We start from the raw sequence: 72089 nt of genomic DNA, 5'->3' as shown, positions 1-72089 counted from the left end.
GTACAACAGATCTTTTAATAATAATACGTTCCACAATTGTATGTGTTTAAAAATATGTTATTGTGCTGAGATAATCTTAGAAATGTGCCCCTGCTGTGTACTGTGTAATGGCTGTGTCTGACCGTACAGGAACATAATCAAATTATACCACAGTTCCTGGGCATGTGAGGAAAGAAAAGACAGTATGCTGACATTACCTTTTAATGGTTAACTGAAAAGATGATATCAGATACCAAACTTTAGAGACTACTCAGGTCTCTTCATCATACTGAGCCTGATGAAGAGACCTTAGTAGTCTCTAAAGTTTGGTATCTGATATCATCTTTTCAGTTAACCATTAAAAGGTATCAACCATTAAAAACTCAAATTTAATACTTTTATATCCACTGGCTAACAGAATACAAAGATATATTTTTTCAGAACAGTCATTACAGCAGGGAATCACAGCTAATTCTTTCTTGGAGGTAAAACATTGCTTAACAGGCAGTGAAATGTTTGGTCTCACAAAAAATCAGCTGCAATCCCATGTTGTCCTGTCTATATGCTCTCTTTTGATTCCTCTGCTGCCAAGGAGCTATTCTATGATCAGACCATGTACCTGCACAGTCAGTCACAGCCATTACACAGTACTTAGCAGGGGCACATTTATAAGATTATCTCAGCACAGAAACATTTTTTTAACACATCCAGCTGTGGAACTTATTTTTGTTCCAAGATCTATTAATTAAAATGTACTTTGTTCATAGGAAAACCCCATTAATATTTAATATTATTGATGAATTAAGCAAATAAGACTAAACGATAATGACCTTTTTAAAGAGTTGGGCATTTTGGTTAAAGACCGGTGCGGCTTATTTACAAGAACATATATTTTATGACTTGTTCTTCATAAAAGCTCTCAGAAAGGCTTTTGATGTTCAATTGACTTAATGCACGCAGAATTTCTGTGACTTAAAAAGCCAATGTTTATCATTGCAAAACTAACTGATTTGCACATAATTACAGAGTTCAGGACCTAGTACCAGCCACCAATTCTATCATAAATCCATGACTTACAAATGTGGGATACTAAGTAGGGAATTCCTCTCATTGTCATCCATAGTTCATGAAAAAACCTTTTAAACACAGTATTATACATACTAAAGGTTAAGCTACAATTTTGCAATGTAGCTACCAATTTGCATTTACTTGTAATAGTTGCAATTTTTTTTCAAGGAAATGGTCTAGTTGAGCTCATAATTTTCTGTCAACAAAAGGTAATGTGTCAGATTAATCTTACAATATTTTGGGCTTGCTTTGTCAGTTAAACTCATTGATTGTGATGTGTGTCAGGGCTCTTTAGATCACTGTAAGCAATTGCAGACACCTGTGCTAATTAGTTTGGCAGGTGTGTCCAATGAAAGGCAAGACTACTTAAGAAGGCTGTCCCACATTATTAAGCAGCCTACATCTTCTGCCAAAATGGGAAAGAAAAAGGATGTGTCAGCTGCTGAGAAGCAACAAATTGTGGAGTGTTTAGGTCAAGGCATGACTACAATCAACATTGTGCGATGATCAGGATGAAGTGTCTTGGCAATCAAGAAGTATGTAGCTGATTCACAGTACACACATGTGCGTGCTGATAAGGGCAAATTGAGGACTCTTTCCTACAGGCAATTACGTCAGGTTAAAAGAGCAGCGGCAAAAAAGCCTTGTCATAGAAGCAGACAAGTTTTAGAAGCTGCTGTTGCCTCCAACGTCCCCCGATCAACAAGATGCAGGGTCCTTCAGAGGTTTGCAGCTGTGCATACGCCATCCTGTCGACCTCCTCTATCCACTTCACACAAGCAGAAACGGCTCCAGTGGGCCAAACATTACATGAAGACGGACTTCAAAACTGTTTTGTTCACGGATGAGTGCCGTGCAACGCTCGATGGTCCAGATGGATGGAGTGGAGGGTGGCTGGTTGATGGACACCCCACGCAAACACGGCTACAGCGCCAACAAGAAAGAGGTGGAGTAATGTTTTGGGCTGGAATCATGGGGAGAGAGATTGTCGGCCCCTTTAGGATCCCTGAAGGGGTAAAGATGAACTCCATAATGTATGTGGAGTTTCTCAAACAGCACTTCCTGCCATGGTTCAAGAAGAAGAACCGTGTATTCCACAGCAAGATCATTTTTATGCACCATCTCATGCTGCACATAACACATCTGCATCTCTGGCTGATATGGGCATAAAAGGGGACAAACTTATAGTGTGACCCCCATACTCCCCTGACCTCTACCCCATTCAGAACCTCTGGAGCATCATCAAAAGGAGTGTCTATGATGGTGGGAGGCAGTTCACATCTAAGCAACAGCTCTGGGAGGGTATTCTGTCCTCATGCAAAACAATTGAAGCAGAAACCATCCAAAACCTGACAAATTCAATGGACGAGAGAGTTCAGAAGCTCCTTTCGAACAAGAGGTCCTATGTGCAAATGTAACATCACCTAGAATAAAGTTTTGAGTTGAAAACTGTTTGATTTCAGTTTCTAATAACCTGCTAATGCTTATAATTTCAAAAATGACCATTTTTTTGGTCTTTATTAAAATGAAAAGGTTGATCGAAGAGTGTGGGGGATCTAAGAGTGTGGCAACCCAGTAGTCAGGATTACTTCGAATTCTGACAATCTGAGGGTCATGTTGCAGGTAGTTCAGCAAGAAGGCACTTATGTGTCTTGCGCATCTCGGAGCCCCAAAATTATTTTCCGGGCTAGATGCAGCTAAAAATTATTAATAATTTTAAATCTGGCGGAGCTTAGTATAGATGGCCTAATAGAATCAGTACTGCACACTGCTACAAAGCCCAAATAATTTTCCAGCCAAGATACAGATAAACATGATTAGTAATTTGAAAGCTTAAAATGGTTGGTGAGGTGATTTTAACCAATCATCAAGCTTTTACTCTCCAAAGGATGACACAGGGGTAGAAAAGTCGTTTCGGATCCATGATTTGTTCATCTTTATAAACGTGAGTCCGTCTACATTATCAGTGGAGAGCCACATGTGCTTATCTGTCAGCACACCACCAGCAGCGCTGAACACACGTTTAGACAGAACGCTGGCTGCGGGGCATGACAAGATCTCCAAGGCGTAAGTGGCTAGCTCCGGCCATTTATCCAGATTGGAAGCCCAAAAAGAGCAAGGGTCCAGTGACACAGTCATGGCTTCAATGTTTACTTGGAGATACTCCTGTACCATCGTCTCTAGGCGATGACTATGTGTCAGACTTCTTGTCTCCTGTGGCCTTGCAAAGGATGGGCTAAAAAAATGGTGTTACTGTTACGGTTTGAGTGATGAAGACTCGACACTCCCACGGTTGGAAAGTTGGAACTGTGAGCTTCAGTACTAGAGATGAGCGTTGTTCTACTCGAACTGTTCGCCAATCTCAAATTCGAGCTGTTTTGGGCGGTGTTCGAGCCGTTCGGCGAACACGAACAATTTGAGAAAAATTCGGCTGTTCGAGGTTATGTTCGATAACTGTTCGTGCACCAAAATCATAACTGGATTTTTTCTCAGTAATGATGAAAATTAATGTTAATACGCAGTTTGAGTGTACAGCGGGGTGGGGGGAGGGGCAGGGGATGGATCTCTGCAGGAACAATGAAGATCTCCATTTTTTTTTCTCTTTCCCGCATTTACAGTGGGGAGGTGCAATCTGTCAGCCTATCAGCAGCGCACACACGGAGCGAAGTGCTTTTTTTCACACAAGCAAGGGCATGTGTCATTGGCAGTGTATGTCACATGTCCTTGCCCTATAAGACCAAGCCATTTTCCCCGTCGCCACCATTTTCTCACTGCTGCAGCTGCGTGTTAGACGGCACCGCTGTTGCTGTGTGCGCTATACCTTGTTAATTTCAAGCCAATTTTCGCACAAATATACAGATAGCTTGGGAGTAGGGAATAGTTGTGATTGCAGTCCTTTTAAGGACTAGGTTACAGCATTTCCTACTACTTTTATCAGGGAGGTCTGTGCTCTTAAATAGATAGGTTGTGGGAGTAAAGACTAATTGTAATTGGAGTCCTTTTCAGGACTAGGTTACATGAGTTCCTATCAGTTTTTGCCAGGCAGGTCTGTGCCAGTGCTGTGCAAGTTTTTTTCACAGCATTTGGCTGAATCTAGCAAAGCTAATCCTTTTTGGCCTATTGCAGAGTGTGTTAGTCAGTGGAGTAGCCTATCTGTGTTGCAAGATATAACACCTGTGTATAGAATACCAATTTTTTTACTGCACCTAGTGAAGTAAAATCTTTTGGGCATAGCATCATTCTATTAGTCCATCTATACTGACCTCCATCAGGTTGCAAACTGAATATAATTTTTTTCTGCATCTAGCTCTGAAAAAATATTTGGGCTTCTAGCAGTGTGTGGGACTTGGTCTATTAGTCCATCTATACTGACCTCCATCAGGTTGCAAATTAAAAATAATTTTTTTCTTCATTTAGCTCTGAAAAAATATTTGGGCTTCTAGCAGTGTGTGGGACTTGTTCTATTAGTCCTTCTATACTGACCTCCAGCAGGTTGCAAATTGAATATAATTTTTTTCTGCATCTAGCTCTGAAAAAATAGTTGGGCTTCTAGCGGTGTGTGGGACTTGGTCTATTAGTCCATCTATACTGACCTCCATCAGGTTGCAAATTAAAAATAATTTTTTTCTGCATCTAGCTCTGAAAAAATATTTGGGCTTCTAGCAGTGTGTGGGACTTGGTCTATTAGTCCATCTATACTGACCTCCATCAGGTTGCAAATTAAAAATAATTTTTTTCTGCATCTAGCTCTGAAAAAATATTTGGGCTTCTAGCAGTGTGTGGGACTTGGTCTATTAGTCCATCTATACTGACCTCCATCAGGTTGCAAATTAAAAATAATTTTTTTCTGCATCTAGCTCTGAAAAAATATTTGGGCTTCTAGCAGTGTGTGGGACTAGGTCTATTAGTCCATCTATACTGACCTCCATCAGGTTGCAAATTAAAAATAATTTTTTTCTTCATTTAGCTCTGAAAAAATATTTGGGCTTCTAGCAGTGTGTGGGACTTGTTCTATTAGTCCTTCTATACTGACCTCCAGCAGGTTGCAAATTGAATATAATTTTTTTCTGCATCTAGCTCTGAAAAAATAGTTGGGCTTCTAGCGGTGTGTGGGACTTGGTCTATTAGTCCATCTATACTGACCTCCATCAGGTTGCAAATTCAAAATAATTTTTTTCTGCATCTAACCCAGCCAATAGTTTTGGCCTAATACCACAGTTTGGCCACTCAGCTCTGCTCGGTTCCCATCCATTGTTTTTTTGTGCAAACAACTCCAGAGTTGTGAATTAGTTAACCACCAAAATGAGTGGAAAAAGGCCTGCTGCTGGTGAAAAGGGGAATAGGTGTGTTGGGAAGGGGAAAAAAGGTTGTGTCCGTGGGGTAGGTGTTAAAGCAACAGTAACACCTGCAGAAGAAAGACCATCTTCAAGCCAAACTAAAATGTCTACTTCTTTTAGCGGACAATGTGATAAGATCCCTTTCTTACGGCCACGCCAATCGCTACAAATTCCAGATGAGGCACAAATACAGCAGGTGCTTCAACGGATATCAAGTGCTCCTTTAAGTGGGCTCTCCTCCACATCAACTTCAACATCACAAATACTCCAGTCCTCAAAGGTGTCACCCAAATCGCACTTGCTTCCTCACAGCTCCCAAATCTCCAGCTGCCCGTCTGAGTATGAGGTAGAACAGATGGTTGAGTCTGCAGAGCTGTTTACTCATACTATAGCCTGGGAATCAGAGGTCGACTCCAGCGCTTCTGTGAATCCAGACGAGGAAATGATCTGCACTGATGCCCAGAATCTTTATGAGTCGGATCCAGGACCAGACGCAGAAGGTTCTGACCATAATGTAGACCCTCATTCCCAAACTGTAACTCCTGTTGGTGGAGACAATGAGGAAGACGATGATAAGACTCAAATACCTGATTGGAGCGACAACTTTAGTTTTTTGTCAGGGCAGGAACAGGTTGGCTCTGAGGACGACGGGTGTGATAACGCACAGGGTGATGATGATGAGGTCGGAGATCCCACTTACTGTCAACCCACAGTCAGCCAAGAGATGAGGTCAGCAGAGGAGGTGGAGGAAGATGCTAGTGACGACGAGGTCAGGTTGAGCCTTCCTGGACAGAGACGTAGTACTGGAAGCACGTCAACAACTGCATCCTCAAACACAACTCTGCCTCTCACCACAAGTCGTGGTGGCTCTTCAGGTCGCATGGGTGCTAAGCCTTGCATAGCCTGGGCATTTTTTCAGATCGATAAAGATGACCCAACTCGTGTTATCTGTAACATTTGTCAGCAAAAGCTAAGTAGAGGCCAAAAAATACATAGTTTGAGTACTTCATGCATGAACCGGCACATGGACATGAAGCATAAGTTGCAGTGGGAAGCTCAGTGTGCTACAATGCGGCCTAGCCGGCCGGGCCAATCACCGTCTGCCATATCTTGTACATCCGCGGCCTCTTCATCCTCTGTGACTGGGGGGACAGCAGTCACACCTGTTTTGGGGCGCAGACCTGCCACCTCTTTACCCGCAACAGCCAGCGTGATTGGCAGGTCATCATTTTCTTTGGAGGTGGTAACACCATCTGGTGTTGAGCGCTGTCCGACATCGATAGCACCACCTTTGGATCAAGGCAACCTAACATGTCCGCCTGCATCTTCCTCACAGACCGGCAGTTTGCCGGGGACACCCTTATCAACCCCGTCTAAGCACAATAGCCAGCCCTCGGTCCCTCAGATGTGGACAAGTAAAAGACCATTTCCTCCTAGCCATGAGAAAGCTAAGAGGTTGAATTTCACCATCTGCAAGCTCTTGGCTACAGAAATGCTGCCTTTCCGCCTGGTGGACACAGAGGATTTTCGAGACCTTATGTCCGTCGCAGTGCCCCAGTACCAGATGCCCAGTCGGCACTACTTCTCAAGGAAAGGTGTGCCTGCGCTCCACCAGCATGTCGCACACAACATCACCGCTTCTTTGAGAAACTCTGTGTGTGACAGGGTGCATTTCACCACAGACACTTGGACGAGTAGGCATGGACAGGGGCGTTACATGTCGCTGACTGGGCACTGGGTAACTATGGTGACAGCAGGACAAGGGGCTGCTGTCCAAGTCTTGCCGTCCCCACGAGTTGTGCGTCAATCCTCTTTATGTCAAAGTTCCTCCACTGCTTCTGCCTCCTCAACCTCCTCTCGGTCTTCCACCTGCACCCAAAGCCTATCTGGTCATGCCACAAGCTTTCTAACTGCGCAGAAGGGATCCTGCACACCTCCTTACTATGCTGGCAGTAGGGCTCAACGTCATCAGGCGGTTTTTACATTGAAATGTCTGGGAAATGTGAGTCACACAGCTGAGGAGTTGTGGTCAGCTCTGGAGAACCAATTTCATGAATGGTTGTCTCCACTGGACCTGAAACCAGGGAAGGCCGTGTGCGACAATGCTGCAAACCTGGGTGCGGCCCTTCGGCGGGGCAATGTCACACACGTGCCTTGTATGGCTCACGTGTTGAACCTGGTTGTCCAGCAATTTTTAGCCCACTATCCCAGACTAGATGGCCTTCTGCAGAGGGCACGGTCGCTGTGTGCTCACTTCCGCCATTCGCATCCCGCAGTTCAGCGACTTACATCTCTACAGAAGTCGTTGGGCCTGCCACTTCACCGGCTAAAATGCAATGTGCCTACCCGGTGGAATTCAACTCTGCACATGTTGCAGCGACTGTGGCAGCACCAACAAGCCCTGGTGCAATACGTTCTGACGTATAGCCTGGGCCAACGAGATTCAGAGGTGGGGCAAATCACGCTGGAGGAGTGGTCTCAGATCAGGGACCTATGCACCCTTCTGCACAGTTTTGAAATGGCGACGAAGATGTTTAGTGCTGACGATGCCATTATCAGCATGACTATTCCGGTGATTTACATGCTGGAGCACATGTTAAACAGAATTCGGAGTCAGGTGGTGGCACAAGAGGAGGTGGAGGAAGTGGAGGAGGAGTTGTATGCGGAAGGGCTAACATCTGCAAGGTCCAGACGGTCGGCAGCACCAAGGCGGCAGGCATGTGAGGGTGGGGGAGATGGTTTTACCAGGGCGCATGGTAGCAGCCAAACTAGTGAGGAAGGTGCAGGAGCCCAGGAAGAAGTGGAGGACGAACTGATGGAAGACTCATCAGATGAGGGAGACCTTGATCACATTTCTGTTGTGCGAGGTTGGGGGGAGAGGACAGAGGAAGGAAGCATGATTGTTACCTCGCCACCAACACAACAGGGACTTGGTGCTCCTGGATGCGCAACACACATGAGTGCCTTCTTGCTGCACTACCTGCAACATGACCCTCGAATTGTGAGAATTAGAAATAATCCTGACTACTGGGTTGCCACACTGTTAGATCCCCGGTACAAAAGTAAATTTGCAGAAATTATTCCTGCCATAGAAAGGGATGCACGCATGCAGGAGTATCAGCAGAGACTGTTGCAGAATCTTACATGTGCTTTTCCACAAAATACCAGTGGTGCACGTAGTGAATCTCACAGTTCCAACTTGCCAACCGTGGGACCGTCAAGTGTTCAGCACTCAAACCGTAACAGAACCACAGTATCTGCTGGTAACATCAATTTTGCGGAATCATTTCACCACTTTTTTAGCCCATCCTTTGCAAGGCCACAGGAGACAAGAAGTCTGACACATAGTCAACGCCTAGAGACGATGGTACAGGAGTATCTCCAAGTAAACATTGAAGCCACGACTGTGTCACTGGACCCTTGCTCTTTTTGGGCTTCCAATCTGGATAAATGGCCGGAGCTAGCCACTTACGCCTTGGAGATCTTGTCATGCCCCGCAGCCAGCGTTCTGTCTGAACGTGTGTTCAGTGCTGCTGGTGGTGTGCTAACAGATAAGCGCACGCGGCTCTCCACTGATAATGTAGACAGACTCACGTTCATAAAGATGAACAAATCATGGATCCGAAACGACTTTTCTACCCCTGTGTCATCCTGGGGAGAGTAAAAGCTTGATGATTGGTTAAAATCACCCTACCAACCGTTTTAATCTTTCAAATTACTAATCATGTTTATCTGTATCTTGACTGGAAAATAATTTGGGCTTTGTAGCAGTGTGCAGCACTGATCCTATTAGGCCATCTATACTAAAGCTTCACCAGATTTAAAATTAAAAATAATTTTTAGCTGCATCTAGCCCGGAAAATAATTTTGGGGCTCCGAGATGCGCAAGGCACATAAGTGCCTTCTTGCTGCACTACCTGCAGCATGACCCTCATATTGTCAGAATTCGAAGTAATCATGACTACTGGGTTGCCACACTCTTAGATCCCCCAAACTTTTCGATCAACCTTTTCATTTTAATAAAGACCAAAAAAATGGTCATTTTTGAAATTATAAGCATTAGCAGGTTGTTAGAAACTGAAATCAAACAGTTTTCAACTCAAAACTTTATTCTAGGTGATGTTACATTTTCACATAGGATCCCTTGTTCGAAAGGAGCTTCTGAACTCTCTCGTCCATTGAATTTGTCAGGTTTTGGATGGTTTCTGCTTCAATTGTTTTGCATGAGGACAGAATACCCTCCCAGAGCTGTTGCTTAGATGTGAACTGCCTCCCGCCATCATAGACACTCCTTTTAATGATGCTCCAAAGGTTTTGAATGGGGTAGAGGTCAGGGGAGCATGGGGGTCACACCATAAGTTTGTCCCCTTTTATGCCCATATCAGCCAGAGATGCAGATGTTTTATGTGCAGCATGAGATGGTGCATTATCATGCAGAAAAATGATCTTGCTGTGAAATACACGGTTCTTCTTCTTGAACCATGGCAGGAAGTGCTGTTTGAGAAAATCCACATACATTATGGAGTTCATCTTTAGCGCCTTCAGGGATCCTAAAGGGGCCGACAATCTCTCTCCCCATGATTCCAGCCCAAAACATTACTCCACCTCCTCCTTGTTGGCGCTGTAGCCGTGTTTGCGTGGGGTGTCCATCAACCAGCCATCCTCCACTCCATCCATCTGGACCATCGAGCGCTGCACGGCACTCATCCGTGAACAAAACAGTTTTGAAATCAGTCTTCATGTAATGTTTGGCCCACTGGAGCCGTTTCTGCTTGTGTGAAGTGGATAGAGGAGGTCGACAGGATGGCGCATGCACAGCTGCAAACCTCTGAAGGACCCTGCATCTTGTTGTTCGGGGGACGTTGGAGGCACAAGCAGCTTCAAAAACTTGTCTGCTGCTATGACAAGGCTTTTTTGCCACTGCTCTTTCAACCTGACGTAATTGCCTGTAGGAAAGAGTCCTCAATTTGCCCTTATCAGCACGCACACGTGTGTACTGTGAATCAGCTACATACTTCTTGATTGCCAAGACACTTCATCCTGATCATCGCACAATGTTGATTGTAGTCATGCCTTGACCTAAACACTCCACAATTTGTTGCTTCTCAGCAGCCGACACATCCTTTTTCTTTCCCATTTTGGCAGAAAATGTAGGCTGCTTAATAATGTGAGAGAGCCTTCTTAAGTAGTCTTGCCTTTCATTGGACACACCTGCCAAACTAATTAGCACAGGTGTCTGCAATTGCTTACAGTGATATAAAGAGCCCTGACACACATCACCATCAATGAGTTTAACTGACAAACAAACAAATTCTTCCCTTATCACTCCTAAACACTTTTTGTATAATAATTTGGAACGCAGTGTACATGTGCTTTTCCACAAAACACCAGTGGTTCACGTAGTGAATCTTACAGTTCTAACTTGCCAACCGTGGTCTGTATGGAGTTGTTCAATAAAGGGCCCAAAATTAAGATAACATAGATGGGAGAGGTCTCTATGAATAGGAATTCCTAAGTATTTGATACCCTGTGAGGGCCAGGCAAAGGGAAAGTTGGACTGGATGGAATCCTATATGGATTTGGGGAGGGAGACATCGAGGGCCTCAGACTTCGCTGCATTGATTTTAAAATTTTACCATGTAACAAAGTGATCTATTTCAGCCATAACAGCATGGATGGATATATGTGATTGAGTGATATATACTAGGACATCATCAGCAAATAGAGAGCACTTGTACTCGGTGCCTCCCACCTCAATCCACCTAATATTGGGGTTATGGCGAATTGATGAGAGCAGGTGCTCCGTCACTAGGATGTATAAGAGAGGGGACAGAGGACATCACTGCCTTGTCCCATTGGTGATTGTGAAAGGTGATGAAAATGTTCTGACGCACCCCCTGGGCCTTGGGACACCCGGAGCCGGACCCTTTTTGGTGGATGCTGGTGGTTGTAGTCTTCGTGGCGGCGACCCGGTTCCGTGGCTCAGGGCGGTCAAACCAGTGGCGGAACTATTTATGTGGTTTTCATGTTTAAATGTCCGACTACGCCACCCGTGGATTGCGGTCAGAGTGAACCGCCGCTACAGGGCAGACCACTGAGGCTGGTGTTGTGGGTGCAGCAGAGCGTAGCATAACTCCCCACGGGAGGAGTATAGCCTCAGGGCAGTGTATGCGGAGGATGGGGGTGATGGTGCAGGGCAGCAGCAGTAACGACACGGAGTCAGTGATGCAGTCCAGGGCCTTTACTCACAGTTCTTATTATCCAGACCACGTCTGCAGGTAACGGCTGCCCACGTCGTACTGTGCTCACCAGGTGAGGGGCTCAGACAACTCCCAGATAACTTTGGAGCGCTTCACAGGACCCCCTTTGTGTGTCCTTTGTCTGGCCTTTCTTACCAACACTTCTGTCCGGCTGCCTCGGGCCTCCTCTTGGTAAACTTGGCGCCAGTTTCCCTGACCCTATGTGGTGCCTTCCTAGCGGGTGTAGCGAGGGGCTGCGCCACATAAAATGTCAGAGCCTCCGGTTTCTAGCTGAGGGTCGTTTCCTGCCTCCACTAGTTCGGGGACCGGTCTCCCCCTTTGGCCTGACCCCTCCACGCAGGTGGATTCGGGCGTGCGGTGGCGACTCGCCTGTCCGCACCCCTGGGATCCCTTCATTCCTCGTTCCTGGAGCCTTCTCCGCTCCTCTTCCTTCCTTCTCCCTCTTCCAGGCCTGGGCCTCTGTTACTAGGCCCGCCTCCGGAGCAGAGCTCATGCAGAGCCCCTGCTCCCTGCCACTTGTGCTCAGACTTCTCTGCACTGAACTAAGATGGTGCCCACCTTTTATACTCCCTTCTCAATGCACCCAGGAACTGCTTCCTCCCTGCTCCTGCACTACAGGGTTCCCCTTCCTCAATGTTCCCTCCCCCCACTCCAGCCAGGGACAGGGACTGTCGTGCCCATCTCAGGGGCATATTGGTCGCCCTGCCCCACGGCAATGTGGTGTAATGCATGCAGGTGTCGGGTCCTGATCCACACTCCATCCTTACCTGAGAGTGAGATATCACACCTCTGGGTGAGGTGCAATACGTCTGTAGCAACCGAGCCCTCAGGGTGCTACAGTTCCATTCATCTTCAGCCTAGGTGACGTATTGCGATACAGGGCCGTGATTTTGGCTATAAAAGGGTCCCCTAGACCCCTACCCCAAGCTTTTTAAGAGAATCATATATGGCGTGCCAGGAGACTCTATGGAATGCTTTCTCAGCATCCAACGAGAGTATCTAATTACAAATTTTTAACTGCATCTAGCCCAGGAAATACTTTGTGCCTAGTAGCAGTGTCTGCTAGTAAGCGGATTATCCCGGCTGTTAAGCAAGCTGCACCACCTGTAGTTTAGACATTTCCTTAGACAAGGAAATGCTTCGGGACCATGGCATACTTAGTGAAGAGCATCAGGAGGCACCCCAAGGCATAGGGGCTGGGACTGGCAGTAGGATGCCTTGCGGTGGACAGCCGAGCTCGATCCTTATAAAAGCTTTTTAACTGCAGCAGCTTTAGTGGACGCTACTGGAGCTGGAATTACCGCGGCTGCTGGCATGAGACTTGCCCCCCAATAGATCCTTGTAAATGGATTTAAAGTGTATTCATTCAAATTAGAGAGACAATTTAAATTAAAAAGCTTAGAGCTGCCTCCACCACAGGGGGGCTCGCTCGACCCACCAGCGGACAGGCACCAGTATTGGGAGAGGGGGGCTGGCCGTCAGGGTTCACCGCGGCTCTGGCACAAACCCGGCGACACGGAGGTGGCACGGGCAGGAGCGGACTGGCCGTGTCGGCTTCTCACTTTTTGGATTTTAGAAGGGCATGACATGCCTATATCTGTGTCTCCCCCTCCTTTTACTCCTCCACCTCTTTTATTTTCGCATGACTATATGTACTTGTCACTTTTCCATGTGTTAGTTATGTCTTCTGAGCAGTTTGTCAGCTTTTGGACACCTTTGAAGGTGTTTTCTATGTGTTTCTATGTGTTTTTGTTTGCCTGCCATTGGTTTTAACGGTGTTCGAAGGTGTTCGACGAACAGTTCGACGAACAGTTCGGCGAACACACGGGTGTTCGACGAACCGAACCGAACTCGAACACTACGGGGGTGGCTCAACACTATTCAGTACGTGCACCACTGGTGTTTTGTGGAAAAGCACATGTAAGATTCTGCAACAGTCTCTGCTGATACTCCTGCATGCATGCATCCCTTTCTATGGCAGGAATAATTTCTGCAAATTTACTTTTGTACCGGGGATCTAACAGTGTGGCAACCCAGTAGTCAGGATTATTTCTAATTCTCACAATTCGAGTTTCATGTTGCAGGTAGTGCAGCAAGAAGGCACTCATGTGTGTTGCGCATTCAGGAGCACCAAGTCCCTGTTGTGTTGGTGGCGAGGTAACAATCATGCTTCCTTCCTCTGTCCTCTCCCCCCAACCTCGCACAACAGAAATGTGATCAAGGTCTCCCTCATCTGATGAGTCTTCCATCAGTTCGTCCTCCACTTCTTCCTGGGCTCCTGCACCTTCTTCACTAGTTTGGCTGCCAGCATTCGCCCTGGTAAAACCATCTCCCCCACCCTCACATGCCTGCCGCCTTGGTGCTGCCGACCGTCTGGACCTTGCAGATGTTAGCCCTTCCGCATACAACTCCTCCACCTCTACTTCCTCCACCTCCTCTTGTGCCACAACCTGACTCCGAATTCTGTTTAACATGTGCTCCAGCATGTAAATCACCGGAATAGTCATGCTGATAATGGCATCGTCAGCACTAAACATCTTCGTCGCCATTTCAAAACTGTGCAGAAGGGTGCATAGGTTCCTGATCTGAGACCACTCCTCCAGCGTAATTTGCCCCACCTCTGAATCTCGTTGGCCCAGGCTATACGTCAGAACGTATTGCACCAGGGCTTGTCGGTGTTGCCACAGTCGCTGCAACATGTGCAGAGTTGAATTCCACCGGGTAGGCACATCGCATTTTAGCCGGTGAAGTGGCAGGCCCAACGACTTCTGTAGAGATGTAAGTCGCTGAGCTGCGGGATGCGAACGGCGGAAGTGAGCACACAGCGACCGTGCCCTCTGCAGAAGGCCATCTAGTCCAGGATAGTGGGCTAAAAATTGCTGGACAACCAGGTTCAACACGTGAGCCTTACAAGGCACGTGTGTGACATTGCCCCTGCGAAGGGCCGCACCCAGGTTTGCAGCATTGTCGCACACGGCCTTCCCTGGTTTCAGGTCCAGTGGAGACAACCATTCATGAAATTTGTTCTCCAGAGCTGACCACAACTCCTCAGCTGTGTGACTCACATTTCCCTGACATTTCAAAGTAAAAACCGCCTGATGACGTTGAGCCCTACTGACAGCATAGTAAGGAGTTGTGCAGGATCCCTTCTGCGCAGTTAGAAAGCTTGTGGCATGACCAGACAGGCTTTGGGTGCATGTGGAGGACCGAGAGGAGGTTGAGGAGGCAGAAGCAGTGGAGGAACTTTGAGATAAAGAGGATTGACGAACAACCCGTGGGGACGGCAAGACTTGGACAGCAGCCCCTTGTCCTTCCGTCACCATAGTTACCCAGTGCCCAGTCAGCGACATGTAACGCCCCTGTCCATGCCTACTCGTCCAAGTGTCTGTGGTAAAATGTACCCTGTCACACACAGAGTTTCTCAAAGAAGCAGTGATGTTGTGTGCGACATGCTGTTGGAGCGCAGGCACACCTTTCTTTGAGAAGTAGTGCCGACTGCGCATCTGGTACTGGGGCACTGCGACGGACATAAGGTCTCGAAAATCCTCTGTGTCCACCAGGTGGAAAGGCAGCATTTCTGTAGCCAAGAGCTTGCAGATGGTGAAATTAAACCTCTTAGCTTTCTCATGGCAAGGAGGAAATGGTCTTTTACTTGTCCTCATCTGAGGGACCGAGGGCTGGCTACTGTGCGTAGACGGAGTTGACAAGGGTGTCCCCGGCAAACTTCCGGTCTGTGAGGAAGATGCAGGCGGACATGTTAGGTTGCCTTGCTCCAAAGGTGGTGCTATCGATGTCGGACAGCGCACAACACCAGCTGGTGTTACCACCTCCAAAGAAAATGATGACCTGCCAATCATGCTGGCTGTTGCGGGTAAAGAGGTGGCAGGTCTGTGTCCCAAAACAGGTGTGACTGCTGTCCCACCAGTCACAGAGGATGAAGAGGCCGCGGATGCACAAGATATGGCAGACGGTGGTTGGCCCGGCCGCCTAGGCCGCATTGTAGCACAGTGAGCTTCCCACTGCAACTTATGCTTCATGTCCATGTGCCGGTTCATGCATGAAGTACTCAAACTATGTATTTTTTGGCCTCTACTTAGCTTTTGCTGACAAATGTTACAGACAACACGAGTTGGGTCATCTTTATCGATCTGAAAAAATGCCCAGGCTATGCAAGGCTTAGCACCCATGCGACCTGAAGAGCCACCACGACTTGTGGTGAGAGGCAGAGTTGTGTTTGAGGATTAAGTTGTTGACGTGCTTCCAGTACTACGTCTCTGTCCAGGAAGGCGCAACCTGACCTTGTCGTCACTAGCATTCTCCTCCACCTCCTCCTCTGCTGAACTCATCTCTTGGCTGACTGTGGGTTGACAGTAAGTGGGATCTCCAACCTCATCATCATCACCCTGTGCGTTATCACACCAGTCGTCCTCAGAGCCAACCTGTTCCTGCCCTGACAAAAAACTAAAGTTGTCGCTCCAATCAGGTATTTGAGTCTCATCATCGTCTTCCTCATTGTCTCCACCAACAGGAGTTACAGTTTGGGAATGAGGGTCTACATTATGGTAAGAACCTTCAGCGTCTGGTCCTGGATCCGACTCATAAAGATTCTGGGCATCAGTGCAGATCATTTCCTCGTCTGGATTCACAGAAGCGCTTGAGCCGACCTCTGATTCCCAGGCTATAGTATGAGTAAACAGCTCTGCAGACTCAACCATCTGTTCTACCTCATACTCAGATGGGCAGCTGGAGATTTGGGAGATGTGAGGAAGCAAGTGCGATTGGGGTGACACCTTTGAGGACTGGAGTATTTGTGATGTTGAAGTTGATGTGGAGGAGAGCCCACTTAAAGGAACACTTGATATCCGTTGAAGCACCTGCTGTTTTTGTGCCTCATCTGGAATTTGTAGCGATTGGCGTGGCCGTAAGAAAGGGATCTTATCACATTGTCCGCTAAAAGAAGTAGACATTTTAGTTTGGCTGGAAGATGGTCTTTCTTCTGCAGATGTTACTGTTGCTTTAACACCTACCCCACGGACACAACCTTTTTTCCCCTTCCCAACACGCCTATTCCCCTTTCCACCAGCTGCAGGCCTTTTTCCACTCATTTTGGTGGTTAACTAATTCACAACTCTGGAGTTGTTTGCACAAAAAAACAATGGATGGGAACCGAGCAGAGCTGAGTGGCCAAACTGTGTTATTAGGCCAAAACTATTGGCTAGGTTAGATGCAGAAAAAAATTATATTCAATTTGCAACCTGATGGAGGTCAGTATAGATGGACTAATAGAACAAGTCCCACACACTGCAAGAAGGCCAAATATTTTTTCAGAGCTAGATGCAGACAAAAAATTATTTTGAATTTGCAACCTGATGGAGGTCACTATAGATGGACTAATAGAACAAGTCCCACACACTGCTAGAAGGACAAATATTTTTTCAGAGCTAGATGCAGAAAAAAATTATATTCAATTTGCAACCTGATGGAGGTCAGTATAGATGGACTAATAGACCAAGTCCCACACACTGCTAGAAGGCCAAATATTTTTTCAGAGCTTGATGCAGACAAAAAATTATTTTTAATTTGCAACCTGATGGAGGTCAGTATAGATGGACTAATAGAACAAGTCCCACACTCTGATAGAAGCCCAAATATTTTTTCAGAGGTAGATGCAGAAATAAATTATATTCAGTTTGCAACCTGATGGAGGTCAGTATAGATGGACTAATAGAACAAGTCCCACACACTGCTAGAAGCCCAAATATTTTTTCAGAGCTAGATGCAGATAAAAATTATTTTTAATTTGCAACCTGATGGAGGTCAGTATAGATGGACTAATAGACCAAGTCCCACACACTGGTAGAAGGCCAAATATTTTTTCAGAGCTAGATGCAGAAAAAAATTATATTCAATTTGCAACCTGATGGAGGTCAGTATAGATGGACTAATAGACCAAGTCCCACACACTGCTAGAAGGCCAAATATTTTTTCAGAGCTTGATGCAGACAAAAAATTATTTTTAATTTGCAACCTGATGGAGGTCAGTATAGATGGACTAATAGAACAAGTCCCACACTCTGATAGAAGCCCAAATATTTTTTCAGAGGTAGATGCAGAAATAAATTATATTCAGTTTGCAACCTGATGGAGGTCAGTATAGATGGACTAATAGAACAAGTCCCACACACTGCTAGAAGCCCAAATATTTTTTCAGAGCTAGATGCAGATAAAAATTATTTTTAATTTGCAACCTGATGGAGGTCAGTATAGATGGACTAATAGACCAAGTCCCACACACTGGTAGAAGGCCAAATATTTTTTCAGAGCTAGATGCAGAAAAAAATTATATTCAATTTGCAACCTGATGGAGGTCAGTATAGATGGACTAATAGACCAAGTCCCACACACTGCTAGAAGGCCAAATATTTTTTCAGAGCTTGATGCAGACAAAAAATTATTTTTAATTTGCAACCTGATGGAGGTCAGTATAGATGGACTAATAGAACAAGTCCCACACTCTGATAGAAGCCCAAATATTTTTTCAGAGGTAGATGCAGAAATAAATTATATTCAGTTTGCAACCTGATGGAGGTCAGTATAGATGGACTAATAGAACAAGTCCCACACACTGCTAGAAGCCCAAATATTTTTTCAGAGCTAGATGCAGATAAAAATTATTTTTAATTTGCAACCTGATGGAGGTCAGTATAGATGGACTAATAGACCAAGTCCCACACACTGGTAGAAGGCCAAATATTTTTTCAGGGCTTGATGCAGACAAAAAATTATTTTTAATTTGCAACCTGATGGAGGTCAGTATAGATGGACTAGTAGAACAAGTCACACACACTGCTAGAAGGACAAATATTTTTTCAGAGCTAGATGCAGAAAAAAATTATATTCAGTTTGCAACCTGATGGAGGTCAGTATAGATGGACTAATAGAACAAGTCCCACACACTGCTAGAAGGCCAAATATTTTTTCAGAGATAGATGCATAAAAAAATTATATTCAGTTTGCAACCTGATGGAGGTCAGTATAGATGGAGTAATAGAACAAGTCCCACACACTGCTAGAAGGCCAAATATTTTTTCAGAGCTAGATGCAGACAAAAAAATATTTTTAATTTGCAACCTGATGGAGGTCAGTATAGATGGACTAATAGACCAAGTCCCACACACTGCTAGAAGGCCAAATATTTTTTCAGAGCTAGATGCAGATAAAAAAATATTTTTAATTTGCAACCTGATGGAGGTCAGTATAGATGGAATAATATAACAAGTCCCACACACTGCTAGAAGCCCAAATATTTTTTCAGAGCTAGATGCAGACAAAAAATTATTTTGAATTTGCAACCTGATGGAGGTCAGTATAGATGGACAAGTAGAACAAGTCCCACACACTGCTAGAAGGACAAATATTTTTTCAGAGCTAGATGCAGAAAAAAATTATATTCAATTTGCAACCTTATGGAGGTCAGTATAGATGGACTAATAGAATGATGCTATGCCCAAAAGGTTTTACTTCACTAGGTGCAGTAAAAAAATTGGTATTCTATACACAGGTGGTATATCTTGCAACACAGATAGGCTACTCCACTGACTAACACACTCTGCAATAGGCCAAAAAGGATTAGCTTTGCTAGATTCAGCCAAATGCTTTGAAAAAAACTTGCACAGCACTGGCACAGACCTGCCTGGCAAAAACTGATAGGAACTGATGTAACTTAGTCCTGAAAAGGTCTGCAATTACACTTAGTCTTTACTCCCACAACCTATCTATTTAAGAGCACAGACCAGCCTGATAAAAGTCGTAGGAAATGCTGTAACCTAGTCCTTAAAAGGACTGCAATCACAACTATTCCCTACTCCCAAGCTATCTGTAGATTTGTGCGAAAATTGGCTTGAAATTAACAAGGTATAGCGCACACAGCAACAGCGGTGCCGTCTAACACGCAGCTGCAGCATTGAGAAAATGGTGGCGACGGGGAAAATGGCTGGGTCTTATAGGGCAAGGACATGTGACATACACTGCCAATGACACATGCCCTTGTTTGTGTGAAAAAAAGCACTTTGCTCCGTGTGTGAACTGCTGATAGGCTGACACATTGCACCTCCCCACTGTAAATGCTGGAGAGAGAAAAAAAATGGAGATCTTCATTATTCCTGCAGAGATCCATCCCCTGCCCCTCCCCCCGCCCCGCTGTACACTCAAACTGCGTATTAACATTAATTTTCATCATTACTGAGAAAAAATCCAGTCATGAATTTGGTGTACGAACAGTTTTCGAACATAACCTCGAACAGCCGAATTTTTCTCAAATCGTTCGTGTTCGCCGAACTGCTCGAACACCGCCCAAAACAGCTCGAATTTTAGATTGGCGAACAATTCGAGTCGAACAACGCTCATCTCTACTTATAATAAGAGTTGGTATTGAACTTTTCAGCTTCATAGCTCAAAGCTCCCTAGATCCTTGCACATATGCTTATGCTGCTGTCAAAAATCCATTTTTTTTCCTGAACGTTAAAAAAAAAAAAAAAGCATGAATTTTTCATCAGTGTATCAGTTTTACTCGTATGCAAAAAAAAGAAATCCTAATGGAGATTTCTCAAGTTTCTTAAAGCAATCAGTCAGTGAACAATGGACCGCACTAGAATGCAGCTAGAATTCCATTAGTGAATTGTGTGAGATTTTTAAGGACCCTGTAGGGATTCACTCTCTCTGGTAGGCATTAAGCCTTGGGTAGAATTCACACAGGCAATGCAGTTTTGATCCAAACACGTGCAGTTTTTATTGCTTTCCACAGGTTTGACAGCACCAAAACAAACTCAAACAAAAATCCCTAACCATGTCCAAGCACTAACTAAAAAGAACAGACCCTGACTACTCATACATGGCAGAGCTAATGCCAGCTTGGTCAAATAAAACAGCTATTGTCCATAGCAACCACGGATACTTGCGGTTCTCTGCACATGGGCGCGCCTGTGATGTTCATATAAGATCATGATTTCTGCTATACATAGCATGCTATGTATAGCACAGGCAATCGGACAATCACAGCTTCAAGTCTCCTAAAGGGATTATGAATTAATGTAAAAAGTGAAAAAAGAAAGTTTTTTTTTTAAAAAAAAGAAAAAACACAACAGTTCAAATCACCCCTTTACCCCATTGAAAATAAAAAAAATAAAAAAAATACAGGTATGTTGGAATCGCTGCATTCAGAAATGTCCTGTCTAATAAAATATAAAATAGATTAATCCAATTGGTCCACAGCAAAATGAAAAAAAATATTGAAAAGCCAAAATTAAGCTTTTTTAGTCGCTGCAGCATTTCAATAAAATTCAATAAGAGGAGATCAAAACATCTACCTCAAAATGGTATCAATAAAAACATCAGCTCACGTCACAAAAAAATAAGTCATCATCCAGCCCCAGATCGTGAAAAATGAAAACATTACAGGTCTCAGAAAATGGTGACAAAAGCAAAAACTCTTTGTCGTACAAATTTTAAATTTTATTTGACCACTTAAATAAAAAATAAACTATACATGTTTGGTATCTGCATTCTCCTACTGACCTTGGGAATTATACTACCAGGTCAGTTTTATCATGTAGTGAACAAGGTAAATAAAAAAAGAAGAGAAACCAGCAAAAAAAAGCAATGGCACTCACCAGCCAAGGTGTCAAGAAAAATGAAAAATGCACACCAGGACACAGCCGGCCCCCTTTTGTAAGGAGGAGTTAACACAGGTGCAGAATGCTGATGAACAATCACTCTCATCCCCTCTCACTGGAGGAGCGACTGCCTAGGATTAAAACTGCACACAGATGAAACTTGCAATAGGGTCGCTCCTCCAGTGAGAGGGGATGAGAGTGATTGTTCATCAGCATTCTGCACCTGTGCTACCTCCTTTTTACAAAAGGGGGCCGGCTGCGTCCTGGTGTGCATTTTTCATTTTTATTGACAGCTTGGCAGGTGAGAACCATTGCCTTTTTTTTGCTGTTTTCTAATTTGACTTTGGAATTTTTTTAAAAAATTCTGTTTATTGTTCTGGCAATGCTGTTTGTTTTTAATTAAAAAAGAATAATTATGGAATTGTACTTATTTTGCAATTTTTACAGCACTTGGAATTTTTTTCCCTTTTTTCACTACACCATATGGTAAAATCAATGGTGCCATTCAAAAGTTAAAATTTGTCCTGCAAAAAATAATCCCTCATATGACTATTGACAGAAACATAAAAAAGTTAAAAAGTTATGGCTCTTGCAAGAAGGGGAAGAAAAAAGGAAAATGAAAAATCAGAAAATGTCCTGTGGGTGAAGGGGTTAAAGATCGAGCCAGGGACCATAGCCTGAGAAGAGATTAGTCCAGTTCTGCCCCCCAAGCCTGCTTCTCCCTGAATTTCAGCAGGTGGCTGACTGGTCCTTCTTAAAGCGAGATTAATCAAATAGAGTGGTGTTGCGAGAAGGATGGCCCCAACCTAGCTTTGTGTCTATGGTTATGATTCATAACCGAATCTTTACAGTTTGCTTTCTCTGAAACGCTGAAGTAGATAAAGTACGAGTGCAATCATGCATCCAGGCTCTAATTTATGGATATATGCTACCTGTGCTTTGGGCAGCATGAATCAGGTGACAGGTTACTTTTAAGGCTATGTGCCCACGATGTAGAAATGTTCCAGATTTTTCCTGAGCGTCTCTGCATCTCCCCTGGCAGAAAAAATGCATGCGGATTGTACATGCGTTTTTCCTGCCAGGGACATGCGGATGTGAAGCGTTCTTCACATGCATTTCCTCATGCGGGTTGACAAGCGCTTTCCAAGTGATTTTAGCATCACTTGGAAAGTGCTTGTCAACTTGGTCACACTATATAAATCCATGCAAACGGCATGGATTTATATAGTGTGACCTAAAGAATGGTTAAAAATAAAAAAAATAAATCTATACTTACCTTCTGATGGCCCCCGCAGTCTTGCTTCGCTGCGTCCTGGCTGCCGGCAGATCGCGGTACACTGAAGGACCTGCCGACGTCAGCATCGCGTTACCCGCCACATGACTATGACGTCAGCGCAGGTCCTTCAGTCCATCGCTAGCTGCCGGCATGCGAGGACGAGCGCACCGGGGGCCATCAGAAGGTAAGTATAACATTTATTTTATTCTTTTTTTCACAGGTTCTATGGTACCCGGGTCCGGAGGAGAGTCTCCTCTCCTCCAAACCGGGGTACCATCCGCACATTGGAAAGCATGGAATGCGCATCTACATACTCGTATACAGTGATGCGGAATCCATGCTTTCCAATGCAAGTCAATGGAGGCAAAAAAGCAGCGCTTCCGCAAAATAATTAGTAGTGCTACGTTTCTTTCCGCAATGATAATCCGCAGCGGAAATTTCCGCAGCATGTGCACAGCACATGCGGATTATCATTGGGGAACATGGCAGGCCTTCTACCATGCATTTTTTAAGCGTTTCTGCAGCATTTTTGCCGCTGCAGAAAAGCTTAAAAAACGCATCGTTGGCACACAGCCTAAGTCTGAGAGGTCACCTTAAAATTTCTACTAGTGGTTTATGGTGTATTTAGCAAACCACATTTTTTGTTTTATTTAATTTTCTACTATATTTTAGGTTTTGTGTTTTTTTTTTTTAATAATATGATGGCAACACTGTGGCTCAAGGACAACATCTGTAAGGAGTTTGCTCTCCATGTGGGTTCCCTCCCACACTCCAAAGATATACTTACAGTTGAAACCAGAAGTTTACATGCACTATATAAAAAACACATATGCTTGTTTTTCTCAATATCTGACATGAAATCAGAATAAACCTTTCCAGTTTTGAGAGAGAGAGAGAAAATATATTTTAAGATCTTTTTATTACTTACTGCAAAGTCAAAAGTTTACATACACTTCATTAGTATTTGGTACCATTGCCCTTGCCCTTAAACTGAATGACTTGGGTCAAACATTTGGGATATTGTTTCACAAGCTTCTCACAATAGTTGGTTGGAATTTGGGCCCATTCCTCCTGACAAAACTGGTGTAGGAGGAATCCAGGTTTTTTTGTCCCCTTGCTCGCACCTGGCTTTCAGCTTTGCCCATAAATTTTCAATAGGATTGAGATCATCGCTTTGTGATGGCCACTCCAAAACATTGAATTTGTTATCCTTAAGCCACTTTGTTGCCATTTTGGCAGTATGCTTCAGGTCATTGTCCCTTTGGAAGACCCATTTTCGCCCAAGCTTTAACTTCCTGACTGATGTCTTGAGATGTTGCTTCAGTATTGCCACATAATCTTCTTTTCTCATGATGTCATCTATTTTGTGAAGTGCACCAGTCCCTCCTGCAGCAAAACAACCCCACAACATGATGCTGCCACCCTCGTGTTTCACAGTTGGGATGGTGTTTTCTAGGCTTCCAAGTTTCTCCCTTTTTCCTCAAAACGTAATGATGGTCATTATGCCCAAAAAGCTCAATTTTAGTTTTATCAGACCACAGGACATGTCTCCAAAAATTAAAGTCTGTGTTCCTGTGTGCATTTTCAAACATTAATTTGGCTTTTTTATGTTTCTTTTGGAGTAATGGCTTCTTCCTGGCAGAGTAGCCTTTCAGCCCATGTTAATACAGTACTCGTTTCACTGTGGATACTGACACAATCTTACCAGCTTCCGCCATCATCTTCATAAGATCTTTTGCTTTTGTTCTTGGGTTGATATGCACATGTCAGACCAAAGCACGTTCACCTCTGGGACACAGAACCCATCTCCTTCCTGAGCGATAAGATGGCTGGACAGTCCCATCTTGCTTGTACTTGCATATAATTGTTTGTATAGATGAACGAGGTACCTTCAGGTATCTTGAAATTGTACCCAAGGATGAGCCAGACTTGTGCAAGTCCACAATTCTCTTCCTGATATCTTCACTGATTTCTTCAGACTTTCCCATGATGCTACAAAAAGAAGCAGTGTGTTTCAGAGGTGCATTAAAATACATCCACCGGTGTGTCTCTAGTTAACTGAGATGTTGCAGTAATTGATGCAAAAGGAGCCCCGACCAAGTATTGAGTGCATTTACTGAGCATACATTTCTGTGGGCCAACATTTCAAATTTTAAAAATATTTTTCAAGCTGTTGTTATAAAATATTCTCATTTACTGAGATAATAACTTTTTGTGTTTTCATTGGCTGTAAGCCATAATCATCAACATTAACAGAAATAAACACTTGAAATAGATCACTCTGTTTGCAATGACTCTATATAATATGAGTTTCACTTTTTGTATTGAAGAACTGAAATAAATTTACTTTTTGATGATATTTTAATTTAGTGAGAAGCACTTGTATATATACTGTAATGCAGCGGTTTGCGACATTACTGTAATGGCCCAGGGTGTGTTTTGGCTGACCATGTACCTCCCCCTCAGGTGACTGGTCACATGACAGTGACATCAGCACAGGTCCTGTGCACACAGAAGATCTTATCACATGACTGTGACATCAGCACAGGTCCTGTGTGTGCACTGGAAGATATATATACCCTGGTAGTTTTGAGACAGGGTGTGTAAGTCCTGTGCACACAGAAGGTCTGATCACATGACTGTGACATCAGCACAGGTCCTGTGTGTGCACTGGAAGATATATATACCCTGGTAGTTTTAAGACAGGGTGTGTTAGGCGTGAGGCCTGTTCCCGTGTGGGACACCGTTAGCCTGGAGAGGCTTAGTGAGGCCTAGTGAGGCCTAGTGAGGTCTAGTGAAGCCTGGTGTAGCCTGAAAGTCAGAGGCTGGATCCTTAGGTGTAAGCGATCCCAGTAGCCTTGGAGGGCCAGAGGCTTGGAAGGGAAGAGTCCTGGAAGGCAAAGGCTGGATGTTAGGTGAGACAAGATACCAGCAGCCTTTGAAGGAACGAGGGCTGGAGACCCCCATCTGGGAAGCCGTAAAGCCACAGTGGTGGCAGAACAAAACTGACTGAAGTAGCTAAAACCCGGCAAAGTTAAAACACTGCATTATATGGACGTTGATTTAAGTGACTTTGCTGGAGGCTGTAACTGGAGCCAAGTGGGCCTGTCTGTCACTTGAAAGGCTCCTGGACATATGTGTATGTCGATGAGCCACTGAGTTGGACTCGGTGATAAGCAGTAGTGAAGTATAATAAACTGCTGGATTGTGAAATAATGGAAAACATGGCTGATGTGCTTTAATTGACCCGGTGCAGCGAATGTCCCCCAGCATAATGACTAGCACTGCCTTACAATACATATATGATACATGCTCTCTCCCCTTCCTATCAGTTTTCAGCCTTTTTCTTCTTGTGGTCCAATGTTTTATTATTGATTTATTTTTCTAATTTAATGTTTATTTATTAAATTTGTTTTTATTAAGGTGTCGACACCCGTTTTCTACAGTGCCACCATGTAACCAAATGCTGTTAAATAAAGTTTTTTTTCATTTATTACTTCACTTTCTTGTGACCTTTTTACGCTCTGAAAAAATATTTGGGCTTCTAGCAGTGTGTGGGACTTGTTCTATTAGACCATCTATACTGACCTCCATCAGGTTGCAAATTGAATATAATTTTTTTCTGCTTCTAGCTCGGAAAAAATATTTGGGCTTCTAGCAGTGTGTGGGACTTGGTCTATTAGTCCATCTATACTAACCTCCATCAGGTTGCAAATTAAAAATATTTTTTTTCTGCATCTAGCTCTGAAAAAATATTTGGGCTTCTAGCAGTGTGTGGGACTTGGTCTATTAGTCCATCTATACTGACCTCCATCAGGTTGCAAATTCAATATAATTTTTTTCTGCATCTAGCTCTGAAAAGATATTTGTGCTTCTAACATTGTCTGGGACTTGGTCTATTAGTCCATCTATACTGACCTCCATCAGGTTGCAAATTAAAAATAATTTTTTTCTGCATCTAGCTCTGAAAAATTATTTGGGCTTCTAACAGTGTGTGGCACTTGTTCTATTAGTCCATCTATACTGACCTCCATCAGGTTGCAAATTAAAAATAATTTTTATCTGCATCTAGCTCTGAAAAAATATTTGGGCTTCTAGCAGTGTGTGGGACTTGGTCTATTAGTCCATCTATACTGACCTCCATCAGGTTGCAAATAAAAAAAATTTTTATTCTGCATCTAGCTCTGAAAAAATATGTGGGTGTCTAGCAGTGTGTGAGACTTGTTCTATTAGTCCATCTATACTGGCCTCCATCAGGTTGCAAATTGAATATTATTTTTTTCTGCATCTAGCTCTGAAAAAATATTTGGACTTCTAGCAGTGTGTGGGACTTGTTCTATTAGTCCATCTATATTGACCTCCATCAGGTTGCAAACTCAATATAATTTTTTCTGCATCTAGCTCTGAAAAAATATTTGGGTTTCCAGCAGTGTGTTGGACTTGTTTTATTAGCCCATCTATACTGACCTCCATCAGGTTGCAAATGGAATGTAATTTTTTTCTGCATCTAGCTATGAAAAAACATTTGGGCTTCTAGCAGTGTGTGGGACTTGGTCTATTAGTCCATCTATACTGACCTCCATCAGGTTGCAAATTGAATATAATTTTTTTCTGCATCTAGCTCTGAATAAATATTTGGGCTTCTAGCAGTGTGTGGGACTTGTTCTATTAGTCCATCTATACTGACCTCCATCAGGTTGCAAATTCAATATAATTTTTTCTGCATCTAGCTCTGAAAAAATATTTGGGCTTCTAGCAGTGTGTGGGACTTGTTCCATTACTCCATCTATACTGACCTCCATCAGGTTGCAAATTGAATATATTTTTTTTCTGCATCTAGCTCTGAAAAAATATTGGGGCTTGTAGCTGTGTGTGGGACTTGGTCTATTAGTCCATCTATACTGACCTCCATCAGGTTGCAAATTGAATATAATTTTTTTATGCATCTAGCTCTGAAAAAATATTTGGGAATCTAGCAGTGTGTGGGACTTGGTCTATTAGTCCATCTATACTGACCTCCATCAGGTTGCAAATTAAAAATAATTTTTTTCTGCATCTAGCTCTGAAAAAATATTTGGGCTTCTAGCAGTGTTGGGACTTGTTCTATTAGTCCATCTATACTGACCTCCATCAGGTTGCAAATTCAATAAAAAAAATTTCTGCATCTAGCTCTGAAAAAATATTTGGGCTTCTAGTAGTGTGTGGGACTTGGTCTATTAGTCGATCTATACTGACCTCCATCAGGTTGCAAATTAAAAATATTTTTTTTCTTCATCTAGCTCTGAAAAAACATTTGGGCTACTAGAAGTGTGTGGGACTTGTTCTATTAGTCCATCTATACTGACCTCCATCTGGTTGCAAATTGAATATAATTTTTTTCTGCATCTAGCTCTGAAAAAATATTTGGGCTTCTAGCAGTGTATGGGACTTGGTCTATTAGTCCATCTATACTGACCTCCATCAGGTTGCAAATTGAATATAATTTTTTTCTACATCTAGCTATGAAAAAATATTTGGGCTTCTAGCAGTGTGTGGGACTTGGTCTATTAGTCCATCTATACTGACCTCCATCAGGTTGCAAATTCAATATAATTTTTTCTGCATCTAGCTCTGAAAAAATATTTGGGCTTCTAGCAGTGTGTGGGACTTGTTCCATTAGTCCATCTATACTGACCTCCATCAGGTTGCAAATTGAATATAATTTTTTTCAGCATCTAGCTCTGAAAAAATATTCGGGCTTCTATCAGTGTGTGGGACTTGTTCTATCAGTCCATCTATACTGACCTCCATCAGGTTGCAAATTAAAAATATTTTTTTTCTTCATCTAGCTCTGAAAAAACATTTGGGCTTCTAGCAGTGTGTGGGACTTGTTCTATTAGTCCATCTATACTGACCTCCATCAGGTTGCAAATTGAATATAATTTTTTTCTGCATCTAGCTCTGAAAAAATATTTGGGATTCTAGCAGTGTGTGGGACTTGGTCTATTAGTCCATCTATACTGACCTCCATCAGGTTGCAAATTAAAAATAATTTTTTTCTGCATCTAGCTCTGAAAAAATATTTGGGCTTCTAGCAGTGTGTGGGACTTGTTCTATTAGCCCATCTATACTGACCTCCATCAGGTTGCAAATTGAATATATTTTTTTTCTGCATCTAGCTCTGAAAAAATATTGGGGCTTGTAGCTGTGTGTGGGAATTGGTCTATTAGTCCATCTATACTGACCTCCATCAGGTTGCAAATTGAATATAATTTTTTTCTGCATCTAGCTCTGAAAAAATATTTGGGCTTCTAGCAGTGTGTGGGACTTGTTCTATTAGTCCATCTATACTGACCTCCATCAGGTTGCAAATTGAATATATTTTTTTTCTGCATCTAGCTCTGAAAAAATATTGGGGCTTGTAGCTGTGTGTGGGACTTGGTCTATTAGTCCATCTATACTGACCTCCATCAGGTTGCAAATTGAATATAATTTTTTTCAGCATCTAGCTCTGAAAAAATATTCGGGCTTCTAGCAGTGTGTGGGACTTGTTCTATTAGTCCATCTATACTGACCTCCATCAGGTTGCAAATTAAAAATATTTTTTTTCTTCATCTAGCTCTGAAAAAACATTTGGGCTTCTAGCAGTGTGTGGGACTTGTTCTATTAGTCCATCTATACTGACCTCCATCAGGTTGCAAATTGAATATAATTTTTTTCTGCATCTAGCTCTGAAAAAATATTTGGGATTCTAGCAGGGTGTGGGACTTGTTCTATTAGTCCATCTATACTGACCTCCATCAGGTTGCAAATTCAATATATATTTTTTCTACTTCTAGCTCTGAAAAAATATTTGGGCTTCTAGCAGTGTGTGGGACTTGGTCTATTACTCCATCTATACTGACCTCCATCAGGTTGCAAATTGAGTATAATTTTTTCCTGCATCTAGTTCTGAAAAAATATTTGGGCTTCTAGCAGTGTGTGGGACTTGTTCTATTAGTCCATCTATACTGACCTCCATCAGGTTGCAAATTGAATATAATTTTTTTCTGCATCTAGCCCTGATAAAATATTTGGCCTTCTAGCAGTGTGTGGGACTTGGTCTATTAGTCCATCTATACTGACCTCCATCAGGTTGCAAATTGAATATAATTTTTTTCTGCTTCTAGCTCTGAAAAAATATTTGGGCTTCTAGCAGTGTGTGGGACTTGTTCTATTAGTCCATCTATACTGACCTCCATCAGGTTGCAAATTGAATATAATTTTTTTCTGCATCTAACCCAGCCAATAGTTTTGGCCTAATACCACAGTTTTGCCACTCAGCTCTGCTCGGTTCCCATCCATTGTTTTTTTGTGCAAACAACTCCAGAGTTGTGAATTAGTTAACCACCAAAATGAGTGGAAAAAGGCCTGCTGCTGGTGGAAAGGGGAATAGGCGTGTTGGGAAGGGGAAAAAAGGTTGTGTCCATGGGGTAGGTGTTAAAGCAACAGTAACATCTGCAGAAGAAAGACCATCTTCCAGCCAAACTAAAATGTCTACTTCTTTTAGCGGACAATGTGATAAGATCCCTTTCTTACTGCCACGCCAATCGCTACAAATTCCAGATGAGGCACAAAAACAGCAGGTGCTTCAACGGATATCAAGTGCTCCTTTAAGTGAGCTCTCCTCCACATCAACTTCAACATCACAAATACTCCAGTCCTCAAAGGTGTCACCCCAATCGCACTTGCTTCCTCACAGCTCCCAAATCTCCAGCTGCCCGTCTGAGTATGAGGTAGAACAGATGGTTGAGTCTGCAGAGCTGTTTACTCATACTATAGCCTGGGAATCAGAGGTCGGCTCCAGCGCTTCTGTGAATCCAGACGAGGAAATGATCTGCACTGATGCCCAGAATCTTTATGAGTCGGATCCAGGACCAGACGCTGAAGGTTCTGACCATAATGTAGACCCTCATTCCCAAACTGTAACTCATGTTGGTGGAGACAATGAGGAAGACGATGATGAGACTCAAATACCTGATTGGAGCGACAACTTTAGTTTTTTGTCAGGGCAGGAACAGGTTGGCTCTGAGGACGACGGGTGTGATAACGCACAGGGTGATGATGATGAGGTTGGAGATCCCACTTACTGTCAACCCACAGTCAGCCAAGAGATGAGGTCAGCAGAGGAGGTGGAGGAGAATGCTAGTGACGACGAGGTCAGGTTGCGCCTTCCTGGACAGAGACGTAGTACTGGAAGCACGTCAACATCTGCATTCTCAAACACAACTCTGCCTCTCACCACAAGTCGTGGTGGCTCTTCAGGTCACATGGGTGCTAAGCCTTGCATAGCCTGGGCATCTTTTCAGATCGATAAAGATGACCCAACTCGTGTTGTCTGTAACATTTGTCAGCAAAAGCTAAGTAGAGGCCAAAAAATACATAGTTTGAGTACTTCATGCATGAACCGGCACATAGACATGAAGCATAAGTTGCAGTGGGAAGCTCACTGTGCTACAATGCGGCCTAGCCGGCTGGGCCAACCACCGTCTGCCATATCTTGTGCATCCGCGGCCTATTCATCCTCTGTGACTGGGGGGACAGCAGTCACACCTGTTTTGGGACACAGACCTGCCACCTCTTTACCCGCAACAGCCAGTTTGATTGGCAGCTCATCATTTTCTTTGGAGGTGGTAACACCAGCTGGTGTTGAGCGCTGTCCGACATGGAGAGCACCACCTTTGGATCAAGGCAACCTAACATGTCCGCCTGCATCTTCCTCACAGACCGGCAGTTTGCCGGGGACACCCTTATCAACCCCGTCTAAGCACAATAGCCAGCCCTCGGTCCCTCAGATGTGGACAAGTAAAATACCATTTCCTCCTAGCCATGAGAAAGCTAAGAGGTTGAATTTCACCATCTGCAAGCTCTTGGCTACAGAAATGCTGTCTTTCCGCCTAGTGGACACAGAGGATTTTCGAGACCTTATGTCCGTCGCAGTGCCCCAGTACCAGATGCCCAGTCGGCACTACTTCTCAAAGAATGGTGTGGATGCGCTCCGCCAGCATGTCGCACACAACATCACCACTTCTTTGAGAAATTCTGTGTGTGACAGGGTGCATTTCACCACAGACACTTGGACGAGTAGGCATGGACAGGGGTGTTACATGTCGCTGACTGGGCACTGGGTAACTATGGTGACAGCAGGACAAGGGGCTGCTGTCCAAGTCTTGCCGTCCCCACGAGTTGTGCGTCAATCCTCTTTATCTCAAAGTTCCTCCACTGCTTCTGCCTTCTCAACCTCCTCTCGGTCCTCCACCTGCACCCAAAGCCTGTCTGGTCATGCCACAAGCTTTCTAACTGCGCAGAAGGGATCCTGCACACCTCCTTACTATGCTGGCAGTAGGGCTCAACGTCATCAGGCGGTTTTTACTTTGAAATGTCTGGGAAATGTGAGTCGCACAGCTGAGTAGTTGTGGTCAGCTCTGGAGAACCAATTTCATGAATGGTTGTCTCCACTGGACCTGAAACCAGGGAAGGCCGAGTGCGACAATGCTACAAACCTGGGTGCGGCCCTTCGCCGGGGCAATGTCACACACATGCCTTGTATGGCTCACATGTTGAACCTGGTTGTCCAGCAATTTTTAGCCCACTATCCCGGACTAGATGGCCTTCTGCAGAGGGCACGGTCGCTGTGTGCTCACTTCCGCCGTTCGCGTCCCGCAGCTCAGCGACTTACATCTCTACAGAAGTCGTTGGGCCTGCCACTTTACCGGCTAAAATGCGATGTGCCTACCCAGTGGAATTCAATTCTGCACATGTTGCAGCTACTGTGGCAGCACTGACAAGCCCTGGTGCAATACGTTCTGATGTGTAGCCTGGGCCAACGAGATCCAGAGGTGGGGCAAATCACGCTGGAGGAGTGGTCTCAGATCAGGGACCTATGCACCCTTCTGCACAGTTTTGAAATGGCGACGAAGATGTTTAGTGCTGACGATGCCAATATCAGCATGACTATTCCGGTGATTTACATGCTGGAGCACATGTTAAACAGAATTTGGAGTCAGGTGGTGGCACAAGAAGAGGTGGAAGAAGTCGAGGAGGAGGAGTTGTATGCGGAAGGTCTAATATCTGCAAGGTCCAGACGGTCGGCAGCACCAAGGCGGCAGGCATGTGAGGGTGGGGGAGATGGTTTTACCAGGGCGCATGGTAGCAGCCAAACTAGTGAGGAAAGTGCAGGAGCCCAGGAAGAAGTGGAGGACGAACTGATGGAAGTCTCATCAGATGAGGGAGCTCTTGATTACATTTCTGTTGTGCGAGGTTGGGGGGAGAGGACAGAGGAAGGAAGCATGATTGTTACCTCGCCACCAACACAACATGGACTTGGTGCTCCTGGATGCGCAAGACATATGAGTAGTGTTGAGCGACCCACGTAGTGTTCGGGTTCGGTTCGGTTCGTCGAACAACGGGATGTTCGAGGAACTGTTTGTCGAACTGTTCGTCGAACACCTTAGAACACCGTCGAACACCGTTAAAACCAATGGCAGGCAAACAAAAACACATAGAAACACATAGAAAACACTTTCAAAGGTGTCCAAAAGCTGACAAAATGCTCAGAAGACGCTTTCTTTAAAAAAGCCGGCCGGCAATTCAGCAGCGGCATACACCGGTACCCGACAATTTAGACAAGAAGGAAGAGAGCCTCACACATAGATTAGATAGATAGAAACATGTCAGTCACATATATATGAAGTACAGTGACAGTGTTGCTTACTGTTCTTGTCATTTAGTGTAAAGGATTTATTAAAAAAATATAATAGTGTTTTCATGCACTGTCTCTTTAAAAAAGCCGGCCGGCAATTCAGCATCTGTACCCGACAATTTATAACAGACAGAATAGAGCTTCACACATAGATTAGATAGATAGAAACATGTCAGTCACATATATATGAAGTACAGTGACAATGTTGCTTACTGTACTTGTCATTTAGTGTAAAGGATTTATTAAAAAAAATAATAGTGTTTTCATGCACCGTCTCTTTAAAAAAGCCGGCCGGCAATTCAGCATCTGTACCCGACAATTTATAACAGACAGAATAGAGCTTCACACATAGATTAGATAGATAGAAACATGTCAGTCACATATATATGAAGTACAGTGATAGTGTTGGTTACTGTACTTGTCATTTAGTATTAAAATAAAGGATTTATTATTAAAAAAAATTGGCGTGGGGTTCCCCTTAATTTTAGTCTCTAGCGGAGGTTAAGCAGACAGCTGGGGCAGATGTTTGAAGCCTGGGAAGGGGGTAATACCCACGGAGCTTCCCAGGCTACTAATATGAGCCCCCAGCTGAATACATAGCCTTTACTAGCTATTAAAATGGGGGACCCCCCCAAAAAAATGACGTGGGGTCCCCCCTAATTTAATAGCTAGCAAAGGCTAGGCAGACAGCTGGGGGCTGATATTAATAGCCCAGGAAGGGAGCCATGAATATTGGCCCCCTCCCAGGCTAGAAACACCAGCCGTCAGCCGCCCCAGAAATGGCGCATTCATAGGATGCGCCAATTCTGGCACGTAGCCTCGCTCTTCCACGCTGCCCTGTAGCGGTGGCAGGGGGTAATAGGGCTGGGGTTGATGTCAGCTTATAATGCCAGCTGACATCAAGCCCAGGTTAGTAATGGAGAGGCGTCTATAAGACACCCCCATTACTAACCCCATAGTCAAAGTTAAAAGAAAACACAAACACCCAGAATAAAGTCTTTTAATTGAAATAAAGACACAATCCTTTATTGTTCTAAATTAAACCATACTTACCATCACACCCATTCCAGCTGAAGCCAACGATCTCCTGCAATAAAAGAAAAATAATAAAGCAACATCATCCTTACCTTTCCATGGTTCCCACGACAGCTTCAGCTCTGCTACATCGAGATGACAGGCTGGACCGCAGCAGAACGCTGCCATCCAGCCTGTCATCCCGCAGACACTGAGAAGCGCAGGCTTGCTTGCGCTCTGCAGTGTCTGGCTGTGACGGCATAAAGATGAGACGAGTTCATGTCCAATGAACTCGGCGCACCTCATGCACGTCACTGACAGCGTGGGAAAATTCTCCTGCACTCAGCGCTTCAGCGTGAGAATTCTCCCACGCTGAAGCGCTGAGTGCAGGAGAATTTTCCCACGCTGTCAGTGACGTGCATGAGGTGAGCCGAGTTCATTGGACATTAACTCGGCTCATCTGGATGCCCTCACAGAGAGACACTGTGGAGCGCAAGGAAGCCTGCGCTTCTCAGTGTCTGCGGGATGACAGGCTTGATGGCAGCGTTCTGCTGCGGTCCAGCCTGTCATCTCGATGTAGCAGAGCTGAAGCTGTCATGGGAACCATGGAAAGGTAAGGATGATGTTGCTTTATTATTTTTCTTTTATTTCAGGAGATCGTTGGCTTCAGCTGGAATGGGCGTGACGGTAAGTATGGTTTAATTTAGAACAATAAAGAATTGTGTGTTTATTTCAATTAAAGGACTTTTTTCTGGGTGTTGTGTTTTTTTTAAATACTTTACTAGAAATTCATGGTGGTCATGTCTAATATTGGCGTGACCCCATGAATTTTGGGCTTAGGGCCAGCTGATAATGCCAAGCTGGCCCTAACCCCTTTATTACCCAGTGAGCCACCGCATCAGGGCCCTGGATGAGTTGGGTACAGTGCAAGAAGATGGCGCTTCTATGAACGCGCCATTTTCCGGGGTGGCTGCGGACTGCAATTTGCAGCGGGGGTGGCCCAGAAAGCTTGGGCCTCCCTGCGCTGCGGATTCCAGCCCCCAGCTGCCTAGTTGTACCTGGCTGGACACAAAAACAGGGCGAAGCCCCACGTCAATTTTCTTTAAATTATTTCATGAAATAATTAAGAAAAAAAGGGCTTCCCTATATTGTTGTGTCCGGCCAGGTACAAATAGGCAGCTGGTGGTTGGGGGCAGCCCGTTCCTGCCTGCTGCACCTGACTGGACACAAATATAGTGCGAAGCCCCACGTCAATTTTTTTTTAATTATTTCATGAATTTCCTGAAATAATTTAAAAAAATTGAAGTGGAGCTTCGCACTATATTTGTGTCCAGCCAGGTACAGCAGGCAGGAATGGGCTGCCCCCAACCACCAGCTGCCTATTTGTACCTGGCCGGACACAACAATATAGGGAAGGCTTTTTTTCTTAATTATTTCATGAATTTCATGAAATAATTAAAAAAAATTGAAGTGGGGCTTCGCACTATATTTGTGTCCAGCCAGGTACAGCAGGCAGGAACGGGCTGCCCCCAACCACCAGCTGACTATTTGTACCTGGCCGGACACAACAATATAGGGAAGGCCTTTTTTTCTTAATTATTTCATGAATTTCATGAAATAATTAAAAAAAAAATACGTGGGGCTTCGCCCTATTTTTGTGTCCAGCCAGGTACAACTAGGCAGCTGGGGGCTGGAATCTGCAGCGCAGGGAGGCCCAAGCTTTCTGGGCCCCCCCCGCTGCAAATTGCAGTCCGCAGCCACCCCGGAAAATAGCGCGTTCATAGAAGCGCCATCTTCTGGCGCTGTACCCAACTCATCCAGGGCCCTGGTGCGGTGGCTCACTGGGTAATAAAGGGGTTAGGGCCAGCTTGGTATTATCAGCTGGCCCCAAGCCCAAAATTCATGGGGTCACGCCAGTATTAGACATGACCGCCATGAATTTCTAGTAAAGTATTTAAAAAAAACACAACACCCAGAATAAAGTCCTTTAATTGAAATAAACACACAATTCTTTATTGTTCTAAATTAAACTATACTTACCATCACGCCCATTCCAGCTGAAGCCAACGATCTCCTGCAATAAAAGAAAAATAATAAACCAACCTCATCCTTACCTTTCCATGGTTCCCACGACAGCTTCAGCTCTGCTACATCGAGATGACAGGCTGGACCGCAGCAGAACGCTGCCATCCAGCCTGTCATGCCGCAGACACTGAGAAGAGCAGGCATGCTTGCGCTCCTCAGTGTCTCGCTGTGACGGCATCCAGATGAGCCGAGGTCATGTCCAATGAACTCGGCTCACCTCATGCACGTCACTAACAGCGTGGGAAAATTCTCACGCTGAAGTGCTGAGTGCAGGAGAATTCTCCCACGCTGTCAGTGACGTGCATGAGGTGAGCTCATGTCCAATGAACTCAGCTCACCTCATGCACCTCACTGACAGCGTGGGAAAATTCTCCTGCACTCAGCGCTTCAGCGTGAGAATTCTCCCACGCTGTAAGTGACGTGCATGAGGTGAGCCGAGTTCATTGGACATGACCTCGGCTCATCTTTATGCCGTCACAGAGAGACAATGTGGAGCGCAAGCAAGACTGCTCTTCTCAGTGTCTGCGGGATGACAGGCTGGATGGCAGCGTTCTGCTGCGGTCCAGCCTGTCATCTCGATGTAGCAGAGCTGAAGCTGTCGTGGGAACCATGGAAAGGTAAGGATGAGGTTGCTTTATTATTTTATTTTTATTACAGGAGATCGTTGGCTTCAGCTGGAATGGGCGTGATGGTAAGTATGGTTTAATTTAGAACAATAAAGAATTGTGTCTTTATTTCAATTAAAGGACTTTATTCTGGGTGTTTGTGTTTTTTTTTAACTTTGACTATGGGGTTAGTAATGGGGGTGTCTTATAGACGCCTCTCCATTACTAACCTGGGCTTGATGTCAGCTGACATTATAAGCTGACATCAACCCCAGCCCTATTACCCCCTGCCACCGCACCAGGGCAGCGTGGAAGAGCGAGGCTAAGTGCCAGAATTGGCGCATCCTATGAATGCGCCATTTCTGGGGCGGCTGACGGCTGGTGTTTCTAGCCTGGGAGGGGGCCAATATTCATGGCTCCCTTCCTGGGCTATTAATATCAGCCCCCAGCTGTCTGCCTAGCCTTTGCTAGCTATTAAATTAAGGGGGACCCCACGTCATTTTTTGGGGGGGGTCCCCCATTTTAATAGCTAGTAAAGGCTATGTATTCAGGTGGGGGATGATATTAGTAGCCTGGGAAGCTCCGTGGGTATTATCCCCTTCCCAGGCTTCAAACATCTGCCCCAGCTGTCTGCTTAACCTCCGCTAGAGCCTAAAATTAAGGGGAACCCCACGCCAATTTTTTTAATAATAAATCCTTTATTTTAATACTAAATGACAAGTACAGTAACCAACACTATCACTGTACTTCATATATATGTGACTGACATGTTTCTATCTATCTAATCTATGTGTGAAGCTCTATTCTGTCTGTTATAAATTGTCGGGTACAGATGCTGAATTGCCGGCCGGCTTTCTTAAAGAGACGGTGCATGAAAACACTATTATTTTTTTTAATAAATCCTTTACACTAAATGACAAGTACAGTAAGCAACACTGTCACTGTACTTCATATATATGTGACTGACATGTTTCTATCTATCTAATCTATGTGTGATTCTCTATTCCTTCTATTCTAAATTGTCAGGTACAGATGCTGAATTGCCGGCCGGCTTTTTTAAAGAGACGGTGCATGAAAACACTATTATTTTTTTTGATAAATCCTTTACGCTAAATGACAAGTACAGTAAGCAGCACTGTCACTGTACTTCATATATATGTGACTGACATGTTTCTATCTATCTAATCTATGTGTGAAGCTCTATTCTGTCTGTTATAAATTGTCGGGTACAGATTAGAGATGAGCGTTGTTCTACTCGAACTGTTCGCCAATCTCAAATTCGAGCTGTTTTGGGCGGTGTTCGAGCCGGTCGGCGAACACGAACAATTTGAGAAAAATTCGGCTGTTCGAGGTTATGTTCGATAACTGTTCGTGCACCAAAATCATAACTGGATTTTTTCTCAGTAATGATGAAAATTAATGTTAATACGCAGTTTGAGTGTACAGCGGGGCGGGGGGAGGGGCAGGGGATGGATCTCTGCAGGAACAATGAAGATCTCCATTTTTTTTTCTCTTTCCCGCATTTGCAGTGGGGAGGTGCAATCTGTCAGCCTATCAGCAGCGCACACACGGAGCGAAGTGCTTTTTTTCACACAAGCAAGGGCATGTGTGATTGGCAGTGTATGTCACATGTCCTTGCCCTATAAGACCAAGCCATTTTCCCCGTCGCCACCATTTTCTCACTGCTGCAGCTGCGTGTTAGACGGCACCGCTGTTGCTGTGTGCGCTATACCTTGTTAATTTCAAGCCAATTTTCGCACAAATATACAGATAGCTTGGGAGTAGGGAATAGTTGTGATTGCAGTCCTTTTAAGGACTAGGTTACAGCATTTCCTACGACTTTTATCAGGCAGGTCTGTGCTCTTAAATAGATAGATTGTGGGAGTAAAGACTAATTGTAATTGGAGTCCTTTTCAGGACTAGGTTACATCAGTTCCTATCAGTTTTTGCCAGGCAGGTCTGTGCCAGTGCTGTGCAAGTTTTTTTCACAGCATTTGGCTGAATCTAGCAAAGCTAATCCTTTTTGGCCTATTGCAGAGTGTGTTAGTCAGTGGAGTAGCCTATCTGTGTTGCAAGATATACCACCTGTGTATAGAATACCAATTTTTTTACTGCACCTAGTGAAGTAAAATCTTTTGGGCATAGCATCATTCTATTAGTCCATCTATACTGACCTCCATCAGGTTGCAAACTGAATATAATTTTTTTCTGCATCTAGCTCTGAAAAAATATTTGGGCTTCTAGCAGTGTGTGGGACTTGGTCTATTAGTCCATCTATACTGACCTCCATCAGGTTGCAAACTAAAAATAATTTTTTTCTTCATTTAGCTCTGAAAAAATATTTGGGCTTCTAGCAGTGTGTGGGACTTGTTCTATTAGTCCTTCTATACTGACCTCCAGCAGGTTGCAAATTGAATATAATTTTTTTCTGCATCTAGCTCTGAAAAAATATTTGGGCTTCTAGCGGTGTGTGGGACTTGGTCTATTAGTCCATCTATACTGACCTCCATCAGGTTGCAAATTAAAAATAATTTTTTTCTGCATCTAGCTCTGAAAAAATATTTGGGCTTCTAGCAGTGTGTGGGACTTGGTCTATTAGTCCATCTATACTGACCTCCATCAGGTTGCAAATTAAAAATAATTTTTTTCTTCATTTATCTCTGAAAAAATATTTGGGCTTCTAGCAGCGTGTGGGACTTGTTCTATTAGTCCATCTATACTGACCTCTATCAGGTTGCAAATTAAAAATAATTTTTTTCTGCATCTAGCTCTGAAAAAATATTTGGGCTTCTAGCAGTGTGTGGGACTTGGTCTATTAGTCCATCTATACTGACCTCCATCAGGTTGCAAATTAAAAATAATTTTTTTCTGCATCTAGCTCTGAAAAAATATTTGGGCTTCTAGCAGTGTGTGGGACTGGGTCTATTAGTCCATCTATGCTGACCTCCATCAGGTTGCAAATTAAAAATAATTTTTTTCTTCATTTAGCTCTGAAAAAATATTTATGCTTCTAGCAGTGTGTGGGACTTGTTCTATTAGTCCTTCTATACTGACGTCCAGCAGGTTGCAAATTGAATATAATTTTTTTCTGCATCTAGCTCTGAAAAAATATTTGGGCTTCTAGCGGTGTGTGGGACTTGGTCTATTAGTCCATCTATACTGACCTCCATCAGGTTGCAAATTAAAAATAATTTTTTTCTGCATCTAGCTCTGAAAAAATATTTGGGCTTCTAGCGGTGTGTGGGACTTGGTCTATTAGTCCATCTATACTGACCTCCATCAGGTTGCAAATTAAAAATAATTTTTTTCTGCATCTAACCCAGCCAATAGTTTTGGCCTAATACCACAGTTTGGCCACTCAGCTCTGCTCGGTTCCCATCCATTGTTTTTTTGTGCAAACAACTCCAGAGTTGTGAATTAGTTAACCACCAAAATGAGTGGAAAAAGGCCTGCTGCTGGTGGAAAGGGGAATAGGCGTGTTGGGAAGGGGAAAAAAGGTTGTGTCCGTGGGGTAGGTGCAGAAGAATGACCATCTTCCAGCCAAACTAAAATGTCTACTTCTTTTAGCGGACAATGTGATAAGATCCCTTTCTTACGGCCACGCCAATCGCTACAAATTCCAGATGAGGCACAAAAACAGCAGGTGCTTCAACGGATATCAAGTGCTCCTTTAAGTGGGCTCTCCTCCACATCAACTTCAACATCACAAATACTCCAGTCCTCAAAGGTGTCACCCAAATCGCACTTGCTTCCTCACAGCTCCCAAATCTCCAGCTGCCCGTCTGAGTATGAGGTAGAACAGATGGTTGAGTCTGCAGAGCTGTTTACTCATACTATAGCCTGGGAATCAGAGGTCGACTCCAGCGCTTCTGTGAATCCAGACGAGGAAATGATCTGCACTGATGCCCAGAATCTTTATGAGTCGGATCCAGGACCAGACGCAGAAGGTTCTGACCATAATGTAGACCCTCATTCCCAAACTGTAACTCCTGTTGGTGGAGACAATGAGGAAGACGATGATAAGACTCAAATACCTGATTGGAGCGACAACTTTAGTTTTTTGTCAGGGCAGGAACAGGTTGGCTCTGAGGACGACGGGTGTGATAACGCACAGGGTGATGATGATGAGGTCGGAGATCCCACTTACTGTCAACCCACAGTCAGCCAAGAGATGAGGTCAGCAGAGGAGGTGGAGGAAGATGCTAGTGACGACGAGGTCAGGTTGCGCCTTCCTGGACAGAGACGTAGTACTGGAAGCACGTCAACAACTGCATCCTCAAACACAACTCTGCCTCTCACCACAAGTCGTGGTGGCTCTTCAGGTCGCATGGGTGCTAAGCCTTGCATAGCCTGGGCATTTTTTCAGATCGATAAAGATGACCCAACTCGTGTTATCTGTAACATTTGTCAGCAAAAGCTAAGTAGAGGCCAAAAAATACATAGTTTGAGTACTTCATGCATGAACCGGCACATGGACATGAAGCATAAGTTGCAGTGGGAAGCTCAGTGTGCTACAATGCGGTCTAGCCGGCCGGGCCAACCACCGTCTGCCATATCTTGTGCATCCGCGGCCTCTTCATCCTCTGTGACTGGGGGGACAGCAGTCACACGTGTTTTGGGGCGCAGACCTGCCACCTCTTTACCCGCAACAGCCAGCGTGATTGGCAGGTCATCATTTTCTTTGGAGGTGGTAACACCAGCTGGTCTTGAGCGCTGTCCGACATCGATAGCACCACCTTTGGATCAAGGCAACCTAACATGTCCGCCTGCATCTTCCTCACAGACCGGCAGTTTGCCGGGGACACCCTTATCAACCCCGTCTAAGCACAATAGCCAGCCCTCGGTCCCCCAGATGTGGACAAGTAAAAGACCATTTCCTCCTAGCCATGAGAAAGCTAAGAGGTTGAATTTCACCATCTGCAAGCTCTTGGCTACAGAAATGCTGCCTTTCCGCCTGGTGGACACAGAGGATTTTCGAGACCTTATGTCCGTCGCAGTGCCCCAGTACCAGATGCCCAGTCGGCACTGCTTCTCAAAGAAAGGTGTGCCTGCGCTCCACCAGCATGTCGCACACAACATCACCGCTTCTTTGAGAAACTCTGTGTGTGACAGGGTGCATTTCACCACAGACACTTGGACGAGTAGGCATGGACAGGGGCGTTACATGTCGCTGACTGGGCACTGGGTAACTATGGTGACAGCAGGACAAGGGGCTGCTGTCCAAGTCTTGCCGTCCCCACGAGTTGTGCGTCAATCCTCTTTATGTCAAAGTTCCTCCACTGCTTCTGCCTCCTCAACCTCCTCTCGGTCTTCCACCTGCACCCAAAGCCTGTCTGGTCATGCCACAAGCTTTCTAACTGCGCAGAAGGGATCCTGCACACCTCCTTACTATGCTGGCAGTAGGGCTCAACGTCATCAGGCGGTTTTTACATTGAAATGTCTGGGAAATGTGAGTCACACAGCTGAGGAGTTGTGGTCAGCTCTGGAGAACCAATTTCATGAATGGTTGTCTCCACTGGACCTGAAACCAGGGAAGGCCGTGTGCGACAATGCTGCAAACCTGGGTGCGGCCCTTCGCCGGGGCAATGTCACACACGTGCCTTGTATGGCTCACGTGTTGAACCTGGTTGTCCAGCAATTTTTAGCCCACTATCCCAGACTAGATGGCCTTCTGCAGAGGGCACGGTCGCTGTGTGCTCACTTCCGCCGTTCGCATCCCGCAGCTCAGCGACTTACATCTCTACAGAAGTCGTTGGGCCTGCCACTTCACCGGCTAAAATGCGATGTGCCTACCCGGTAGAATTCAACTCTGCACATGTTGCAGCGACTGTGGCAGCACCGACAAGCCCTGGTGCAATACGTTCTGACGTATAGCCTGGGCCAACGAGATTCAGAGGTGGGGCAAATCACGCTGGAGGAGTGGTCTCAGATCAGGGACCTATGCACCCTTCTGCACAGTTTTGAAATGGCGACGAAGATGTTTAGTGCTGACGATGCCATTATCAGCATGACTATTCCGGTGATTTACATGCTGGAGCACATGTTAAACAGAATTCGGAGTCAGGTGGTGGCACAAGAGGAGGTGGAGGAAGTAGAGGAGGAGGAGTTGTATGCGGAAGGGCTAACATCTGCAAGGTCCAGACGGTCGGCAGCACCAGGGCGGCAGGCATGTGAGGGTGGGGGAGATGATTTTATCAGGGCGCATGGTAGCAGCCAAACTAGTGAGGAAGGTGCAGGAGCCCAGGAAGAAGTGGAGGACGAACTGATGGAAGACTCATCAGATGAGGGAGACCTTGATCACATTTCTGTTGTGCGAGGTTGGGGGGAGAGGACAGAGGAAGGAAGCATGATTGTTACCTCGCCACCAACACAACAGGGACTTGGTGCTCCTGGATGCGCAACACACATGAGTGCCTTCTTGCTGCACTACCTGCAACATGACCCTCGAATTGTGAGAATTAGAAATAATCCTGACTACTGGGTTGCCACACTGTTAGATCCCCGGTACAAAAGTAAATTTGCAGAAATTATTCCTGCCATAGAAAGGGATGCACGCATGCAGGAGTATCAGCAGAGACTGTTGCAGAATCTTACATGTGCTTTTCCACAAAATACCAGTGGTGCACGTAGTGAATCTCACAGTTCCAACTTGCCAACCGTGGGACCGTCAAGTGTTCAGCACTCAAACCGTAACAGAACCACAGTATCTGCTGGTAACATCAATTTTGCGGAATCATTTCACCACTTTTTTAGCCCATCCTTTGCAAGGCCACAGGAGACAAGAAGTCTGACACATAGTCAACGCCTAGAGACAATGGTACAGGAGTATCTCCAAGTAAACATTGAAGCCACGACTGTGTCACTGGACCCTTGCTCTTTTTGGGCTTCCAATCTGGATAAATGGCCGGAGCTAGCCACTTACGCCTTGGAGATCTTGTCATGCCCCGCAGCCAGCGTTCTGTCTGAACGTGTGTTCAGCGCTGCTGGTGGTGTGCTGACAGATAAGCGCACGCGGCTCTCCACTGATAATGTAGACAGACTCACGTTCATAAAGATGAACAAATCATGGATCCGAAACGACTTTTCTACCCCTGTGTCATCCTGGGGAGAGTAAAAGCTTGATGATTGGTTAAAATCACCCTACCAACCGTTTTAAGCTTTCAAATTACTAATCATGTTTATCTGTATCTTGACTGGAAAATAATTTGGGCTTTGTAGCAGTGTGCAGCACTGATCCTATTAGGCCATCTATAATAAGCTTCACCAGATTTAAAATTAAAAATAATTTTTAGCTGCATCTAGCCTGGAAAATAATTTTGGGGCTCCGAGATGCGCAAGACACATAAGTGCCTTCTTGCTGCACTACCTGCAGCATGACCCTCATATTGTCAGAATTCGAAGTAATCATGACTACTGGGTTGCCACACTCTTAGATCCCCCACACTCTTCTATCAACCTTTTCATTTTAATAAAGACCAAAAAAATGGTCATTTTTGAAATTATAAGCATTAGCAGGTTGTTAGAAACTGAAATCAAACAGTTTTCAACTCAAAACTTTATTCTAGGTGATGTTACATTTTCACATAGGACCCCTTGTTCGAAAGGAGCTTCTGAACTCTCTCGTCCATTGAATTTGTCAGGTTTTGGATGGTTTCTGCTTCAATTGTTTTGCATGAGGACAGAATACCCTTCCAGAGCTGTTGCTTAGATGTGAACTGCCTCCCGCCATCATAGACACTCCTTTTAATGATGCTCCAAAGGTTCTGAATGGGGTAGAGGTCAGGGGAGCATGGGGGTCACACCATAAGTTTGTCCCCTTTTATGCCCATATCAGCCAGAGATGCAGATGTTTTATGTGCAGCATGAGACGGTGCATTATCATGCAGAAAAATGATCTTGCTGTGAAATACACGGTTCTTCTTCTTGAACCATGGCAGGAAGTGCTGTTTGAGAAAATCCACATACATTATGGAGTTCATCTTTAGCGCCTTCAGGGATCCTAAAGGGGCCGACAATCTCTCTCCCCATGATTCCAGCCCAAAACATTACTCCACCTCCTCCTTGTTGGCGCTGTAGCCGTGTTTGCGTGGGGTGTCCATCAACCAGCCATCCTCCACTCCATTCATCTGGACCATCGAGCGCTGCACGGCACTCATCCGTGAACAAAACAGTTTTGAAATCAGTCTTCATGTAATGTTTGGCCCACTGGAGCCGTTTCTGCTTGTGTGAAGTGGATAGAGGAGGTCAACAGGATGGCGTATGCACAGCTGCAAACCTCTGAAGGACCCTGCATCTTGTTGTTCGGGGGACGTTGGAGGCACAAGCAGCTTCAAAAACTTGTCTGCTGCTATGACAAGGCTTTTTTGCCGCTGCTCTTTCAACCTGACGTAATTGCCTGTAGGAAAGAGTCCTCAATTTGCCCTTATCAGCATGCACACGTGTGTACTGTGAATCAGCTACATACTTCTTGATTGCCAAGACACTTCATCCTGATCATCGCACAATGTTGATTGTAGTCATGCCTTGACCTAAACACTCCACAATTTGTTGCTTCTCAGCAGCCGACACATCCTTTTTCTTTCCCATTATGGCAGAAAATGTAGGCTGCTTAATAATGTGAGAGAGCCTTCTTAAGTAGTCTTGCCTTTCATTGGACACACCTGCCAAACTAATTAGCACAGGTGTTTGCAATTGCTTACAGTGATATACAGAGCCCTGACACACATCACCATCAATGAGTTTAACTGACAAACAAACAAATTCTTCCCTTATCACTCCTAAACACTTTTTGCATAATAATTTGGAACACAGTGCACATGTGCTCTTCCACAAAACACCAGTGGTTCACGTAGTGAATCTTACAGTTCTAACTTGCCAACCGTGGTCTGTATGGAGTTGTTCAATAAAGGGCCCAAAATTAAGATAACATAGATGGGTGAGGTCTCTATGAATAGGAATTCCTAAGTATTTGATACCCTGTGAGGGCCAGGCAAAGGGAAAGTTGGACTGGATGGAATCCTGTATGGATTTTGGGAGGGAGACATCGAGGGCCTCAGACTTTGCTGCATTGATTTTAAAATTTGACCATGTAACAAAGTGATCTATTTCAGCCATAACAGCAGGGATGGATATATGTGATTGAGTGATATATACTAGGACATCATCAGCAAATAGAGAGCACTTGTACTTGGTGCCTCCCACCTCAGTCCACATAATATTGGGGTTATGGCGAATTGATGAGAGCAGGTGCTCCGTCACTAGGATGTATAAGAGAGGGGACAGAGGACATCCCTGCCTTGTCCCACTGGTGATTATGAAAGGTGATGAAAATGTTCTGACACGCCCCCTGGGCCTTGGGACTAGAGATGAGCGGTGTTCGACTAGAACTGTTCGATAAATCTCAAATTCGAGCTGTTTTGGGCGGTATTCGAGTTGTTCGACGAACCCGAACGATTTGCAAAAAATTCGGCTGTTCGAGGTTATGTTCGATAACTGTTCGTGCACCAAAAGCGTGTCCTGCATGTCTGGCGCTATTTAGAGCACCAATCATGCAGGGATTGTCTGCCACTCACTGTAATGCCACAGCCATGGTGGTTGTGGCATTACAGTGATTGCCCAAATCGATGGGAACAGTGCCAACAGTGAAACATGAAAAGCCGGCAATTCAGCAGCGGCATACACCTGTACCCGACAATTTAGAACCGAAAGAATAGAGCTTCACACATAGATTAGATAGATATAAACATGTCAGCCACATATATACGAAGTACAGTGAAAGTGCTGCTTACTGTACTTGTCATTTAGTGTAAAGGATTTATCAAAAAAAATAATAGTGTTTTCATGCACCGTCTCTTTAAAAAAGCCGGCTGGCAATTCAGCATCTGTACCCGACAATTTAGAATAGAAGGAATAGAGAATCACACATAGATTAGATAGATAGAAACATGTCAGCCACATATATATGAAGTACAGTGACAGTGTTGCTTACTGTACTTGTCATTTAGCGTAAAGGATTTATCAAAAAAAATAATAGTGTTTTCATGCACCATCTCTTTAAAAACGCCGGCCAGCAATTCAGCAGCGGTACCCGACAATTTATAACAGACAGAATAGAGCATCATACATAGATTAGATAGATAGAAACATGTCAGCCACATATATACGAAGTACAGTGACAGTGTTGCTTACTGTACTTGTCATTTAGCGTAAAGGATTTATCAAAAAAAATAATAGTGTTTTCATGCACCATCTCTTTAAAAAAGCCGGCCGGCAATTCAGCAGCGGTACCCGACAATTTATAACAGACAGAATAGAGCTTCACACATAGATTAGATAGATAGAAACATGTCAGTCACATATATATGAAGTACAGTGATAGTGTTGGTTACTGTACTTGTCATTTAGTATTAAAATAAAGGATTTATTATTAAAAAAATTGGCGTGGGGTTCCCCTTAATTTTAGGCTCTAGCGGAGGTTAAGCAGACGGCTGGGGCAGATGTTTGAAGCCTGGGAAGGGGGTAATACCCACGGAGCTTCCCAGGCTACTAATATCAGCCCCCAGCTGAATACATAGCCTTTACTAGCTATTAAAATGGGGGACCCCCCAAAAAAAATGACGTGGGGTCCCCCCTAATTTAATAGCTAGCAAAGGCTAGGCAGACAGCTGGGGGCTGATATTAATATCCCAGGAAGGGAGCCATGAATATTGGCCCCCTCCCAGGCTAGAAACACCAGCCGTCAGCCGCCCCAGAAATGGCGCATTCATAGGATGCGCCAATTCTGGCACTTAGCATCGCTCTTCCACGCTGCCCTGGTGCGGTGGTAGGGGGTAATAGGGTTGGGGTTGATGTCAGCTTATAATGCCAGCTGACATCAAGCCCAGGTTAGTAATGGAGAGGCGTCTATAAGACACCCCCATTACTAACCCCATAGTCAAAGTTAAAAAAAACACAAACACCCAGAATAAAGTCCTTTAATTGAAATAAAGACACAATCCTTTATTGTTCTAAATTAAACCATACTTACCGTCACGCCCATTCCAGCTGAAGCCAACGATCTCCTGCAATAAAAGAAAAATAATAAAGCAACCTCATCCTTACCTTTCCATGGTTCCCACGACAGCTTCAGCTCTGCTACATCGAGATGACAGGCTGGACCGCAGCAGAACGCTGCCATCCAGCCTCTCATCCCGCAGACACTGAGAAGCGCAGGCTTGCTTGCGCTGCTCAGCGTCTCTCTGTGACGACATCCAGATGAGCCGAGTTCATGTCCAATGAACTCGGCTCACCTCATGCACGTCACTGACAGCGTGGGAAAATTCTCACGCTGAAGCGGTGAGTGCAGGAGAATTCTCCCACGCTGTCAGTGACGTGCATAAGGTGAGCTCATGTCCAATGAACTCAGCTCACCTCCTGCACGTCACTGACAGCGTGGGAGAATTCTCCTGCACTCAGCGCTTCAGCGTGAGAATTCTCCCGCTGAAGCGCTGAGTGCAGGAGAATTTTCCCACGCTGTCAGTGACGTGCATAAGGTGAGCTCATGTCCAATGAACTCAGCTCACCTCCTGCACATCACTGACAGCGTGGGAGAATTCTCCTGCACTCAGCGCTTCAGTGTGAGAATTCTCCCACGCTGAAGCGCTGAGTGCAGGAGAATTTTCCCACGCTGTCAGTGACGTGCATGAGGTGAGCCGAGTTCATTGGACATTAACTCGGCTCATCTGGATGCCCTCACAGAGAGACACTGTGGAGCGCAAGCAAGCCTGCGCTTCTCAGTGTCTGCGGGATGACAGGCTGGATGGCAGCGTTCTGCTGCGATCCAGCCTGTCATCTCGATGTAGCAGAGCTGAAGCTGTCGTGGGAACCATGGAAAGGTAAGGATGATGTTGCTTTATTATTTTTCTTTTATTTCAGGAGATCGTTGGCTTCAGCTGGAATGGACGTGATGGTAAGTATGGTTTAATTTAGAACAATAAAGAATTGTGTGTTTATTTCAATTAAAGGACTTTTTTCTGGGTGTTGTGTTTTTTTTAAATACTTTACTAGAAATTCATGGTGGTCATGTCTAATATTGGCGTGACCCCATGAATTTCGGGCTTAGGGCCAGCTGATAATGCCAAGCTGGCCCTAACCCCTTTATTACCCAGTGAGCCACCGCATCAGGGCCCTGGATGAGTTGGGTACAGCGCCAGAAGATGGCGCTTCTATGAACGCGCCATTTTCCGGGGTGGCTGCGGACTGCAATTTGCAGCGGGGGTGGCCCAGAAAGCTTGGGCCTCCCTGCGCTGCGGATTCCAGCCCCCAGCTGCCTAGTTGTACCTGGCTGGACACAAAAACAGGGCGAAGCCCCACGTCAATTTTCTTTAAATTATTTCATGAAATAATTAAGAAAAAAAGGGCTTCCCTATATTGTTGTGTCCGGCCAGGTACAAATAGGCAGCTGATGGTTGGGGGCAGCCCGTTCCTGCCTGCTGTACCTGGCTGGACACAAATATATTGCGAAGCCCCACGTCAATTTTTTTTAAATTATTTCATGAATTTCCTGAAATAATTTAAAAAAATTGAAGTGGGGCTTCGCACTATATTTGTGTCCAGCCAGGTACAGCAGGCAGGAACGGGCTGCCCCCATCCACTAGCTGCCTATTTGTACCTGGCCGGACACAACAATATAGGGAAGCCCTTTTTTTCTTAATTATTTCATGAATTTCATGAAATAATTAAAAGAAATTGAAGTGGGGCTTCGCACTATATTTGTGTCCAGCCAGGTACAGCAGGCAGGAACGGGCGGCCCCCATCCACCAGCTGCCTATTTGTACCTGGCCGGACACAACAATATAGGGAAGCCCTTTTTTTCTTAATTATTTCATGAATTTCATGAAATAATTAAAAAAAAAGTACGTGGGGCTTCGCCCTATTTTTGTGTCCAGCCAGGTACAACTAGGCAGCTGGGGGCTGGAATCTGCAGCGCAGGGAGGCCCAAGCTTTCTGGGCCCACCCCCGCTACAAATTGCAGTCCGCAGCCACCCCGGAAAATGGCGCGTTCATAGAAGCGCCATCTTCTGGCGCTGTACCCAACTCATCCAGGGCCCTGGTGCGGTGGCTCACTGGGTAATAAAGGGGTTAGGGCCAGCTTGGTATTATCAGCTGGCCCCAAGCCCAAAATTCATGGGGTCACGCAAGTATTAGACATGACCGCCATGAATTTCTAGTAAAGTATTTAAAAAAAACACAACACCCAGAATAAAGTCCTTTAATTGAAATAAAGACACAATTCTTTATTGTTCTAAATTAAACCATACTTACCATCACACCCATTCCAGCTGAAGCCAACGATCTCCTGCAATAAAAGAAAAATAATAAACCAACCTCATCCTTACCTTTCCATGGTTCCCACGACAGCTTCAGCTCTGCTACATCGAGATGACTGGCTGGACCGCAGCAGAACGCTGCCATCCAGTCTGTCATCCCGCAGACACTGAGAAGTGCAGGCATGCTTGCGCTCCTCACTGTCTCGCTGTGACGGCATCCAGATGAGCCGAGGTCATGTCCAATGAACTCGGCTCACCTCATGCACGTCACTGACAGCGTGGGAAAATTCTCACGCTGAAGTGCTGAGTGCAGGAGAATTCTCCCACGCTGTCAGTGATGTGCATGAGGTGAGCTCATGTCCAATGAACTCAGCTCACCTCCTGCACGTCACTGACAGCGTGGGAAAATTCTCCTGCAATCAGCGCTTCAGCGTGAGAATTTTCCCACGCTGTCAGTGACGTGCATGAGGTGAGCCGAGTTCATTGGACATGAACTCGGCTCATCTGGATGTCGTCACAGAGAGACGCTGAGCAGCGCAAGCAAGCCTGCGCTTCTCAGTGTCTGCAGGATGACAGGCTGGATGGCAGCGTTCTGCTGCGGTCCAGCCTGTCATCTCGATGTAGCAGAGCTGAAGCTGTCGTGGGAACCATGGAAAGGTAAGGATGAGGTTGCTTTATTATTTTTCTTTTATTGCAGGAGATCGTTGGCTTCAGCTGGAATGGGCGTGATGGTAAGTATGGTTTAATTTAGAACAATAAAGGATTGTGTCTTTATTTCAATTAAAGGACTTTATTCTGGGTGTTTGTGTTTTTTTTAACTTTGACTATGGGGTTAGTAATGGGGGTGTCTTATAGACGCCTCTCCATTACTAACCTGGGCTTGATGTCAGCTGGCATTATAAGCTGACATCAACCCCAACCCTATTACCCCCTGCCACCGCACCAGGGCAGCGTGGAAGAGCGAGGCTAAGTGCCAGAATTGGTGCATCCTATGAATGCGCCATTTCTGGGGCGGCTGACGGCTGGTGTTTCTGGGAGCCTGGGAGGGGGCCAATATTCATGGCTCCCTTCCTGGGCTATTAATATCAGCCCCCAGCTGTCTGCCTAGCCTTTGCTAGCTATTAAATTAGGGGGGACCCCACGTCATTTTTTTTGGGGGGTCCCCCATTTTAATAGCTAGTAAAGGCTATGTATTCAGCTGGGGGCTGATATTAGTAGCCTGGGAAGCTCCGTGGGTATTACCCCCTTCCCAGGCTTCAAACATCTGCCCCAGCCGTCTGCTTAACCTCCGCTAGAGCCTAAAATTAAGGGGAACCCCACGCCAATTTTTTTAATAATAAATCCTTTATTTTAATACTAAATGACAAGTACAGTAACCAACACTATCACTGTACTTCATATATATGTGACTGACATGTTTCTATCTATCTAATCTATGTGTGATGCTCTCTCTTTCTGTTCTAAATTGTCGGGTACCGCTGCTGAATTGCCGGCCGGCTTTTTTAAAGAGACAGTGCATGAAAACACTATTATTTTTTTAAATAAATCCTTTACACTAAATGACAAGTACAGTAAGCAACACTATCACTGTACTTATTATATATGTGACTGACATGTTTCTATCTATCTAATCTATGTGTGAAGCTCTATTCTTTCTGTTCTAAATTGTCGGGTACAGATGCTGAATTGCCGGCCGGCTTTTTTAAAGAGACGGTGCATGAAAACACTAATATTTTTTTAAATAAATCCTTTACACTAAATGACAAGTACAGTAAGCAACACTATCACTGTACTTATTATATATGTGACTGACATGTTTCTATCTATCTAATCTATGTGTGAAGCTCTATTCTTTCTGTTCTAAATTGTCGGGTACAGATGCTGAATTGCCGGCCGGCTTTTTTAAAGAGACGGTGCATGAAAACACTAATATTTTTTTTAATAAATCCTTTACACTAAATGACAAGTGCAGTAACCAACACTGTCACTGTGCTTCTTATATGTGTGACTGACATGTTTCTATCTATCTAATCTATGTGTGATGCTCTATTCCTTCTTGTCTAAATTGTCGGGTACCGGTGTATGCCGCTGCTGAATTTGCCGGCCGGCTTTTTTAAAGAGAGTGTCTTCTGAGCAGTTTGTCAGCTTTTGGACACCTTTGCAGGTGTTTTCTATGTGTTTCTATGTGTTTTTGTTTGCCTGCCATTGGTTTTAACGGTGTTCGACGGTGTTCTAAGGTGTTCGACGAACAGTTCGACGAACAGTTCCTCGAACATCCCGGTGTTCGACGAACCGAACCGAACCCGAACACTACGGGGGTGGCTCAACACTACTTGGGACACCCGGAGCCGGACCCTTTTTGGTTGGATGCTGGTGGTTGTAGTCTCCGCGGCGGCGACCCGGTTCCGTGGCTCAGGGTGGTCAAACCAGTGGCGGAACTATTTATGTGGTTTTGATGTTTAAATGTCTGACTATGCCACCCGTGGATTGCGGTCAGCGTGAACCGCCGCTGCAGGGCAGACCGCTGAGGCTGGTGTTGTGGGTGCAGCAGAGCGAAGCATAACTCCCCAAAGGAGGAGTATAGCCTCCGGGCAGTGTATGCGGAGGATGGGGGTGATGGTGCAGGGCAGCAGCAGTAACGACATGGAGTCAGTGATGCAGTCCAGGGCCTTTACTCACAGTTCTTATTATCCAGACCACGTCTTCAGGTAACGGCTGCCCACGTCGTACTGTGCTTACCAGGTGAGGGGCTCAGACAACTCCCAGATAACATTGGAGCGCTTCACAGGACCCCCTTTGTGTGTCCTTTGTCTGGCCTTTCTTACCAACCCTTCTGTCCGGCTGTCTCGGGCCTCCTCTTGGTAAACTTGGCGCCAGTTTCCCTGACCCTATGTGGTGCCATCCTAGCGGGTGTAGCGAGGGGCTGCGCCACATAAAATGTCACAGCCTCCGGTTTCTAGCTGAGTGTCGTTTCCCGCCTCCACTAGTATCGGGGACCGGTCTCCCCCTTTGGCCTGACCCCTCCAAGCAGGTGGATTCGGGCGTGCAGTGGCGACTCGCCCGTCCGCACCCCTGGGATCCCTTCGTTCCTCATTCCTGGAGCCTTCTCCCCTCCTCTTCCTTCCTTCTCCCTCTTCCAGGCCTGGGCCTCTGTTACTAGGCCCGCCTCTGGAGCAGAGCTCATGCAGAGCACCTGCTCCCTGTCACTTCTGCTCAGACTTCTCTGCACTGAACTAAGATGGTGCCTACCTTTTATACTTCCTTCTCAATGTACCCAGGAACTGCTTCCTCCCTGCTCCTGCACTACAGGGTTCCCCTTCCTCAGTGTTCCCTCCCCCCACTCCAGCCAGGGACAGGGACTGTCGTGCCCATCTCAGAGGCATATTGGTCTCCCTGCCCCACGGCAATGTGGTGTAATGCATGCAGGTGTCGGGGTCTTGATCCACACTCCATCCTTACCTGAGAGTGAGATATCACACCTCTGGGTGAGGTGCAATACCTCTGTAGTAACCAAGCCCTCGGGGTGCTACAGTTCCATTTATCTTCAGCCTAGGTGACGTATTGCGATACAGGGCCATGATTTTGGCTATAAAAGGGTACCCAAGACCCCTACCCCAAGCTTTTTAAGAGAATAATATATGGCATGTCAGGAGACTCTATGGAATGCTTTCTCAGCATCCAACGAGAGTATCTAATTACAAATTTTTAACTGCATCTAGCCCAGGAAATACTTTGTGCCTAGTAGCAGTGTCTGCTAGTCAGCGGATTATCCCAGCTGTTAAGCAACTACACCACCTGTAGTTTGGACACTTAATTTTTTCAAAGGAAATGCTTCGGGACCCCGGGATACTCAGTGAAGAGCATTAGGAGGCACCCCAAGGCATAGGGGCTGGGACTGGCGGTAGGACGCCTGGCGGTAGGACGTCTTGCGGTGGACCGCCGAGCTCGATCCTTATAAAAGCTTTTTAACTGCAGCAGCTTTAGTGGACGCTACTGGAGCTGGAATTACGCGGCTGCTGGCATGAGACTTGCCCTCCAATAGATCCTTGTAAAAGGATTTAAAGTGTATTCATTCAAATTAGAGAGACAATTTAAATTAAAAAGCTTAGACCAGCCTCCACCACAGGGGGCTCGATCGACCCACCAGCGGACAGGCACCAGTATTGGGAGGGGGGGGCTGGCCGTCAGTGTCCACCGCGGCTCTGGCACAAACCCAGCGACACGGAGGTGGCACGGGCAGGAACGGACTGGCCGTGTCGGCTTCTCACTTTTTGGATTTTAGAAGGGCATGACATGCCTATATCTGTGTCTCCCCCTCCTTTTACTCCTCCACCTCTTTTCTTTTCGCATGACTATATGTACTTGTCACTTTTCCATGTGTTAGTTATGTCTTCTGAGCAGTTTGTCAGCTTTTGGACACCTGTGAAGGTGTTTTCTATGTGTTTCTATGTGTTTTTGTTTGCCTGCCATTGGTTTTAACGGTGTTCGAAGGTGTTCGACGAACAGTTCGACGAACAGTTCGGCGAACACAATGGTGTTCGACGAACCGAACCGAACTCGAACACTACGGGGGTGGCTCAACACTAGTTATCATTTAAGTGAATGCAATGGAATATCAGACAAAACACATGAAGAGTATATACTTTCTTTATGTTGCTTATACACTTAAATGGATAAAGAGCTGCATTACCATAAATAGGCTATGAACAAGACTAGCGCTGTTCTTGTAAGGAAAAAAAATATTATTTTTCTTTTATTTTATATAATCGCTTTAATTTTAAATTTACAGACCATACAGGTGACCAACATCTCATTTACTAATATTTTCATTACATTGAATTTTTCCATCACTAAAATAAAAGTCCATCAAGCTTGTGAGATTTAGTAATTACATTGATGGCTAAAATGCTGAAGATGCTTTGTTACAGTGCATTGTCAGCACCTTTGTAATCTTAAAAAAAAAAAAAACATTCCAAGATGAAAGCAGGGAAGGAATTCTTGAGATATTGGTTGCAGAAATCCATTAAAGTGAAACACAATCCAGTACAACATTCTGTGATTTCTTTGTGCTTTTTCCTATATAATTAGGTGTGGAGCTCCTCAGTTACAATAAGCAAATTGTATTTCTAATTCAGTATGATCTCTGCGTTGGCCTTGGGGAATGTATAATATATAATACTATCTTTTTCCATATCCTTTCTTCAAAGAACAATCAAGTTCTAAAAGTAGACATTTTAAGAGACATTAGAGTGTTACTGGGAGGAACGTGTGCAGCTCCATAAATCTTTACTTATCTTTATTCAGAAAGCTTTCTCAAGCAAAGAGTACTAGGTTTCAGCATACATAAATCTTTTCGTGTCGTCTGTAAATTGATTATTGCTGTTTTGAATCTTCCACAATAACATAACCAGAAGAATTATGGGATTCTTTAATGGGTTTTAACTTGAAAGGAGTGCTTTAAAAAGGGAACGAGCAGCTGTTTTAACATTTACAATTCGGAGCATGACTATAAAAATAGTAAGTCAAATACTATTTCCCCTTCTTTCATGGAAATCAAAATATTAGACTGGAGCAACCTTTGATTAATTAGTAGATAGGAAATGATTTTTTAAGGTACATCTGTAACTATATATAATTCTGTTTACTGCATTGTCATAGGAGTTATCTCCTGGTTTGAATTTTGTGTTCATTCTTTAATATTTATATATTGATTCTGTTAATGTGGTCAATTGTTGTTAGTCAGTTCAGGTTTGGGTCACTTTCTCGCATTTCTAACAAGACACATTGTAAATCATAATAGAAAAAAAGGAGACGATAAGATAAATGCAACACCCAGTGGTTCCCCTTACATACCATTAGATAGATAAGTAAACACTCCAATACACACAATTGACACATTTATTAGATAATGGAAGAAACAAAATATGACTGTCAATCTTCCTCCCTCTGGGGCTCCATGAATGATCTTGCCTTGTGGGGTAAGGATGATTCTGAAAAAGGTCCATAATCATCCCAGAAATACATGGGAGCACCTGGTCAATGACCTGAAGAGAGCTGGGACCACAGTCTCAAACTTTACCATTACTAACACACTACGCCGTCATGGATTAAAATCCTGCAGGGCATGCAAGGTCACCCTTCTTATGCCAGCACATGTCCAGGCACATTTGAAGTTTGCCAATGTACATCTGGATGATCCAGAGGAGGCATGGGAGAAGGTCATGTGGTCAGATGAGACCAAAATAGAACTTTTTGGTATTAACTCCACTCACCATGTTTGGAGGAAAAAGAAGGATGAGTACAGCCTCAAGAACACCGTCTCAACTGTGAAGCATGGTGGGGGGAAACGTCATACTTTGGGGGTGCTTTCCTGCAAAGTGGACAGGACAACTGCACCGTATTGTAGGGAGGACAGATGAGGTCATGTATTACGAGATTTTGGCTAACAACCTCCTTCCCTTAGAAAGAGCATAAATATGGGTTGTGGCTGGGTCTTCCAGCATGCCAATAACCTGAAACACACAGCCATAGCAACGAAAGAGCGTCTCTGTAAGAAGTATTTCAAAGTCCTAGGGTGGGCTAGCCAGTCTCCAGACGTGAACCCAATAGAAAATCTTTGGAGGGAGCTGAAACTTAATGTTGCCCAGCGACAGCCCCAAAATCTGAAAGATCAGAAGCAGATCTGTATGGAGGAGTGGGCTAAAATCCCTTCTGCAGTGAGTGCAAACTTTGTCAAGAACTACAGGAAGCGTCTAACCTCTGTAATTGCAAACAAAGGTTTCTGTACCAAATATTAAGTTATGTTTTTCTATTGTATCAAATACTTATTTCATGCAAATTAATTTGGTAAAAATGATGCAATGTGATCTTCTTGATTTTTTTTTTTTTTTTAGATTCTGTCTCTCAAAATTGAAGTGTACCTACAATGAAAATTACAGACCTCTCCATTCTTTGTAGGTGGGATTTCCTCACTGTATGAGTTCTTTGTCCTATTGTGAATAACATATGACTATAAGAGATTTCCAAAACATTGCATTTTTTATTTCTTTACACAGTGCCCCAACAATATTTTGGAATTGGCATTGTACAAATTAATTACATAGGGAATGGAACAGAGAAGAATCTCCCAAAGCAAGATGAGCTGACAAAAATATTTCAAGTATTACTATTATTTTTAACACTTTAATTGGTTGATTGGGTTGATGAACTGGTCAGTTAAATGGGTTGGCAAAATAAAACATTTTCCTGGGACTGGATGTGAAAAAAATAATAAACTAATTAAAAATAATCAGTCAAATTCAATTACCAGTACTCACCTGGATCTGTTTCATGATCTGGCAATACACGACATAGAGACTTTGCCATTAATGTAACTGACACACCACTGTGGCCTGTCACTAGCTGCAGTGGTCAAGAGATTTTAAGTATGATATCAGTCAGCTGACCACTTCAGCTAATTAAATGCTGCAGCAGTCCAATTGTTCATTGAATGGTGACTTCTCTTCCTGTCGCTACAAAGATCAGTGAGTATCACTGAGTTTATCTTTTACACATAAAGTCAACTAGGAAAAGTTTTATTTTGCCCTGAGGACCCCTTTAACATATATGCATTTTTTAGAATACTGTAAAATTAAATTTGGAATGCATAGAAAAAAATGAAAATGCATGGCCTCTTCACATAGAGATTGATCATCTATGTCTCCAGGTCCCATTATTCATTACATATTTAAACTGAGTCCCTTAAAGAATAAAAGTTTAGCATGATTGCTACCTTCAATTCCCTGCTCATATTCTTTGACTTTAATGCATAATCTTACCATTGAGTGATCAGCTTTGAGCATTTTCTACCATTTCTGGCCATACTAAAATGAATAACCAATCAAGTTACCTTTTCTCATAGGACACAGATCTCCTAACTTTGAGAAGCTATTTCCAGTGTGCAAGGTCTCTGTTCTGAACATAACAAAAATAATTCTAATTATTTGCTCTTTCATTAAACCAATGACTGTTCAATTGACTTTCTTTTGCCTGAAGCAGCAACCATTCACTGTGGGTGAATACCCTTGCTGAAAAATAATTGAAATAACTTTGGTAACATACAGAGTAACAGATGATTGAAATATAATACCTAACAATGATAATCTAGTCATTTATTTTGTTCATGCAAAAATAACTTAACCAGAAGGTCAAAATCTGTATGTTTTAGTTGAAAGTCTATATTGCTAAAATTATCAAAAATTCTAAACTTTTTTTTCTCTTTAAACAGGCTTATGTATGTTTAGGACCAAATAATGAAACACCCTTTTGTGCAAACCCTTGCATAATCCTTTTGTGGAAACCCTTGCATAACCCTTTTGTGCAAACCCTTGCATATTTTAACGTCCTTGGTTCAAACCTAACCAAAGCCAACATCTTCATGTTGATTGCAAGTTCTCCCTGTTTTTTCAATGTTTCCACCAATTCGTTTCGATGCCTCCCACAGTCAAAATGCCTACTGATAGGAATTTTACATTTTTCCATCCCACTTGGGACAGTAAGCAATGGCTTACTTTCTGTAGAGCAATCATTACTTATACACTGGTCAGATAAAGGACAAGAGGCACTCCTTGTATGACACCATGGGCGACAGGTGAAGAGGAGATGGTGGGTTGGTCGTTCACCTGAAAAGGTAGTGCACGGCACAAGTGCGCTAAGAGTGATGTATAATCCAAACATGGCTGCTGCTAAGGCCTCTATACTCACACCAATTGGATAGAGGACATGGAAATTTAAGAAGACAGGAGTGCGGGAGCATTTGGGATCCGCTGCACTCCTCTCTGCTTCAATACTTGTACTCTGGTGCTGTCATAGAGCACAACATGAATGTTAATGGGAATCCTATATCTCTGTTATTTTGATATGTATGTTTCACTCTGGAACACTGTAGATTTTCAGAGAAAACATACTTTAAAATGGATGAAGATTGACAGGTCTCTCCTGATCTATGCGTATAAGGAGAGAGACCTGTCTGTTTTGCTTCTTCTAAATTTTAATTAGGTGTATTGTTTGTTAGTAGGTTAAGTTAGGTTTCTAAGGTACACAATTAGTGATGAGCGAGCACTAAAATGCTCGGGTACTCATCCAGAAAATCCTAATGGTCGAGGTCTGAAGGGGGCCAAAAAATTGGTGAAATCGATGGAAACAGTGCTGAAATGACATGAGAAGACCATGGGGAAGACCCCTGGAAGCATCTCTGAATCCTAGGTCACTGCAGCGAACAATGTTGTCAGAGTATTACACCACTTCTACGGACTGACAATAAAACATACAAAAACAAAGTAAAAATGGATTTTCCTGGAAAAAGTGTTAGGAAACATTCTTTCCCGGGTAATGACTTGTATACAAGGCAAAATAAATAACCAAAAACAAAAATGCTCCTCCACACCTTGGGGTTTGCTCACATGTAGTGTTTTTGCAGCATTTTGTTCACTATTGCATTGCTTTTGGCATTGAAAAATACATTCACCGGTAAATGTAATTTTAACATTTTACTACCTTATCTTGCCATGTGGTGTGTCAAACATGATCAGACACATCCTGTTTCATTTATGAAAGAGGGACTCTGAAAGTCAAAAAGCCTATTTTTGCAGGGCCATCAAGCAGTCCTTACTATTGTTAAAGGGCCAGCAGTCGGCCCTCACTATTTTTACAGGGCTCTCAGCCAGCTATACTTTGCATAGCCATATATTGCTACTGCAATATAACATATCCATCTGAGGTGGTCACATTTTCTTTTTTGTATATATTTCATAAAGTTTGAAATTTGGATGTTCAGCAGGCAGCCCTCACAATTTATGGAGTGAATGCAGGCAGCCTCCACTATTTTTAGAGAGCCAGCAGGCATCTTTGGGACAGATGAGACCAAAATAGAGCTTTTTGGTAACGCACATCATTCAACTGTTTACTGTAAATGGAATGTGACTTACAAATAAAAGAATACAGTACTTCTAGTCAAATATGGTGGGGGTTCAAAGATATTTAGGGGTTGTCTTGCTGACTCTGGCACAAGGTGCCATGACTGTGTGCAAGGCATCATGAAATGTGAAGATTCCCAAAGGATTTTCGTTTGCAATGTAGTGCCCAGTATCATAAAGCTGGCTTTGCATTCTAGGTCATGGGTCTTCCAGCAGGACAATGGCACCAAACATAATTCAAGAAGCACCCAGAAATGGATGGAAACAAAGCACTGGAGAGTTCTGAAGTGGTAATTCCAGCTCCAGTAGCGTCAAGTCTCCCACCACTACCTCTTACATACAGATGCTACAAAGAAACTGCAAATGGACACATTAAATCAAGAATTTTTTTTAAGTTAGATTAATTTCTGCCAAATTTGAAACATTTCTGCCAACTTCGATGAATTTCTGCAAACTATGATACATTTCTGTCAACCTTGATTAATTTCTGAGTACAGATCGCAGTAAAAATTATGAATTGGTCAATGAGTGCATGAAAAGCATCAATCAAGTTATGCACTGTGAAAGATGTGTATGTGACTAGAATGTGAACACTACTTTCCAGTTGATTGTACCATCCAGCACTTGTCCCTATTCTATAAGCAGCTAACAGTGCTCTCAATATAAAATAGAATTTCTTTTTTTTCAGCACGGAGTATAATACAATGAATCCTGACTAGATGCCTGTAAGATGCTATCCCAGCTGCTATAAATCACGCATATGCAAATCTCAGATAAAAGAGGTAATATAGTACAATAAAAAATAGAATTTAACCTGCTCCGAAGAGTTTTTTTTTGGTACGGTGTACCACCAAACTATGAAGGAACGACAAGCAACCTTGCCTGCTTTCATCAATTTCTAATTACAGATCATCGCTAAGAATTATGAATCAGTGAACAAGTGCATAGAAATAAATCTATCAAGTTATGGATTGTTCTAGTGATGTATGTGACCAGAATGAATACTCCTATCCAGCTGATGGTACCATCTAGCATCTGTCACTATTCTAAAAACAGCTAACAGCGTCATCAATAGGGAATAGAACTTTTTTTTCATCACAGAGTATAATACAATAATCTCTGACGAGATGCCTGGTAGATGCTATCCCAACTGCTATAGGTCACCCATACACGAATCTCAGATGAGAGAGGTAATATAGTACAATGCAAAAATAGAATTTAACCAGCTCTGAAGAGTTTTTTTGGTACGTTACACCACCAAACTGTGAAGGAATGCAAACAATACTGCCTGCTTTCATCAATTTCTATTTACAGGTTACCATTAAAAAGTATGAATCGATCAACGAGTGCATGGAAAAAATCAATCAAGTTATGCACTGTGGAAGATATGTATGTGACCAGAATAAGAACACTCATTTTCAGCTGATGATACCTAGCACCTGACCCTATTCTAAAAGCAGCCAACAGAGTTATCAGTAAGGAATAGATTTTTTGTTTTGTTTTCTTGCAGCAGCAAGAATATAAGGCAATAATCCCTGTCTAGATGTGTGTAATAAGCTATCCATAGAGCGATAGCTCAACCTTACACAAATTTGAGATAGCAGTTAATATTAAAGAATATAGAATCGATTTGAATTGACCTTTCCATTATTTAGGAGTGGGTCTCCTATACTGTTAGTGCGCAGCAAGTTTAAGGGCTGCCAAAAATTAGGACGCACTCCAATACCAATTTGAAGAAACATAGGGGAGGACCTCAGAAAAAATTTTTTTTTCATTATTAAGGAGTGGGTCTCCTAGGCTGGTAATGCCCATGCACTAAGTGCATGGGCTGAAAAACATTTACCCCTTGGGGGGTATACATTTATACACTGCTCAAAACAATAAAGTGAACACTCAAATAACACATCCTAGATCTGAATGAATGAAATATTCTCATTGAATACTTTGTTCTGTACAAAGTTGAATGTGCTGACAACACAATCACACAAAAATCATCAATGCAAAATCAAATTTATTAACCAATTGAGGCCTGGATTTGGAGTCACCCCCAAAATTAAAGTGGAAAAACACACTACAGGCCGATGCAACTTTGATGTAATGTCCTTAAGACAAGTCCAAATGAGGCTCAGTATTGTGTGTGGCCTCCCTAAAATGCCTGGGCATTCTCCTGATGAGGATGCGGATGATCTCCTGTGGGATCTTCTCCCAGACCTGGACTAAAGCGTCTGCCAACTCCTGGACAGTCTGTGGTGCAACGTGACATTGGTGGATGGAGTGAGACATGATGTCCCAGATGTGCTCAATCAGATTCAGGTCTGGGGAATTGGCAGGCCAGACCATAGCTTCAATGCCTTCATCTTGCAGGAACTGCTGACACACACCAGCCACATGAGGTCTGGCATTGTCCTGCATTAGGAGGAACCCAGGGCCAACCGCACCAGCATATGGTCTCACAAGGGGTCTGAGGATCTCATCTCGGTACCTAAAGGCAGTCAGGCTACCTCTGGCAAGCACATGGAGGGCTGTGCGGCCCTCCAAAGAAATGCCACCCCACACCATTACTGACCAACTGCCAAACCGGTCATGATGAAGGATGCTGCAGGCAGCAGATCTCTCTCCACGGCATCTCCAGACTCTGTCACGTCTGTCTCATGTGCTCAGTGTGAACCTGCTTTCATCTGTGAAGAGCACAGGATGCCAGTGGCGACTTTGCCAATCCTGGTGTTCTGTGGCAAATGCCAAGCATCCTGCACGGTGTTGGGTTGTGAGCACCACCCCCATCTGTGGACTTCGGGCCCTCATACCACCCTTATGGAGTCGGTTTCTAACCGTTTGTGCAGACACATGCAAATTTGTAGCCTGCTGGAGGTCATTTTGCAGGGCTCTGGCAGTGCTTCTCCTGTTCCTCCTTGCACAAAGGTTGTTGCCCTCCTATGGCCCCCTCCACGTCTCCTGGTGTACTCGCCTGTCTCCTGGCAGCGCCTCCAGCCTCTGGACACTACGCTGACACACAGCAAACCTTTTTGCCACAGCTCACATTGATGTGCCATCCTGGATGAGGTGCACTACATGAGCAACTTCGGTGGGTTGGAGAGTCCGTCTCATGCTACCACGAGTGTGAAAGCACAACCAACATTCAAAAGTGACCAAAACATCAGCCAGAAAGCATTGGTACTGAGATGTGGTGTGTGGTCCCCACCTGCAGAACCACTTATTTATTGAGTGTGTCTTGATAATTGACAATATTTTCCATCTATTGTCTATTCCATTAGCACAACAGCATGTGAAATTGCTTGTCAATCAGTGTTGCTTCCAAAGTGATCAGTTTGATTTCACAGAAGTTTGATGGACTTGGAGTTATATTCTGTTGTTTAAGTGTTCCCTTTATTTTTTTGAGCAGTGTATTATACAGAATGTTAGAGGTAAGGCACTAAAAAATAGTTCCTACGAGCATCATAAACACCCTTAAAAAAATTATGTGGGTGAAGGAGAAGGAGGAGGACAACATAAAATAGACAAAATCCTGAAGCCTATACCCATGTCTGGGTGTGAAGGGGTGCATGGGAATAGACCCTCAAACTCAAATCCATTGTTTTATTTTGATGTTTCGCTGCTATCATCCGGTTGTGTCGAGAAGTCTGGCCCAATCCAGCCCTTGTTTATTTTGATAAGAATCAGCCTGTTAGCATTTTCAGTTGACGGGCGGATGCGCCTATCAGGTATAAAAACCCTTGGCGGCACTAAAAACCTGCTGTGGCAAAACATTAGTGGCAGGGCAGGCCAGGACTTTCAAGGCGTAGAGAGACAGTACATGCCATGAGTCCAGCTTGGATACCCAATAGGTGTAAGGTCAGCAAGGTACTCCTTCAGCATCTTCCAAAACTTTTCCGTCTTTGTCAGAGTACCCCACGCATCAGGGCTTGGGCGCAGGGAGGGTCTGAGAAAACTGTCCCAGACCTTTAACAGTGTTCCCCTGCCTTTGCTGCATTTGGTTTATATCTCCCTCGCCTGTACACCTTGGTTGTCCAAGGAATTGTGACCGCTTCCGCCAGTGTTGTCAGCTGAGATTTTTTTAAAATAATTCTTCAACAAGGGCCTTCTGGTTTTGTAACATTTTAATAGACATGTCCACCATGAGAAAGAGAGATAGAAAGTTCTCCTTGTAGCTCAAATCTAAAAGTGTCACAAACTAGTAAATACTGTTGCCCAAAATGCGTACAACGTGAGGGTCAAGGGAAAGGCAGTGGAATTTAAACTCAGTCATATGTGCCAGACTGCCAACAGCCAAGAAATCCCTGTCTCCACTAAGAGCACAACTGTCAATGTTCTCCTCTTCATCCACCTCCTGGTCCTCCTCCTCATCCTCCCACTTTTCAGGCCATCCACGCTGAACAGACTGTATGAATGTAGTGTGGGTAGTACCATATGTAGCCCCGGAAACCAGCTCCTGTTCTTCCTCCTCCTTCTCCTGATCCTAATCCTCATTATTACCCAATCTGCGTTGAAATGAGATGATGCAGGGCAGTGTAGCATCACCCTGTATAATTCCTTGCTCCATCCCATCGTTCTCTGCCTGCAATGTCTCTTTAATTGTAAGCAGAGAGTGTTTCAGTAAACAGAGAAGCGGGATGGTGACACTAATTATGGCATCATCGCTGCTTACCATGTTGGTGGAGTCGTCAAAGTTTTGGAGGATGGCACAGATGTCAGACATCCATGCCCACTCATCAGCTCTTATGACCTGACCTGAATACCGACAGGCATGTTGATGCTAGTACTCAACAACTGCCCTCTGCTGCAAACAAAACCTTCTAAATATATGCAACATTGAGTTCTAATGTGTGGTGACATCGCACACCAGTCGGTGAGCTGGAAGCTGCAAATGCTGCTGAAGCACTGCCAGAGCAGCGGAAGCTGTAGCTGATAAGCAGCTCAGGCAGATCTGGGTAGGTTTTGAGAAACCGCTGAACCACTAAATTGAGCACATGGGTCAGGCATGGTATGTGTGCGAGGTTACCAATCTTCAGAGCTGCCACCAGGTTCCGGCCATTGTCGCACACGACCATGCCTGGCTGTAGTTCAGCTGTGAGAGCCAAAGATCTGCCTGCTCTGTTACAGCTTTCAACAACTCTGTAGTAGTGTGCGGTTTGTTGCCTAAGCATATTAGCTTAAGCACAGCCTGTTGCTTCTTGGTCGAGGCAGTGCTTAAGTGCTTCCAGCTTCGGACTAATGTGGTCATTTTCGAGATGGAGGCTGAAGAGAAGGACAAGGTGCAGGAGCTGTAGAATGTGGGGGCAATGCAGATTGACCCAGGGTTCACAATCCTCTGCATCGAGAGGACGTGTTCCATCCCAGGGTCTGACTGGGTCCCGGCTTACACAATATTAACCCAGTGTGCCGTCAGTGAAATGTACCGTCCCAGGCCACAAACACTTGTCCACATGTCCGGGGTAAGGTGTAACTTCCTAGTAACTGCATTGGTGAGGGCACGGATAATGTTCTCGGACATGTGCTTGTATAAAGCGGGGACGGCACACTGGAATAAATAGTGGCGGGATTGAGGGACAGCCGCCATGAGGTTTCAGAAAGCTTCCGTCTCCACAAGCCTAAAAGGCAACATTTCCAGTGCAAGCAGTCAAGAAATGTGGCATTTTAGTGTTGTGGCCTGTGGTTGTGTGGCTGCGTATTTGCGCTTGTGTTCCAAGGACTGGGGTAAGGACAACTGAACGCTGCGCTGGGACAATGATGTGGATGTGGTTGCTAACAATGATGGTTGCAAGTTTGAAACAACAGGTGAAGGGTTGGAGGCATGTTTGCCTGCATCAAGGACAGGGGATTGGCGTGCATGCACAAAAGCAGAACAGGCAGTGGTGTCACCCGCAGACACTGTCTCTGGACCCTAGCATTTGACCCAACTAATGGGGTGGTTTGCTTTCATGTGCCTGAGCATGCTTGTGGTGGTCAGGCTGGTAGTTTTGCTGCCCCTGCTGATGCTGGCATGGCAAATGGCTTTTTTTGGGTTAACTGGACAGTCTTTAAAAAAGAGCCAGACTCGAAAAGACCTAACAGTTGAACTGGCAACTTCCCTTGTATTGGTGTTTTGGGGACAGTTGCCCACCTTGTGTCTGTGCCCACCCCTCTGATTCTTCATGCCTGTTGTGGTGCTACACCTCCCTCCCCTCCTGTGCTGCTGTCCTCACTATGCATATTACCTTGCCAGGTTGGGTCAGTGACCTCATTGTCCATCACCTCGTCACACCCTGGGCCTCCTCCTGACTTGCTGGCAATTGTTTCTCATCATCATAATCCACCTCTTGCGACAATAATTCCACTTTACCACCATTGCCTTTGTGTGACTGTGGCTGCTCAAATATTTGGGCCGCTTGAAGCAGATGTAGCAAGAGGGCAGAATCTATACATGGAAATGTGAATAGCTCTTCGGAGTGTCCAAGTGTGGGGTCACTTGTCTCCGCACACGCGGCATGGAGGGAATAAGGAGGATCAGGGTGAGGAATATGTGGTCCAGACGCATGGCTTCTGAGAATGGACAATGTGGATGACAGGGTGGTGGTGGCAAACTGACTGGAAGCATTATCTGCTATCCAACCAACAACTTTTCACACTGGTCTGGCATCAAGAGTGGTGTTCCGCGATCCCATAGAAAGTGAGACAGGAAGCTAGGTCGACAAGATGTGGGTGCTTGTTGTGCTCCCTCAGCAGGCACAGTTTCATCCTGCCCATGGCCTCGTCCTCTGAGTGCATTATCATCATCACGTCCACTTCCCCAACCCTTACCACGTGCCTTGCCCATTTTAAATGGAGTTTAATATTTAGCAGCTTGCAAAAAATGTCACTGTTATTACCGCAGTAATATTTGATCACGTCTGATGACCAATTCTTTTTGGTAGTGTCAGTATAGCGATGCTATTGGTCAGAGAACGAGTGTGGATATATTTTGGATACACAAGCAGCAGACTTTAAATGGAGTGTAATATTTTGCAGCTTGCAAAGAAATGTCAGGATTAATAACGCAGTATTTGAACACATCTGATGACCTATTCTTTTGGGCAGTGCCAGTATAGCGAACAAGTGTGAATAGGTTTTGAACGCACAACTGGCACACTTTAAATGGAATATCTGAAGAATATTCAAGATATAATCCCATTTCTGTCATTGAGCCCTGTTTGGCGGGGGATTATAGAGGTCTACAAATGCAAAGCTGAAACCGGACACTTCAGCAGCAAGAAGAAGGGAGAAGGCTGAGAGACATGGAGTGACAAATGCCTCACAGCACCTGTGTAGCTGCACAGGAAGACCCCCTCCCTGTGGATCTCAAGCCATGCCGTCCTTTGTGTCAGACAATTATAATTCAACACCGAATTATGGGAATACGATACATATCCGTGATACATCAAATAGATTTTTCAAAACACCCGAACCAGAAGAATGTCACCCTCTCTTTCAGCACAGTCCAGCACTTGGGGAAAGGGATATACATGGCACAGCCTTTCGGGAGCCTCTAGGCCACTGTGCTTGGTCTCTATGCATAGCAGGGGCCTGGTTGGATCCAATGACACCAGAACTGGCTACCTAGGACTGTCCCTTAAGGAAGTATAGCCCATTTTAGTTTTTGGAGTTTTTTAGCTGAGAGAGACCAGGGATGGAGATTTAGGTTCAGCCAGGAGGCTGGAGGGGGAGTGACCCAGAAGGGTTAAGAGCTCCAGCAGCAGCTTGCTCAGTGTCTTTGTCCCTGGGAGGTCGCGAGGAAACATTGTGTGGGAGAATTCCTGCAACAAAGAGAGAGGGCCCCACATGCCTCTTATGTGGCAGCCCCTTCCCCACAAGCCAGGCCTTTCATCTGACTGGTAAATGACTCTTAATAACTGCTTTATATCTTTTGTATCATTATTATTGTGTTTGCATCTCTGACCATTATGTATGTATACCCCTTATGTATATAGTGTAATGTCTAGTGTACCCTTATGGGAATTAAATATATAATTTAACCTTGGATTGCTCTTTTATGTCGATCCACGAACCCACACATCCATTGTTCAGCCTAATCCTCATGCTACCGGGCTGGTTTCTGGCCCGATATAAAACCCATTAACGGACTGGGGGGCTTATATCTAATAGAAACCGGTGGCAGCTCTACCAGGCCAACAAGGTTCTGCTTCACTGGGGCTAGTGAAGGGACCTCTCTGCCTGTCAGGGGTGTGAGCGAGTGTGGTGCTACATCAGTGACTGTGAGCCACCTCTTCTCACTCCCGGTGCTTTCCTGTACCCATGTGTATAGTGGGTGTCTGTGAAGAACTCTACCAATCTGACCTTACACATCCCAGAGGGATGGTGCAAGGGGCAGATCCATATCACGTGTTCCGTCTGACATAACAGTGACGTCAGGCGGGTGGCGGGTTGTGGATCCGTCACAAGTGGTGGCAGCGGTGGGATTCTGCGGGATCTCTCTGGTGCCATTTCTTCACAAGTAGTGGCAGTGGTGGAATTCTGTGGGATCTCTCTGGTGCCATTTCTTCACAGAGTATAATATTTTTCAGCTTCCAAAAAAATTCAGGATTACAACTGCAGTAACACTTGACCACCTGACATGATGGACAAGTTTCTCTGCTTCCACAATACAGCAATGCTTTTCAAACCAACCTAATCTGGCTGCATGTTGCTAATGAGAAAATGGAGGAGTAAAAATGGTGTATTATATTGCTTTCACAAAAATTAACAGGATTAAGAGCAAAAAGAATATTATTACTCAGATATCTTGGGCTATTGATAGGAGTTCCAGCAGCAGAAATAACGTGCAATGCATTTTATTCTGTACTATACTAGGTCTCCACAAACTCTGCCTAACTAGTGCTATCAGCAGGATTAATATTCTTCAAAATGAGCCCCTTCAAGGACTGTTTGAGTAGATTAATAATTGTGGTGTGGAATCTCTGTTTAAAATAACTGGCAATTTTCTCTCTCGCTCATCTGCAGCTCTCCCTACCTTGCCTCTTTTACAGGTAGACTGTGATGAGCATAGGGTCCCGAGTGACTGGATGACGCTACGCGGCAAGCCAATCACTGTATTACCAGAACAATCATAGCTACGGCATTACAGTGACTGTAACGTAATCACTGCATGTTAATTGGCTGCCTAACATGCACCACACATATGGGGCGGGGACTTGAGCTCCCGCCCGAACATTTGAAAAATACTCAGAGTAACGAGCATCTCGAGCACTGTGATGCTAGGGCGAGTAATGAATAGTGGCGAGCATGCTCTCTAATCACTATGCACAATCTTTTATTGGTGTTGATAGTGAAAATATCTTCCCGAATGGATATTACATGGATAAGTATTTATTAAAAAGAAATGTCAGGATTAGTGATCGGCGAGCACTAAAATGCCTGGGTACTTGTTGCCTGAGTTGAGCAAATTGTAATGCTCAAGTGCTTGACCCAAGCAATAAGCCCAATGTAAGTCTATGGGAAACTCAAGCATTTTTCCGACGCCCCCCCCCCCCCTAGGTCTACAGGGGGCCTAGAAATTGCCAAAATCTATGGGAACAGTGCTAAAATGACTTGTGAACAACATGGGGAAGACCCCTGAAAGCATCTCTGATTCCCAGGTCACCGCTGTGAACAATATTGTCAGAGTATTACGCCACTTTTACGGACTCACAATAAAACATACAAAAATAAAATCAAAATGGATTTTCCTGGGAAATATGTTAAGGAACATCCTTTCCAGGGTTATGACTTGTATAAAAGGTAAAATAAATATCCAAAAACAAAAATGTTCCTCCACACCTTGGGCTATCTTCACACATAGCGTTTTTGATGCATGTTTGCTCTTTTGCATTGCTTTCAATGGTGAAATGTCATTTGAACATTTTACTACGTTATCTGGCCATGTGGTGTGTGAAACATGATCAGAAACAACCATACAGTGCTGAAAAGACATAGAAACAGCATGAAGAAGACCCCTGGAAGCACATGGTCTAGTCTTAGTGGACCACATTATTATTATTACTTTAGCACCATTTATTCCATCGCACTTTACATGTGAAAAAGTGTATACATCGCAAAAACAATTACAGTAATCGTGAACAAAATGTTACAGCGACTAGTACAGAAGAGGAGAGGAATCTGCCCACGAGGACGCACAGTCTTCAAGGGATGGGTGAGGATACAGTAGGTGAGGAGAGAGCTGTCCGTGCTATGGAATGGTGGAGTGAGGTTGCATGCTTGTCGGAAGCGGTGGGTCTTCAGGTGCCTTTTGAAGGTTTCAACAGTAGGTGAGAGTCAGAAATGTTGGGTAGAGAGTTCCAGAGTACGGGGATTCATGGGAGAAATCTTGTATGCAATTGAGGGAAGAGGAGATAAGAGGGGAGTAGAGAAGGACATCTTGTGGGGATCGGAGGTTGCGTACAAGTAAGTACCGGGAGACTAGGTCAAAGATGTATGGGGGAGACAGGTGGTGTATGGCTTTGCATGCCAAGGTTAGAGGTTTGAACTGGAGTCTCTGGGCAACGGGGAGCCAGTGAAGGGATTGACAGAGAGGAGAGGCCAGGGAATAGCGAAGAATCAGGTGGATTAGTTGGGTAAAAGAGTTTAGGATAGATTGGAGGGGTGCGAGAGTGTTGGAAGGGAGTCCACAGAGCAGGAGGTTGCTGTCGTCGAGGCGGGAGATGACGAGGGCGTACAATACTGTTTTTGCAGATTCGTGGTTGAGGAATGTGCGGATCCGGGAGATATTTTTTACTTACAGTCGGTATATTCCTCATCCTGATCTTCCTTACTCCCACCATTCCGAGTGCCCTGAGACAAATAATCTCACACTGGGACACTCCAAAGAGCTGTTTTGTTCATCTTTCCATTTATAGATTCTGGCCTCTCGCTTTGTCTGCTCGCAAGTGGAAAGAGCTTGGATATGTGGTTTGAAGGAGAGTTTATAGTCCAGGTTTACCCAAAGAGCTGTTCACTTTTCCATTGATAAATTCGATCCTCTCGCCTGGCCTGTTTCAAGCACGGCAACAGTAGGTCGCATATAGCGATGCCCAAATATTTCAGCAGCCATGGACACCTGAAGGTGATGGCAGAAAAATGCAATTACTGTCGCAAGAGGTGGATGATGATGAGACACAATGGACAGAAAGTCAGGAGGAGGACCAGGGTGCGGAAGTGTAAGACACATTCATTAGGTTGGTGAAAGGACTGGCATAGAGAGAAACTGTATCCACTCCGGCTGCCATTTCTCCACCCCCAGGTTCCGGACATCGTCACACATGACCATGCCTGGCTGTATGTTCAGCGGTGAGAGACACAAATCTGCCTGCTGTGTTATAGCTTTCAACAAGTCTGCAGCGGTGTGCGGTTTGTCACATAAGCATGAGCATATTATCTTCAGCACAGCCTGTTGGCGCTTGGCCGAGTCATTGCTGCAGTGCTTCCAGCTTGTGATTGATGTGGTAATTTCGGAGATGGAGGCCAAACAGAAGGAGGAGGTGCAGGAGCTGAATAATGTAATTATATTGAGGTTACATTGGTGAGTCTGGTTTTTATACTAAAGATCCTACTGTGTTTTTATTTTTTTTTACGTTTCTTCAAATGTGTATTGGAGTTAATCCTAATTTTTGGCAGCCCTTGAAATTGCTGCATATGCAATAACAGTATAGGAGACCCACTCCTTAATAATGGGAAGGACAATTCAAATAGATTCTATATTCTAGAATATTAACTGTCTTAGCTGAAATTCGTTTACGGGTGAGGTATCGCAGTATGGAGAGCGAATTACACTGATCAAGCCAGGTATTA

The sequence above is a fragment of the Phyllobates terribilis genome, unplaced genomic scaffold (genome assembly GCF_046119375.1).
Source record: "Phyllobates terribilis strain yellow unplaced genomic scaffold, ASM4611937v1 Scaffold_1__5_contigs__length_1240528914, whole genome shotgun sequence".
NCBI classification, from domain to species: domain Eukaryota; kingdom Metazoa; phylum Chordata; class Amphibia; order Anura; family Dendrobatidae; genus Phyllobates; species Phyllobates terribilis.
Note: the sequence above shows the minus strand (reverse complement) of the source record.